General features: G+C 43.1%; 2 protein-coding genes across 2 annotated transcripts in view; one reads left to right on the top strand and one right to left on the bottom strand.

Annotated features, from left to right (window-relative positions):
• LOC139216037 (collagen alpha-3(IX) chain) overlaps positions 1 to 16962 on the top strand; it is a 25551-nt gene extending 8589 nt beyond the window's left edge. The window contains exons 5-38 of the mRNA XM_070847088.1: positions 294 to 690; positions 1058 to 1138; positions 3599 to 3616; positions 4139 to 4228; positions 4350 to 4385; positions 5415 to 5486; positions 5576 to 5620; positions 5723 to 5758; positions 5855 to 5878; positions 6027 to 6080; positions 6536 to 6607; positions 7209 to 7247; positions 7423 to 7479; positions 8074 to 8127; positions 8314 to 8367; positions 8465 to 8518; positions 8620 to 8673; positions 8774 to 8827; positions 8916 to 8969; positions 9055 to 9108; positions 9196 to 9249; positions 10711 to 10755; positions 10907 to 10960; positions 11080 to 11133; positions 11302 to 11355; positions 11903 to 11974; positions 12077 to 12112; positions 12196 to 12240; positions 12319 to 12351; positions 12528 to 12674; positions 13502 to 13556; positions 13668 to 13862; positions 14327 to 14413; positions 16760 to 16962. Of these exons, the coding sequence (XP_070703189.1) occupies positions 294 to 690; positions 1058 to 1138; positions 3599 to 3616; positions 4139 to 4228; positions 4350 to 4385; positions 5415 to 5486; positions 5576 to 5620; positions 5723 to 5758; positions 5855 to 5878; positions 6027 to 6080; positions 6536 to 6607; positions 7209 to 7247; positions 7423 to 7479; positions 8074 to 8127; positions 8314 to 8367; positions 8465 to 8518; positions 8620 to 8673; positions 8774 to 8827; positions 8916 to 8969; positions 9055 to 9108; positions 9196 to 9249; positions 10711 to 10755; positions 10907 to 10960; positions 11080 to 11133; positions 11302 to 11355; positions 11903 to 11974; positions 12077 to 12112; positions 12196 to 12240; positions 12319 to 12351; positions 12528 to 12674; positions 13502 to 13556; positions 13668 to 13862; positions 14327 to 14413; positions 16760 to 16962 (2533 nt within the window). The remainder of the gene's footprint in view (positions 1 to 293; positions 691 to 1057; positions 1139 to 3598; positions 3617 to 4138; positions 4229 to 4349; positions 4386 to 5414; positions 5487 to 5575; positions 5621 to 5722; positions 5759 to 5854; positions 5879 to 6026; positions 6081 to 6535; positions 6608 to 7208; positions 7248 to 7422; positions 7480 to 8073; positions 8128 to 8313; positions 8368 to 8464; positions 8519 to 8619; positions 8674 to 8773; positions 8828 to 8915; positions 8970 to 9054; positions 9109 to 9195; positions 9250 to 10710; positions 10756 to 10906; positions 10961 to 11079; positions 11134 to 11301; positions 11356 to 11902; positions 11975 to 12076; positions 12113 to 12195; positions 12241 to 12318; positions 12352 to 12527; positions 12675 to 13501; positions 13557 to 13667; positions 13863 to 14326; positions 14414 to 16759) is intronic.
• Positions 16963 to 21479: 4517 nt separating this feature from the next.
• col22a1 (collagen, type XXII, alpha 1) lies at positions 21480 to 68033 on the bottom strand. Its single transcript, XM_070847087.1, has 64 exons — positions 67943 to 68033; positions 67280 to 67846; positions 62827 to 62907; positions 56964 to 57075; positions 56329 to 56452; positions 55702 to 55977; positions 55496 to 55576; positions 54107 to 54223; positions 53950 to 53994; positions 53775 to 53837; positions 53500 to 53538; positions 51864 to 51917; positions 51707 to 51760; positions 51552 to 51605; positions 49482 to 49535; positions 49347 to 49391; positions 47068 to 47121; positions 46900 to 46953; positions 46341 to 46376; positions 45965 to 45994; positions 45545 to 45598; positions 45358 to 45411; positions 41660 to 41713; positions 40999 to 41052; positions 40849 to 40902; positions 40679 to 40732; positions 39147 to 39200; positions 38963 to 39007; positions 38812 to 38874; positions 38551 to 38604; positions 38293 to 38334; positions 38169 to 38201; positions 37922 to 37975; positions 37301 to 37354; positions 37157 to 37210; positions 37027 to 37080; positions 36858 to 36911; positions 35914 to 36018; positions 35064 to 35108; positions 34457 to 34534; positions 34324 to 34359; positions 34187 to 34240; positions 33897 to 33941; positions 32973 to 33008; positions 32770 to 32883; positions 32418 to 32471; positions 32056 to 32109; positions 31890 to 31943; positions 31692 to 31745; positions 31461 to 31514; positions 31288 to 31341; positions 31093 to 31146; positions 30959 to 31003; positions 28816 to 28869; positions 27972 to 28025; positions 27763 to 27816; positions 25025 to 25096; positions 24892 to 24927; positions 24751 to 24795; positions 23736 to 23915; positions 23544 to 23610; positions 23233 to 23415; positions 21772 to 21849; positions 21480 to 21673 (listed from the first exon to the last, which is right to left on the bottom strand). Exons 1-64 carry the CDS (start codon positions 68031 to 68033, stop codon positions 21480 to 21482), a joined length of 4869 nt encoding a protein of 1622 aa, XP_070703188.1.
• Between the last annotated feature and the right edge of the window lie 3246 nt (positions 68034 to 71279).

Below are 71279 nucleotides of genomic sequence, written 5' to 3'. Positions count from 1 at the left end.
TGTATTTGAATTTGACTCTCAAAGACAGTGATGCTGGAGCTGATAAGTTATTTTTATCCATGTCTTACCCTTGATTGGATGATAGCGTTGCTGAGTGGTGTTTATTTTGTCATCATGAATTCAATTTGACATAAAAGATATTTTGAGACTTACAACCTGGCAGTGAGAGAAGTCTTTGAGCTTTTTCCAGTGTCATGCAATAAGAACATGTTTCTCTTTGACTTTGACGACCTGGAACACTCTCTCCCGATACATCAGCTAATTTGAACCTCTGTGCTTCATTTCCCCCTCAGGCTGAACTTTCCTCGCGGCTTCCCTGACTCGTACTCCTTCATGGTGACCTTCCGCATGATCAAGAACACAGTGAACAAGGTGTGGAACGTGTGGCAAGTAGTGGACGAAGACGGCAACAAACAAGCCGGGCTGAGGCTGAATGGCGACCAGCAGGCTCTGGAGTACTTCCTGATGGGCGCTGATGGCAACCTGCAGACCGTCACTTTCCCCGGCCTTTCTGTGCTCTTCAACACCAAGTGGCACAAGGTGATGATTGGCGTGGAGCGCGACCAGGTCACTCTGTACGTGGACTGCCAGCCCGTGGATCAGAAACCCATCAAGGGCAAAGGCCCCATCAACACAGAGGGAGACACTCTTATTGGCAGGCTGGATGCTGATCCCAATGCCTCCGTAGTGGTAAGCGAGAATGGAGCGTTGCCTGCTGCATTTAATCATGCTCACTGACTCTCCTTACAAGCTCTCAGTGAAATGGTGCTTTTTGCGGACAAACACGTTCAGGTTTATATGTGTGCTGAGCTCTGCTATAATTCTAAAGTGCTGCTGTCACAGCAAAGCTGCTCAGCTGGGTTCCAGTGGGAAAAAAGACTTAATCCCTGCAGAAAATAGCGTCGGTGGAAAATCAAGCTCGAACAACCCATTGATTCATTGAAGTACAAAGAAATAACGGCTCCATGACGAAGCATTTCCTGATTCTCTCTCGGTGTCACGTCTCAGAATGAATGATTAGAATTATATTTGTAGTAACATAAGCATCTCTTTTCAGTTTGAACTCCAGTGGATGTTGATTCACTGCGACCCAAAGAGAGCCCAGAGAGAGAGCTGCAATGAGCTGCCTGCCACAGAGGTACAGTAACAAGGGCGGGGGATCTGCTCAGCATCTGCTGCGGTTTGTGGTTTTATTCAGGCTGATGGGGCTCCCAGCATGCTGAGAGCCAACAAGGCAGAAATGCTGAGATGGAGTTGTAGAAGTGTAACAAATACTCTGCCTAGCAGTTTCCCGTAGTACATCCAGAGGTTGCAGCCCATCCAAAACAACTGCAAGTTGGACAATTTAGAGAAGTTTTTTTTTTAGGGTCAAACTGCAGATTGGAGTTGTAGTTCTACAAACATTTGTGGGAGGCAGAGCTGTTAAGGACCAGGCACGCAAGTCAAACCCCAACGCAGGAAGTTCGATCAAATTAAACATGTGACATCATAAACAGTGTGTGCAGTGGCAGATTCTTGTGGTTAAAGTTTTATTTAAATTCTGTACTGAATACAACATGTGCCACACGTGCTTCTACAACACGAAGAACAGCAAGTACCACAAGTAGTCTACCAACAACATCATGGTTTATCTTAGAAGTTAACGCACTGACTTTGATCACCCAAAAATTATAGGATGAATCAAAAGTCTCAGTGATGGGTGCATATAATGTAGTATAATAGTATTTAATAGACATAGAAGAGACAGTTTCCATATGTTGCCCTGCCTGAAGTAACCTTCCTAGTTCAGGTGCACCACCTGCTGCTACATGAATACAGTATGACACCTGCTGATTAACACCATTTAAATGGCTTTCTTCACACTTGCTGAGGAACACTAGCAACACCAAACAGGATGTACTCTGAGAAAAAAACTAAACACAGACATGTTTTTTTCCTGAATTGATCCCTTCTTTATTCTATATTTTCTTCCATATTTGTGATGACGAAGGGTCAGCAGGCTTTCTCACTACCACCTCACATTTAGGTGGAATCTAACAAATGTCCCATTGGACCTTTCTCCCGTGGTTCCTCTCTGGCTGACCACTAGTGAGGTAGTGAGGTAGGTAGTGAGGCCAAGACATCCCATCTGCCCCTGTTTTCCTGCAGTGGAGTCTGTTATGGTATTGCAGTTTCCAGAAACACTCGGGCGAACCCCCCCACTCATTCAGCGGGACTCCAGCACGTGACGTGTCCCTCACACATGTTGCCTCGCTTTGCTCCACGCACCGTCTTCAAACTATTAGGGTTTCAGAATGCATGAACTTTTCACGCTAGTCAGGAATGACATTCTTAAGATGTGTTCAAACAGAGAGAACTACAACTGTGCAGGTGTTAACTGTAAGCTAACCAGCAATGGACTATCACTACATCATTTTTTGCTCAAGTAGAAATATTTTTCATTCACAAAAATGTGTATTTGCGTCAGTTTCACATGACCTCGGTCAAATGTGCATCTTGTAGCCCATACTTTTTTTTATTTATTTTTTTTATTTAACCTTTATTTAACCAGATAAAAAACCCATTGAGATCAGGATCTCTTTCACAAGGGTGACCTGGCCAAGAGGTCAGCAGCACATGTCGTAAGAACAGTTGCACAGAAATGACAGTACAGATTAAAACATACAATTTTAAAGGTGCAATAATGTTTTCAATAAGAAAGTGCAGGAGCTCTAACACAACAGCAAAACAATACAGTTGCGCTGCTGTTGTGTTGAAATCGAGCCTCTGTAAAGTGATTATACTGTGTTCGTGTCATTTGTTTTTGCGATTACCAGTTTGTGACTTGTTCATGTCTTTCACACAGTCACAGTCTGCCTAATGTCAGCCAAAGTCCATCATTCGAAATAATGAATGCATATGAAGTCATAAACATGACAATGGTTCGACATTAGGGTATTCATTCAAAAGTAAAGACAACTCGAAATGATGAGAAAGTAGTTGACGGTGGCAAGACTGATTAATATTTTTATATACGACTACAAATGCAGCATTAGACAACCTGTGGATGTTCTGTCATCCTGAAATAAGAACACACACACACACACACACACACACACACACAGAGACACAGACACATTGGGTAAGGCTGTCAGGTTCATGGCATTCATGACAAAATATTCTCTTTCATTTCAGTGTAGTGTAGTGTGTGTCATTTCAGAACAATTAATGAGATCTCTGCCTCAGAGAAGTACTTGTAGCTTCTAATGAAAATGCCACTCTGCTGTCTCCCATCTCGTTCCGTATGAAGCCTTCAAGAAGTGTTTTTATGCAATCACTTGTATCGATATGCAAATATCCCTACCCACTACAGACAGAGACATTTCCTGGCCTGGTGCGCTCTTTTAGATTTCAGGCTAACATCCCTGCATCCAGCTGTGAAGTGGTTCTGTACACGGGGCGGGGGTGTTGGTACTATTGGCTGTATATTCAAACGACAGCATGATATACTCACTACTATGATCATGAACAGGTGCGCTTGTGCTGACACTTTTGGTGAGGGTGGTGTGACTACTTTCACTAACTCTCCCTTTTTTTCTGATTTCTCTTGCTTCTTCAGATGTATGCCAATGCTGAGGTATTTATTTATCTTCTCTACTTTCTTTTTGCTTTGTTGATTTTAAGCCAATAATCTACTGCAGTGCTTCGGTTGCCTAATTGCCTCATTGCTTTGTTCTGAACCTGATTTATAGTGGTGGATTAGTTTGTTTGCTGGGCAGACCATTCATACATTTCTACACAAGCTCATGTGTGACCAGCAATTAAATTCAACTGTACATCAAGTTGGCACGTAGACAGGACAATTTAGAAACATGTCTGCAGGCTAAAAGAAAATACCTGTGCTTTAAGAAAGTCAAATTGACATATTAGTTTCACTTAAATTAAGATTATTTAGATTTGATCCAGTTCAATTTTCTGATTTATTTCATTAAGAATATGTCAAATAACATGTTGTATTAAGTATTTCACCATTCTGGAAAAATGATTTGATGATTCCAATCCTTGAGGTGTAAGTTTTTTTCTTTCATTAAAGGCCGTATACACAGTTTTTATTCAGTCATGTCACTGTCATTCTCTGACTGGTCGTCTGTACTCTCAGCCTGACAGATCAGTCCAAGGCCCCCCAGGAACCCCTGGCCCAGAGGGCCCCAGAGGGCCCGCAGGAGAAAACGGCAGAGACGGAAGAGACGTAAGTATTTCCTGCTCGACAGCAGCTGCTCTTTCTGCAAATCACTACAGTCCTGAATCGCTAGTACTCTTCTCTTTTGTCACTGCTTTCATCAACCGTGTTGTTTCATTTGTCTCTCCAGGGTCTTCCAGGCTCTACCGGCAGTCCGGGCTCTCCTGTGAGTATGAAGTGCTAAATGATGTACTGATGATATCCTTTGCAGGCTGTTCTAATCTATTTGTGCATTTGTTTGTTTTGCTATGTGATACCTGAAGGAAATGATTGACTTCACCTCCGTGTTTTTGATTTCTCGATAGGACATTTTTTTGTAAGCCGACCCACAAATATTCACTCTCATATATCAAGGACTTTTTTGTACTCAAAGATTTGGTGGCCAAGATAATCTTAACAAATCAACACGTATTCTGAAACCCCAGTTAAATACTACAGGGGAGTCTGATCCAGATGGGAGGTCATATTTTTGCTTTACGTCCTCTATTAGTGAATGTGACTAATGCAGCCCATTAGCTAACTCCTATCTGTTTCCCCCTTCCCATTGGGCATTATACATCTATTGGCACACATGGACACAGAGAATCTGCAGTCACCGCGAGTAGAGAAATGTATTTGTATAGATGGTGGGCCACTAAGTTAAGACTTACTGTGGGCACATATCTTTGGAGAAGTTTGTAGTCTCTGGTTTTTCTGGTCTTGGACTACAAAAAAGCTTGACACATAGTAGGCTTCTTATTCACCCTTACCATGGTAGCCCAGACCCTCTCTCCATCTTTGTCCTGGCAGCCATCCTGTCTGGCCACATTTGCCTGCGGTATTAATGTTCTCTACCGTGTGATGAGTTTTACAGCATTTTAGCTTCCTTGAAAGTCGATGCCACAGAATGCATTTGCGCTGGTACATAACAGCCTATCAACCCGTACAACAATTGTCATGACTGAGCCTTAGGGTCAAGTGGAGGCAGCATGTTTACTGGTGCCATTTATCGTTGGCGTTTTCCCGTCCAGCCCATTCATTATCTGCTTGGCCTTACACGAGCTCGGCTTGTCGTCAATCTGAGAAACAACAAGAGCAACCCACCTTTCATTGATTAAATGTTGACTGTCACTGCCGCTGTGTATCTTAGCAACGACGCAGAGAGATGCAGGAAGGAGATAAAGCTGTTTTATATCCTGTTGTGTCTGTTTCCCAGGGAAGCAAAGGGGAGAAGGGGGAGATCGGTCTTCCTGGACAGAGAGGCCTGCCCGGCCTTCCAGGCTCTGCTGTAGGAAACACCTCCTCGTCCACTGACACACACTCTTTAGAATATCTGCCAGTACTGCCTGTGTGTGATTGTGTCTTTGTTGTCTGCAGGGTCCTTCTGGTCCAATGGGTCCCAGAGGGCCTGTGGGGGAGAGAGTGAGTGACCATTCAGACCACCTTGAAATCATTCAGTTGTCAGAATCATGATTTTGCACAAATGTAGACAAGGTTAGTGATTTCGTTCCCTTCTGGCTGCAGGGACTCCCTGGCTTTCCTGGACCTCCGGGTGCTGCTGTAAGTGGACGAGTGTCTTATTCAAGTAGCATCCATGGAAATGACACCACACCAATGATTTCACTTAATCCAATTCAAATCTATCTCTTTTCATAGGGCCCAGCAACTGAAGGACCCCCTGTATGTGTCCGCTACACCTCGTTTCTGAAACACTGTTGAACTGTTCATACACGGCAACATGGCTTGCCAGTGAATGTGCTGCTGTATTAATTGCTCTGTGTGTGTGTGTGTGTGTGTGTGTGTGTGTGTGTGTGTGTGTGTCTATCAGGGACCACCAGGGAAAGCAGGAACCCCTGGAGATGAAGGAAACATCGGCCCTGAGGTCAGACTTCACAAATCTGAGATTGAAAAAGCAAACAAACATCATTAATTTCAACATACTGAATATGTTGTTATGCAGCAACGTGAAAATGAAGCACTTGTAGAAAGTAATTAAGTGCATTACTGAAGTATTGTCCTTCTGTGCAAAGTTCTTGCACTTGAGTATTTTCATTTTATGCTACATGTTGTTATGCAACACTTTTTACTTATAGTCAGTACTTTAATGTTTTACATTAAAAAACATGATTCATGTACTAATTGCATCATTGAAAATAGCAGTAAATATTGTGACAAGTTAAGATGGAAGAATCTTTTTCCACACAATCAGTGCCATTATTACATTATTAATCGTAAGCTGTGTGGTATTTTGAAGATTTTGTATTTGGATGTATATCACACACTTTCCTATGTGTGTTGATATCAAATGCTCTGCTAATATATGTCCTGAACTTGCAGGGCCCACCTGGACCCAGAGGGACATCCGGCACCGCAGGGCTTCCTGGCCCCCCTGGTCCACCAGGGCCTGTGGTAACAACCCAAGCTGACCTCTTACGCCCACTAATTTATCATTAGTGATAAATTAGAGACATTTCACACAATGCACATATTTCAATGTGTATTGTATCTAATTTTCTTTATTTATTGTTTGATTTAAAATCTTCCACACTTGAGCTCATATGCAGATACTGATATTTGGGATTACAGCCGCTTCTGATTACATGATGTCACGGTGTTTGAATGACACACTTTTCATGTCAGTAACCAGACACGTATTCTATGTGCACCCTCATGCCATCAGTGTACCATGTCAGTCTGTTCTGATCTAAAATACTACACTATATCACTGACTGTATCATGACAGAACTGAATGGTCAGTGTCTGCATGTTGAGCGCGTGCTGAACAGGTGTAACCCCAAAAAGCTCTCATACTAATTTGTCATCTATATTCGGACACTTCTTCGGCTCAGATGTCCACGTGGACTGTATGTGGAGGTCATGGGGATGTTTGCATGCCACCGTCTGTTTTCACATTATCTCTCTGGGAATTTTCTGCTTGGGTGGATTTATGTGGACATCCCAAGCCACATAAATCGCTTCTGTTTTATACGTCACTCTGCTGCGTTTGTAGGGACCGCCTGGTGCCAGCAATGAGGGAAGTGGGGAAGCTGTGAGTGTTTTACTGTCTTACACACTACCAAATGTTTCCTGGATGCATGGCAAACTGGAGTGGTGACAGTGAATTTCTGATCAAATAGAGTCACTGAAGTTAAGCGGCTCTGCGGCCGCCATGAGGATCCTGTCATTCATTTCAATCAAATCTGTGTGTCTGTGCATGCTTGTAGTGTCCTGCTGCCTGCCCTGCTGGACCGCAAGGATTGGCTGGGCTGCCAGGGATGAAGGTGAGGAATGACAATGCCAATGGAAAAGGATTATTTTTGGGCTTCACAACACTTTAGATTCAGTTTAATTTAGTTTTGAGTTAGTTAGTTGTGAGGGGAGGCCTTGTTGGTTCTGCTGTAGCTCAGATTCATTGAGTAGTGTTTGACACAATAAAGTCATTTCGAAATAATTATAGCAATAATACTAATAATTATAGCAATTAAAGCCAAATAAAACATTCATGTGAAGGAAACTACATATTCTCTGCAAATGGTTTTTCCCACCACTTTGGTTCTGGCTGAAATATCTAAGCATAATAACTATTGGATGGAATTGTCATTAAATCTTGGCCAGACATTCATGCTCCCCAGAGGATGAATTATTATAATTTCAACAGTCTGTCGATTCTAAGTCGAGCATAACATAAAGTCAAAATCCTTATTTGTCACTAGTTTTGAACAGCAGTTTGCTCTCGTGATCAAGTGAATCACAAAACTAAGGACATTCCCATAAAGCCTTTGTGTTTAGAGTGAATTAGCTTATATTAGCATGCTAACGCCATAGACTGCATAAAACATCTTGTTCATACATCTGATCGGTATCGTTGCCTTCAGGGACACAAAGGTGTGGATGGTGAGCCTGGAAAAGATGGACAAGATGGAGAGAAGGTGTGTGAGTTCTTCTGACGCTCAGCAACAAACAAACGTCCCAAATTTCCCATTTCCAATGATTGATTCACATGCATGCAAAGAGATTGATTCGTTGCCCATGAATGATTTGATTGCAGCCCACAAACAGATTAATATGATTACGTGTGTTCTTTAAATTGAATTAATTTATTTTTGTTTCCACAGGGAGACGCTGGAGAACAGGGTCCTCAGGGGCCGCCAGGTCGCATGGGAGATGATGTAAGGAATCAGATTCCTCAGGGTGTTTTTACAGAGCTGTGTGTGTCTATTGGAGGAGGTGATATATGTTACTGATGGTGCTCCTTTGTCATTTCAGGGCCAAAGAGGGCCAATTGGATTCCCTGGAACTACTGGAGAAAAGGGAGACAAAGTGGGTTCAAGTTTTTTAAAATAATAAAATGAAATGTGCAGGCAGGTGATGAGGATGGAAGTATTTGTAGCAGGTAAAAACTGTGTCCTCTCTGTTCGTAGGGTCCTCCTGGCTTCAATGGCATCCCAGGACCTACCGGCCCACCTGGAGCTCCCGTAAGCGCTCTTGTTTTGATCAGTTCTGTGTCCTGTGATGTTTACTCAGTGTGTCACTGAAAACTAACTGTCCACACTGTCATTGGCTGTCCTCTGCCAGGGTGTGGAGGGAATCCGTGGACGTCAGGGTCTGGAGGGGGCTAAGGGCGAGGATGTGAGTTCTGCACTTCAGTTCAGCTCCTGGGTTATACTGCAAGATATTAACTTAAAGACTGTTTCAATCAAATTTTGATTTTGATCAGGGAGCTGTGGGACCTCAGGGAGAGCAGGGCCCCGCGGGGGAAAAAGGAGACGTTGTAAGTACGCTGAATGAACGTTCCCGCGGCTCGTTCTGTTGCTCAGAGAGCGACTGGGTTCTAACTGCGTGGTGTGACCCTACAGGGAGAACCTGGTAAAGACGGCCTGGATGGACTTCCCGGAGCAGATGGAGCCAAGGTGACTTTAGATCTTCAACAGCAAATATACTTTTGTTTCAGCATTCAATATTTTTACTTATCTTTACTGCAAACTTCTACCCGACAGGGAGAGCCTGGTACTCCTGGAGCTGTCGGTGTCAGGGGGATTGTGGGTATTCCAGTAAGTGCAACTTTCCTTTCATTCATTGTGCTTCTGCATCAAAAACAGTTTGTTACACTTTACAACTACTGACAATTATATCTTATACTGGTGACCAGGACTTTGAGCAGTTCTACTTTTATGGCAAAGTAGAAAGTCAAAGTGAGGAAAACTAGCAGAGGATGAGCTCCTCTGTGCAGCCAAAGAGAAGCTCAGATAAATAAAACATTAAAGTCAGACAACCAGCGGGCAGGAAAATCTAAAGCCAAGAGAACCTCTACCTTTGCCTGCATGTGTGTCAGGTGAGAGGCTACAGACACAGCTTGAATGGACAAACTGACTGTACAAACAGCACAGTAGAAAAAGCACAGCGTATTTTATACCCTTATCTCAGGGTTTTGAGATAGAAGCAGTCTCCTCTTGTATTTCCTGGAGAGGTTCTTAAGGCTTAAATAAAATGCTTACTTGAAACTATTTCTTCGTAAGTAATTTGCAGTCCACTGCAGAAAAATGCATTGTAATAGAGGCTCTGCTCATTACTTTTAAAAGGAGATTATGTGAATGTGAGAATGTTTGTGTTGCCATTATATCCTCAAAAGTAATGGCCATTAATTATTATACATGAGTTGGAACTGGTTGGTGTTGACATCGCTCTCCTCAGCTCATTTTCAATTTCCAATGGCCATTATCAATGGCTGTGGATCAAAATGCCTCCGAACCCAACTGGATAGACCTACAACCAGATGTAGTCATTCAATTTTTACCAAATCTTGTTGGAAGTGAAGCAAACACATCTTTCTTATCAACAAGAAGTTGTCATGTGCCGTGGTTTGTTCTTCTTTTAAAGAATATGATCTAATTTGTTTAATACTGACACAATAGTGAATACAACAGAGCGTTCCACATCAGCGACAGCCATCTTTAGATAAATGCTTGTGATTGGTCCGACGGACTGGAAATGAGCAGGTCTGGTCAGGCTACCATTTTGCTCCAACTATCAAAGAAACTGCGATTGAATTTTATACAAATATTCATGGTATATTCATGGTATCCATGGTAACACAGCGTTTACACCATGCAGGAGGGATGGTGATGGTAATATAACACATCATTAAATTTGGTTTCACTGACATTGAACAACAGTGTGCGGCTGACGTCAGGCATCCATTCTTGTTTTGTTTTCAAGCACTTCTTTATTATTATGTGCGTTTATTATGAGTTTTTCAATTGTAATTACGTTTTGACGGTTGACATGAACAATATCTCAGAGTTGGAAACTCGTGATATTGATAACTCTTGTGTGAAATGGATGTGACATAGTACAGCCTTGCAGAGCCACTAGAAAAACCTTTTTAATGCTTCTTCGTTTACCTTTTCCGTACGGATAAACTCTTTCACCCCACATCGACAGGATTGACAGGAGTTGCAGCAGTGACACTTTAATTTTCTGTTTCTGTTCGTGTAATGTGTTTTTGTTCCTAGGGGCTGCCGGGAAAGCAGGGAGTCGCTGGACCCCCCGGTGAAAAGGTAATTGGAATCATCTCCTATTTAATGGGACGTGTCCACATAGCACATCCAAAATTTTATTGGAGCACTATTAAACTTCAACAGAACTCACTCATCTCGAGCAGACTGAGCTGATAGGAGTAACAACTTCAATTCCTGTTGTCGGTTGTAGGGCGACACGGGTGCTGAGGGAGCCATCGGGCCAGTTGGGCTTCCTGGAAAGACTGTGAGATTCCCCAATCGAAGCTCCTATCTGTCACACTCTTATTGTATTCAGCTGGTTATCTGTTAGTTTGACGTTTGCGCTGCAGGTCATATTTTCCTCACTGATCCGTTCTCATACAGGGTGAGGCTGGACAAGCCGGAGAAGATGGGAAACCAGGAGACAAAGGAGCAACCGTGAGTTGACCTTTACTTTTGCACTGTGTGGAGGTCATTTAAGGTGTCAGTTCCTGCTTTTCTATTGGTTTTTAGTGTTTAATGGATGTTAGTTGCACTTCGAATAGAGGATTCATGTGCATCAGTGTTACTAAATTGATGAAAAACTGTGTCTGTAATTAATTTCAGGGTGAAACAGGAAAACAAGGGCCAGTGGGGCCTGCAGGTCCTCCAGGAATCCAGGTGAGACATTAATAATGCAAGGCTCCATATACCAGCAGTGGACTGTAGCTAAGTATTTTACTCAGTGCTATACTTAAGCACAAACAAGCTGAGTATTTCCTTTTCATGCAACTATACACCTCTACTCCACTCCATCTCAGCTTGTACTTTTTACTTCACTACATTTGTCTGACAGCTTTAGTTACTTTTCAGATTACAATTTGTATACCCTTCCTCTCCAGTGAAAACATCTTGTTTTCTTAATAAACCCCAGGATTACACGTTCCTTTACAGGTTGATAAAATTGTGTGATCAGCTGGAAAAAACATGGTCACAGAGCCGAAAACAGGGTTTTTTTTCTGAGCTCATAAAAGGCTGACCTTTTCTGGATATGTGGCTCTCACAGGACAGTGATATGATGATCTTACAGACCATGATGCATTACTGCAGGTTGAACTACACAGCTGGATAAAAAAAAATAATTCAAATTAGCACAAACTTCTACGCCAACATTGAAATAATATATATAATGTAAAAATATCCAGAATGTAAAATGTTGTATTTCCAGGGTGACAAAGGAGACAAAGGGGACACTGGTGCCAAAGGACTGAAGGGCCATACTGGACTCAAAGGCGATCAGGTCAGACAAACCTCGGTTTACCAGCGTGGCTTTCAAACATCCACAGTGATGAGAATCTGTCGGAGGAGAGAAATACATAATGTTTTATAATGTGTTGTCCAGGGGCCTATGGGACCAATGGGACCTAAAGGAAGTCAGGTAAGAACTATTGTGAGATCTGTATTTGTATCTGTGACCAGGCCAATGGTTACACACACTCACCATGTGACTCTTGTGAACAGGGGGACACAGGTGTAACAGGAGATGCCGGCATCAAGGGAGATCAGGTATGTTGAGTCACATTTGTTCAGTTGAAAATGCAACAACCTTTCCTTGAGAGTCAGCTGACCTCTGTGTGTTTTCAGGGTCCTCCTGGTGTTACTGGAATCAAAGGACAGGTAAGAAACTGTCACCTGCCATTACAAGTGGTTTGCATTGTGTTGGAACAACATAATGTAAACCAGTTCAACTCAGTAGAACCCACATGATATGAACAAGGAATATCCGGTACAAAAGAAAAGAAATAGCCATAGCTGTAGACTCTGTGGTGATGATTTATTTTTTCCACCTTAAGCCTGGAGAGAAGGGCCACAGAGGAGCTACAGGAGATGCTGGCAGACCAGGACAGCCGGGCCACGAGGGTTTATCTGGTCCAATTGGACCTCGGGGGCTGGAGGGGGAACCAGGCCTTCCTGGATCACCTGGCCCCAGAGGTCTACCTGTAAGTGTTACTGTTGCCAATAACCAGTATGAACTAGTTTTTAACCACGATAGGGATGTACGTCCACTACAGACTGAAATATCTCGACAACTGCCATAAAATTTTGCACAGACATTTGTGGTCCCCAGAGGATGAATCCTACTGCCCTTAGTGATCCCATGGCTTCTCGTCGTCAGGTAAAAATTAGGGGCCATGGATCAGGTCATTTTTCTGACTGTGACTATTACGGCGCCGATCCAAATCCACCGATTGTGCTCCAGAGTAAAACACAGCATGTATCATCACCTTGAACAGTAACAGTAGCAGCAAAAGTTTCACACTATGATGGTTAAACTTATCGGGGTCTATATGAGTCACACAGCTCAACTACAGCCCATTGGTCAAAGTTGTAATTTGTCCAAACACTACAATAATTTGGCCAAGTACTTGCAAAACGAATGACTCAGTTGTACCTACTAATATGATAATTAGCAAATGTTGTATGCAAATGCGCTAAGCTCAGATGGTGAACACGGTAAACCTTGTACCTGCTTAAAGTCACGGTGAAATGAGAAATACATTTGTTCATTTATCTCTTGGTGTTTGCTAAATATTTGTAATAACATAATTGTGATTTCATTCATTCATTATTCAGGCGACTGGTATTTGGGGTGACAAGCTAACCCCATCCATCATAGCTACACATCACCGTTAGCTTGTGTGGGCAACTAGCAGAGCAGTCACTCTGTGTATTTTGCAGGGTGGATGCCCGATCGGTGATATCTAGCGTGACTGAATTGCACAGATCTATGGTCTCGCAGTGTAAATGTTTATTTATCCTTTCACAGGGCCCAAAAGTGAGTGATGAGAAGCTCCGTGAAATGTGCTCGGCCGTTGTCGAAGGTGCAGCTTGTTCACTTTAATTGGACCTCATCAGATCCACATGTCCACTTATATTTACCAAGTGATCACACGTATCATGGGTAAAATATGTGTGTGTTTGGCTCCGTCTAGAACAATTTGCAGAGCTCATGAAAGAGTTTCTGAAGAGGCCAGCGCCCATCGGTGCCCCTGGTGCTGCTGGGCCCGCAGGACTTCCCGGGCCCCCTGGACCAGCTGGAGTGGCAGGAGCAGTAGGAGCCCCAGGGCCGATGGGTCCCAAAGGCCACCTAGGCTTCTTTGGACTTCCAGGCACACCAGGCAAGAAAGGTCAGTCGACACTTTTCGAATTCCACTACTCAATACTGAACCCCAACAATGCCGACCGTAAGACAACCAAAGCTGCTGATATCAGCGATCCACAGAAAATACACTGCCTGTTTGACCAGAGCTGTGCTGCTATTCTTCATTTTCCTGGAGAGCATCCAGAACTCCAACAGTGGAGGTAGTGACAAGAAATTAAATGAAGGCTTAAGTGAAAACAAGGCAGTGGGTCCTGGCTGTAGGCCTTTGTCTCCACTCCGCCGCAGCACAGCGAAAGAAGTTATGTTGAGCACTTTGCTGATGGGAGAGACTCACCCATGCATAACAATATACAATCAATGATTCACCGAGCAACGCTGAATCAGAGTGGAGTCATTCAGATTCCTAATTACCTCCCCACAACTGTGAAACCAGTATGCCTCTCCGTTTCAAGTCAGCATTCAGCATCTGTGTGCTCCTTTGTTCTGCAGGTGAACCCGGGGAAAAGGGAGATAAGGGAGACAAGGGCGAGGACGGAGTGGGAATCAAAGGAAGCGCAGGCCCACCAGGTGCTCAAGGTAAGGCTACAGTCTTGTCATTAGAGCACATCACTGCTGAGAGGGTCTCCAAAGTGTCTACATTCATCTTTGTTAACGGCAGAACTGAGATTTATATTCTCCTCACCTTTTGTGTTGGGAGGTAACTGTAATGATAGTGCTGCTGTGCAGTGTTTGTGCAGACATTCCTTGTTTAAAAAGAAGCTCCGAGAAGCTTCCAGCCTCATGGCAGCGGCCGACTCACTTTTCAGGGACGACTTTGCGGCTGTTAAAGGTGCCCTCCGGAGTTTTCTTAAGAACAGACAAAGTCTCTGCTTACATGGAGTGTTACTCACCAAAACACACTGTGTGTATCAATGAGGTCTAACAATCGCACCGAATGGATTTCCTCTCTCATAAATCATTTGGAAAGCTCCTTGTCTTTGAAACGTGTTAAATCGTGCTGTTGATGCCTGCCAGCTAGCTGCCATCCTCTCTCCTGCCTTTGCTGTGACATTCCTGCGTTTGTTGGCGTATTGCAGCCACCTGTAGATCAGTGGAACAGTGTGAAACCGTTGGCAGGATTGTCTGGTCTCACAAGTAAAAGGCCCATTCATTTTTCCCCATTGACAGTGTTACATAAGTCACAGTTTGGGGTCATCTACAGCCTGGATTGACGTGAAATTCTCCCCACTGAATAATCAGTACAAAAGATTAAGAGCTCAGTGGGAAAATCTGGTTGTTTGATAAAAAGTTGGAGCCAAAGCTTCTGTACATAAAAACTTTGGGAACCACGAATCCCTGGCTGCATGCTGGCAAGAATCATCCGATCACAGAGCTGACGATGTTATCACATGTTAATGGTGGACGGTAGCTAACGATTGTATTATTGAGTAAACTGATTTCACAGACAGTTTAAACGTTCCTTTTTAATGCGACTGTAAAAAAAAAAAAAAAAAACTGCAGTTCTGAAGCATTTTGAATTCTCCATCATTTTGGTTGGTGCGTCTGACTGGCTTCCTCTCCACGGGTACGAGCGACTGAGGCCCATGGGGGTTGTAGTACTGAGGCCAGTGGAGGACCAATCTTCAATTTGCGGAAAGTGATTGATCGGATTAAAACCGAACTGCTTCACTGACACTGTCTCGAAGACGACAGAGCTTCAAGTCTCTGATAAAGTCACCAGACAGCCACAGGAGCCGTCGGTTGCGTAGCTTTTCTCTTTTCTTCTGTCACACTCTGCTGCTAACAGATGCTTGCTGGTTAAGATTCAACTGGCAGATGAGCGGCTGTGCTTTGGGACCTAACGTCCATGCTAATTGTGCACAGATATGGTCATGGGCGTGGTAGTGGGGGGAAAAGTGGACCTGACTACCCAGGGCCCGAGTAGGGAGAGGGGCCCATGAAAATCCTGATATATATATATTTTTTTGTGATGTTTTCATTTCGAATGAATTGGGCCCTCCAATTAATTGGTGTCATAATTTATTTCAAATGTATTGATAACATCAACTGAGAGAATGAACTTTATGTCAAAGTCCTCCCAACATATTGGACATTCTGGGGGCCCCTCTTGGAGGCGCAAAATGGTTTAGTCCGCCCGACAGCGACCGGCGACAAGTGTAACGTCAGTGAGCCCAGACTGAATGACCTGGGGGCTAGACATCATGCTGCCCAAGGAGCACAAGTCGGGGTATCAGAAGAGGAAAGAAAAAGAAAGAAGGCAGAATGAGGGGAGGCAGTGGCAGCTGTTGACTGCTTTCTTTCCCAAAGGTGAACCGAGTTTGCTTGTTATGCAAAGTCCAATTAACTTACGTTGGTATGTTGGTTCGCGAGGGAGAGACAGACAGAGAGAGAGAGAGAGAGAGTAGCGAGAGAGAGAGAGAGAGAAACCATCACAACACTTGACACATTATAAATCAATATCTGATTTTTTTATTTTTAGATTATTTTTTCTCTTTATCTTTAGTTGTCATAGTAACAGGCTCCACTGGGTTGGGGCCCACTGACATTCAGAGTGTACAGGGCCCAGAATTTGGTGCTACGCCCCTGGATATGGTTAATATCCACGGGTTATGCTGGTGCTCTCTGCCAGTAGTTAAAAACACTATTTGCACCTGAGTGTAAAAAGCCAATACGGCTATATGTTGTGTTTATTGTACACTTTATATTTGTATTTGACTTATTTTTAACCTGAACTGAACTGCAAAGGAAAACTGATGATATAAGTTAAAGAATAAATTAATTTAACTCACCATTGGTGTCACACAGGATTTGAACCCCACTGCTCTGGGTGAAAGTCCTGTTACTACAACATTCAGCCACCACATCCACAGTAATCTATGCGGTAATTTATTGTTCTTTATGCTTTGTGTATCTCCACCTCAGGTGCACCAGGCGCTCCTGGAGTTGGCAAGGACGGCAAAAATGGAGAACGTGGCGAGACGGGAAGCCCTGGCGCCCCAGGAGCATCCGGTCCGAGAGGATCCTCAGGACCGCCCGGGCTTTGTGATCCATCAACCTGTATAGGCAGACTTCCACCTCTCTATATGGTCAGCGGAAAGAAGTCTGCCGGCTATAAAAACCCGTGAGACATCACAGCTCATTGACACACTCCGGATCCCAGCCTGCAGTGACCACGTTTATGGGCCGCTCAGGAGTCCAGGCGTGGTGATCTTTGGGAGTCTTCAAATGTCTTCATCTGAACCACGGATCTAAGAGACGCAAAGGGAAACAGAGACAAGGCACAATTGTAGAATACTGTATAGACGTTTTAACTCGTACGTGATTTTAGCGAGAGCTTATCTGATGTCCAAAGATAGCTGCTACTGATGCCAAAGCAACTTCTTCCAGCTGACGACAGGCGCGCAGGGCCCATGAGTTGTCTCCTACAGATCTATGCAGTTACAGCCGCTGACCTCTGACCTTCAGGAAAACAAAAATGAGCGGGTTGAAAACCATTATAAATCTCTCTGATTTCCTCGTATGCATGTACTTTTTCCATTCCTTGAATAAGCTCCCTGAAAAAAAATTGCTTCTACTTTTTTTTTTTTTTTTTAGCTACATGTCAAGCCCTCAGTATGTCCGGTGCCGTTGTCACCCACTGATTCTCCACTGCAGTCATGAGCCATGTAGGAACAGAATTTGGTGAAGTGGAACTATGTGTTGAGTCTTTGCTTCCAAAACAAAACTACAAAACATGTTCAATCTTCAAATTTCAGTACAAGTGTAGACCTGAGCTGACTTCTCCACCAGTGTGCTTTTACATTTAGGACCATACATTTGTTTTGCATTCGATTTTGTCATATTAATGTTCTTTTTCAAACGATGTAATAAAGTGATATGTTTTGGAAGTGTTTTTCGTTTCATATTGTTTTCCTATTGTATAATGGAGCATCTTAAAGCTGCACCACCTGTATTCTATTAGTACTAAAATCAAGTTATGGAAGTGACAATAAGTCACAGTATTACACAGCATGACTAAGAGAGACATAAATAGATTGGTATGCACATGGCAAGGTGGTCGATCAATGAAATTCCCCCGCCGCTCAACAGTAAAATACATTGAAAGCAAGGTCCCTGGGTTGTTATGGATATAATCTGGATTCAGGAGGGCATTTCACTGTTGCCTGGTTACAAAGAGAGTCAACATCATCGCTGCCTCTGTCTGCACAGCACAAATACATTCACAGATCAAATATGACCTTTACCAAGCTGCTGGAGAGTTAGCATAGCAGCCTTCTAAAGCACATCCCTTTGATGTAATAGATCTTATCATGGCTGAGAGCCAGTCCATTTTAAGGTGTATGCATTAAGTGAAAGGATGCAGGTTCCTAAAATCTGATTCAGCAGAAAACTGCCAATTTCTTTGCATATTTAGCATTCAGGTGTTAAACAAGAAGGATGGCAGAGGAAGAGTACGTCTTATTTTAAATGCGAAGTGACAGAGACACGGGCCATTCATGAAACAAAGCAAAGCCTGTATTATAAAATGAATCCGTTCCAGTCTTTATTATACAGTACAGTACGTGTTTTTCCAATAATTACAATATGCTACTAATTTAAAATATCTTAGCACCAATTCATCACAAAAAAAAATGGGAAAAATGGGTAAATACATTTTAGTTAATGCATTAAAACACATTTTTATTGGTTCTAATCATGAATAATTTAGCAGTATAACTTAAAAAAAAAAAAAACTCTTTCAATTAGCAAAAACAGCTAATTTGAATAATAAAAGATGTTGGGCTTATAGGCATTACAACATTTTAAGCTGAGTGCAGCAATTTACGATCCCACGATCTAACACATGGTCTGCTAGTAACTGTAACAAGCATTTACAAAACCAAGAGAGGGCAATACTGATGCGGTTTAATGGTTCAATAATAAACCAGCGATGAAGAAGCAGCAAACGGAAAGATACATTAAATGGTACAACAGAGCAGGTCATTTATTCTAGTCACACATTTAGGACCATTTTTGATTCTGAACCTTCTGTACATTTGAACTTTGATGTACTTAAAGCTGCTCTCTGCCACCTGGATGGAAGGAGCCATAATGTACTGTAACTGCAAACATTTGCTGATGTAGTTTAGTGATTTCCCAAAAGGCAGAGCTGCTCTGAAGGCAAAAACCTCGACTTAAAGCTTTTGTTGGCTGAGTAATGCTACGTCAAAAAGCCGCCAATTAGCCTAGCATACCCGGCTAATCTTAAACTAGCTATTTTGAGCTGTTAACGCAAGCTAGTGGGTCCAGCCTGCTGAATGTCTAATGTCTCGTGCCGGGGCAAATAATTGATGAGTTACCCATTTTGAATGCTTTCTATTTTGAGACCACAAAAAAAAAAAAAAGACCTTTGGCTTTTACACCAGTTTACAACTTTCTTTAAAAAATAACATCCAACCACTGTAATTTAAATTGAGCCTGTGTAACTCTAATTCAGTGACCTTTGCCCACATACAGCAACAAAGTGAAAGATGCAGGACGATGAAGGTTAAACCCGACCTTTTTGCTAACATTAAGCTAAAACTCACCACCATAAGCAACTTGGTCATACCAGACCAAGTGAGCAACAAAACCCCTGAGTGCACCGAATTTTTTTTTTTTTTACATTTTGTTGCTTCTGAACTCAACTTTTGGCTTGTAAGATGAAGAAATGACATAGCCTTGCTTTACCTGGACAAATTAAACTACTCCTGCCTCCAGAGCAGCAGAGAAAAATACTGGTCATGCCTTACTAACATCTTCAAAGATAAAGTTATGTCACATTCTTCATGCATGACCTTCCATTAGGTAACCTGAGCAAGAGATGAGAAGCACGAGTGGCCCGTATAGTGATCATCTATAACCTGTAGGTCAGAGTGTATGTCTAAGTTCAGATAAGTATTCTGTTCCTGAAAATTGCTCCCCCCCACTTCCCTGTTGTGTTTCTTCGTGTTTGCTATTTCATAGCTTCTAGATGACCAGCACATCATCTGGGGAGAGGTGTAATTGGTCCATGAGGGACGTAAGGCGAACCATCTTCCCAATGGTTACCACAATGGTCTGGTCATCAAGATGCAGGGAAGCAACTCCCTAATTTCGGGTTCCAGGGGACAAAATAAGAAAAGCAATGTCTTTTCAGAGCGGGGCCGAGCTGCCCGGGCACCGCCACCGCTTAGGCGCTTAATAAGCCTCAGCGAACAGAAAGGAAGTGACACATTTAGAGAAAGCGCTGTGAGACAAGCAGCTTTTCAAGAAAGGTGAACAAAGGCGGCAATTATACCACCTCCTTAAAGCTGTTTACTGCTCACGTATTTGCATAACTCAAAGAGAGAAGGTCCAGAGCCACTTCATTAAACATAAAAGTACAAATCTAACAGTGACATTTCTCCCCGTCTAGGCTTCTCTCTTTTTAGACTTAATAGACGTCCTGTGGGTGACTTTGGAACAAATGATTGCATGGCATGTATGAATTATGCATACGTGTCATATTGCTACTTTTTTTTCTCCAGATTTTCAAATGACTTTCATTTCAAAACGAGATATTCACCTTTAAATGGAACAAATTCATACAAAATGATTGACGGCGTCGGTACTGTGTTGCATTTTTTTTCAGGCAAATAACAGAATTTTGGAATGAAATCCTTCACCTCTCTCCCAAAGCTTGAAACAACACTGCCAAGGCTGGTATTTATGTGTAATTTTTGCTGCCTCCTTGTTTATTCCCAGAATAAAATCTTGTTTCGTTTCAGTCCAAATAAATCAGACATGTTTTTGCACATTTCAATTTGTTTAAAGGGGGACTATTTCTAAAAGTTATTTTCATTTCTGCTTTGAGCTGTCGATACTGTCCAAAAGAAGAACGCTGCTACCAGCTTGGAGGCAAAGAAGTGCACAAATGTGGTCATTCATCACTTTCCACACTGACTCATTAACACTCCTCCTACACAAAATCACTATTGGTGTTTGAGACTGTGCCTCACACTGTCTGTCCTCCCCCCCTTCCCATCAACGACAATAAAACAGATAATTCCCTTGACAGAGTAATCACCAATGGACTAGAAGAAGATCCCTAGTGAGGGATCAGTTTAGCGAGCAATAACTGGCATCTATTGCTTGATGTGGGACAGTGTGGGCTGTGTAACTGATGCATAACAGTGTGAGGCAGGGGAAAAAAAAAAAAAAGAGAGACTGTGGGTGCAGACAGACTCCTGCAAGAAAACGCAGAGCTTAACTTTTGAGATAATTACTGATGAAACGATACAATATCAGACTCCCAAATCTTTACTCCCGACAGGGGGGGTTTAAGGGGAGGGAATTGCTTCATCCTTCTAATCTCCCTATATATTTTACAGGAAGCATGCAACTGAGGAAAAAAAAAAAAAAAAAAAAACTGTAGCTGCCCTCTTTAGCCCATATTAAATCTGAAAAAAGTCCCTCAATGCTTAATCCCCGTCCAAACCAAGCTTCATACCAAAAAACAAACAAAACAAAGAATCTGACCGGCAGCACGTTGCTTCAGCCTCCATACTGAGGTTATCTTGAAAAAGAAAAGTTCTTGATTCAGACCGACACGACCAAGTTCATAAATACAGCTGGACTTCAAGCTCCTTGTGTCTCTTCTTTCTTAAGTCCCCTTGACGTTTTTGGTGTGGGGTCTGTGTGCCAGGCTGGCGTAGTAGGCACACTGGGTGGGATCACATTGGCCAGTAGGACCTGGAGGTCCAGGCTGACCGTGGGGGCCGGGGTTTCCTGGCTCTCCCTGGGCTCCGGCTTGTCCCGGGCTTCCATCTTTGCCATAGCCAGGCAGACCGGCTGGACCTGTCGTAGGAAGAGGACCAATGAGTGGCGCCAAATTGGGTGAAACCAACCTCATCCGAGTGATTGTAATAAGTAAGAAGTAAGAGACTGGTCATTACCTATCGGGCCAGTGGGGCCTTGTTCTCCTCGTTCACCGATGCCGGCTTCTCCCTTTTCTCCTTTTGCTCCTCTCTCACCTGGAAGAGGCAGGAAACCCGAACAGTTTAGTTTAGATGTAGTGGAGCAATCTGTAGGAAAACTCAACTGTAAAACCGACACGTTGTGGTTTTACAGAGGCTCATGTCCCAGACTGCTTCTTGGCAGCTGCAGTCACTTCCTGGAGTTTCCATTGGTTCCATGGCAACTGTGATGCCATGACAGGATTCCAGGAAATCTCTGTGTTCGCCCAAGAAATGGGGATGTTTTTACACATTTTGTACATATTAAACACACGAGGATATAATGTGCTTGTTAGTGAGCTTTGAAGGTGCTGGCAAGTGCATTAAGCTACCTTTAGGATGAACTATGCCAGCAGCATCCCTCTGTTTTGTGCTACACTAAGCTAACTGTGTCCTAGCGGTAGCTTCATAATTAGCCCGCAGACCCTTTTACAAAAGCAATTTTTCAGAATATTTCCCAAAATAAATGGTCTCAGTTGCTCCTCAGATGTCTATAGAGAGAGTAAATGCCTGAAGAGTGGCTGAGAAGTGCTAATGCAGTCATCAAAAAACAGGCACTCGTTGGATCCAAGGACATATCATGTGACCAAGAAGAGCTGGCAGAGAGGCTAAACTCACGCTTTCACTTTTCAGTAAGTCGTAACAATGCCAAGGCACACTGCAAAAAATCAGAAGTCTCTAATTATTGAGCTAAGTGCGTTTCTCTGCCATTCTTTTGTTCCATATCTATGAATACATTTGTTGTCACTCCCCAGTCACTTCTCTGCTCTTTGCAAGTGATCAGCTTCAGTGAAGTCCTGGAGCCTGAACTGAGGATCGACACTGGACCATTTTTTAAACATTGTTCTATGGAATTATTTTTCTTAACCTTAAAAACACTGATTCCCTGTTAGAACTTAGCAAACTACATACACACCCACTTGACACAGCATCTGTGCCAATTATCCAATCAAGCTGACACTAACCCTTGTACGTCTGTGGGCTGCTACTTGTTTTTACATGCCCTGGAGAAGACTGGGCACTGAGCCCACTGATTAAAAGCTTTTTAATTTTTTGCAAAGCTGTGTGCCTTGGTGTTCTGTGGTTTTGACAAGCTGATCCCAAAGCAAAGTCTAAGGTTTCATGGTTTTATGCCTTTAGATGCCTTTTTTAATGATGCGTGAGTGTACGTTCCCTTCTATCACTGCCACAGATGTCCTTCCCTGTCAGCCAGCTGCTAATACAGAAAGGGATTTGATTACGAATATATTCTCTTGAACACATCAAGCTTGACTTATTCGTGTTTGATTGAGGGAAGCTGTGAATTCAGCACAGTCTCATGTTTGTGTTTCAACAATCAGAACGGATATAGTGAAGGAACGAGAACACACAACCACACACTGCGCTGTGCCTTTGTCCCACCTTTAGGGCCCATGGGTCCCCTGGGTCCTTCTCCTCCATTCTGTCCAGGCATGCCGGGCTCTCCGGGAGGGCCAGTTCGTCCAGTGCTGCCGTCCTTACCGGGCAGGCCTGGAGGTCCTGGGCGGCCCACTGTGCTCTTCACGTGGGCTGGCTGGATCTGAGCCATGAGGTAAGCCAGTTTGGCTAGACACAGAGGAAACGTTACTGACAGGTCAAATGACTGTACGAAGGTGATCCCAGATCAGATCAGATCAGCCCAGACAGAGGAGCTGTCTCTCTGAGATCTACAGGCATCACGACGGCTTCCTCACCATCTAGCTGTTTTGCCAGCTCCTCCTGGATGAGCCGTCGCATCTGCTCCAGTGATACCGACTCCCCCTGAAACAACGGAGGTGTGAAGGTTGAACTCAATTATTCATATCTCATCTGCCGTCTACATTACTGCGGCCTGGACGCGGTTTACCAAACTAAACAAGTTCGCAGCTCTCAGAAATATGACTCACCCTCTGGCCTGGGAGACCAGGGTTTCCTGAAGGTCCCTGTGGCCCAGGAGCTCCCATTTCTCCTGGTGGTCCGGACATGCCCATCATCCCTGTGTGGCCCTTTCTGCCTGGCGGTCCAGGGTTTCCGGGCATACCCGGTTGAGCTGATTGTCCTTTATCCCCCTTCATACCCGGGTCTCCCTGGATTAGATTAGCAGCAGTTGTAAGATTTTAAGAAGTAGCTTCACAGTGGTACTGACAGATTAGTGAGGAAAGCCTTTAAGGGATTATTTCATTAGGGAGCATTTTCCTCATGTACTCACTCGTGCATTTGTGTCCGTTTTTTGTCGTGAGGGCATCTGTATTCCTATCCCTTTTTGGATTAATACTGTAAATTGTTAGATATCAGCGTTCCTGTAGTCCTCGTATGTTTTTCTATATGATTAACTACCAATAAAATGTACAAAACACAATATTTGAATCATCCTCCTAAATCCATCAATACTATTGTAGCCTATTTGAACCCAACTATAAAATGTCAGTAGAACAAAGGTGTAAAATACATGTCAGTGCTGTGCTCGGCCACACTGCAGGACCCACGTGGGCCAAGCTTCATGCTGCACTGCCCAAACAGATGTGGTGAAAACTGAGAAAAACCTCGCTTAATGTCTTAAACGATCTGCATCCTGTAAAGTCCTGCTGTGGTGGTTACTAGCAGCTCACTGCTGTTCTCTGCACAGATGGCTCTGACACTGGGGAGAAAGCTGCTTCTGAGGGCCCCGCAGCGCTTCGGGGGACCACCAACCGCAGCAGTTCAGCTCCAGCCAGGGACCGTTGCTGCTTCTCTTCCTCATTTTCTCTCCATCGTCACTTTATCCCTTGTTTTCTGCTCTTGAGGTGAGTTTCTGTATTTGCTTGTGTTTCCTCTCCTCTCTTTGAATCCTATTCATTGCAGCAGTGTGTGTGTGTGTGTGTATTGCATCATCTGAGAGACGGCTCCTCTGAGCACATTATCTGTTGACATCCGAACGCTCACCTTATCTCCTTTGACGCCACGATCACCAACTCTGCCTGGCATCCCCTACAGAACACCAGGAGTGTGAGCCAGGAATCTGTAATTATAACATCAGACTAGTCATCGCTGGTTTTTAGGAGGGGTGGGGGTGGGGGGGCTTACCTGTTTTCCTTCTGGGCCAATCGGACCAGGTGGACCCTGGAAGTGGAGATGAAAGTCAACATCACCCATAGCCGGTCATATTTGTGAGCCGCAATTAATCTTTTCATCAGAATACGTAGAATGTCCCACTCACCGCGGGGCCTTTGGGCCCACTAAAGCCTGGTAATCCTGGGTTGCCGGCCTCTCCCTTGTCTCCCCTAAGACCCTGGTGACAGCAGAGACATGGCCGCTGGTCACATGGCACGCTGCGCTTGTATTCTCGCTCATTACCGAGGATTCAGCAAGATTAACATTTAGCCGCAGTTCTTATCAACATGCAGCAGTGCTGTGGATAAAAATCTCATGGGCCAATCCTGCGGTGGGACACGGCAGCTTGAAGAGATTAAAATTCATATTTACAAGGGGACATATGTGGGTCTGAAGACAAGCTGGTCGTGAAAACCACAGAGCGTAGGAATTTAGTCATGTTTGCAGAAATGAGAGACTCTTTTGCCTCCTGTTTTTCTAAACTGATCTCCTTTATAGTCTTGAATGGATACACTATCTGCTCTGCTCCTCCACTCATTACACCCTCCTTTAACTGTGGCGAATCTGACCATCTTGATAACATTTTTGGCAATATCTGATTCTGCCTCTAAATACCCTCGCCCTCCACTGGAGTCACTCTCTATCTCCTCTCCCAGCGTTTCCTGCATGTGGCTCCTGCCCTCCTCCTCCCTCCTCCTCCCTCCTCCAGGCTGATCTGCTCCCTCTGCTGACTGATATCATCGACTCCTCTCCGATAGCCGGCTGCATATCGTCCGCCCTCCAGTTAGCAACAGTTCCCCCACCTCCCGGGAAACCATCCCGCAAGCCGGTGCGTTCAGCCCCATCCGATTCTTCCAAGAACAGATTTTCCTCGCAAATGATGCCGACGTGTTCAATTAAAAATTCTCCTCACACTAAAGTCTCAAAAGATCGCCCTGTCTTTATCTACCACCGTTCCCTTCCACATCATATCTATCATGACCTCCCCCTTCCCCTTCATCTGCAGCCCCCAGTGTCACCCTATAAACTCCGTATTCGCTACACTCACAGACTCTAATTAACCTCATCTGTGCGCTCTGTGATATTGTGAGAGTACATAGAGTACAAAGGCTGCGAAAGCTTTATGAGGACTGGGGACGTGTTCCCCCGGGGAGTCATATTATGAACGAGAAAAATCAGCATTGTAGACAGGAAGTGCTACAGAGGCCTAACTCCTCAGCCCCAGATCTGTTTCACTGTCAGACTTGCCGTGTTCAGCCCCAACCGTCGGTAGAAACCACTCGAGGGCATTTATCAGACTTCACACAGCTCCCTTTTTCTCCCCAACACCTGTAAACACACTTTGATGTGTGAAATTGGTGGATTTCCCCTTTAATACCTGATGTCACACATACAGAGTGAGGATGATTTGTGATCATTTGGCTTACATTTACATCTATCATTAAAATGCTACTCTGGTATGATGGCAGACTTCCTTTTGACTTAAAGGTGCAGTATGTAGGATTTAGGGGGCATCTTCAGACAGAAATGATATAATATCTTCAAAATTATGTTTTTAGTAGTCCACCTTGTTGCACTGCCATGTTGCTACAGTAGCCCACAGGGGACAAACAGGGTGTTTCCCATAAGTAGCAGCCTGAATTCAGTGATACCGATGCAGTGGTTGGAAGACAGAGAAAAGGAAAGCTGAGGGACACCATTTTGTGTTTTGACAAATGGAGGATTGGTCCTTTTATTTGACACAAGAAAAAGCAAAGGAGGGTGAGTTCCAGTCAGTCACAGTGGTTTCTCCTACACGCGTGGGGATGTGTGAGCAGGGGATGTTGTAATCTGCAACATCACCACAAGAGGTCACTAAATCCCACGCACTGCACCATTAATTAACTACCAAATCTGAATATCTCTCGGATTTCACTCCTCTGTATTGTTTCGGGGGAGTGGGCCGTGATGGGGGGCGACACAGCTCTGCAGAGCGGCACACAAGACAAACGGCACACTGTTCCATTCCCACACTTTTTTGTTCCAAATGAGAGGCACTGCTGGCCACTCTCAGAGGCATGTGGGTGATCAGATCTTCATCGTTGTTTGGAAATATTTACCCTTGGATGCGGTGCATTTTTCCATCAATTGAATTAAAATGCCGTCATTTAACTGCCTGTTAGGGCTTCGTGAATATATTTACTGCTTTTCTACCACATCTTGGCTGACACCTCTAACTCAAGGACAACCTTGACAAGGCTGAGCTTTGTTCCCACCGATGCACGCTGCCTTCCCAAGCCCCATGTGACCTTGCTTACATTCTGCATTGTCAGATGAGTCAGACCCTTTTGTCACAGGGGACTGTGTGTGGGTATTTGTCTGTGGATGCACTGGTGAAACTCAGAAGCTTCACCCCCGCTGAGGGAATCACAGGCCTGGAGCCGGTGTGAGACGTTCCACTCCAACCTGTTCCCCCGTGCGCTCATATTCCTTGGCAATCACTTCTCTCCTGCTGGCAAGCAACCTGGCCGACTCCTTCCAATCCCATCTCCCCCTGGGGAATGTGATGTTCCCGCCCCACTCTGCAACATTTACTCCAGTCTTCCATCACAACCCGACAGCTCATCTCATCACATCCTCCTCTTGCCTACAGTGATATCCCACACACACTAACTGCTCTATCAGCCCTGAAAATGCCACTTTCCCCAAATATTCTTCCCTGCCTTATTTATTCCATTGATCCTTTTTTTGTCTTTTTTTTTTTATTAAATACGCTCTTTCTGTGAAGGTCATCACGCTTTTTACTGAGGTGTACAGGTGTTTCTGTTGTTTTAAGACTATGTACGTCAGAAACAGGTTACTCACTGGAGTTCCAGGGAGTCCAGCTTTCCCCGATGGTCCCGGCTCACCCAGGCTGCCCTGGGATGCAAAAGAAAGAAGACAGAATGAGAAAAGAAGGGACAGAAAGAGGAATGACTTGAGTGCAGCTTTATGTCCACGCCTATATGTCTGCTTGACACTGTGCTGCGTCTGCCTACTGCAGACGGCCCCGCAAGTGATTGAGCATGACTCACCGGCTCTCCTCTGAGTCCAGTGGGTCCTTCCCGACCTGGAGGTCCCATAGAGCCCTGCGGAAACGAAAAAAAAAAAAAAAAGGCAGTCTTATCATATCACAAGCTGAAAACACAGGAACTTGATCCTATTGCATCATGATGAAAAAAACTGCAGGCTTGGCCATTTTCATCAACACAGCCTCCCTACTGTACTGTAGCACTGGGTTAAATTTGAACTCGTCTTTTTGTGGAAGGAGTAGGTGGAAAAAAAAACAAAAAAAAACTATTCTTCCTTTTGGAGACTTGTGTTGTGAGAACATTCTGTCTCCAAGCCCCACAGCCACAGCATGAGTTGGGTAAAAAAAAAAGGGCTTTTGGTGAAGAGTTATATCCTGCTACTACACGAGTGGAGGGGATAAAAGTGCCGCAGCCTTTAAAATGTGTATGTGAGAGGGATTTCAGTTTGTCCTTTGTGTGAGTTTCATCCCATTCTTCCTTCATTCAACAATGTCGAATGATGTAAAGCTCCTAAGGTTTAAAATCTTACACTAGTGCTGGATCTCTTGTGTTTTGCAGACATGATTGAAGATTGTTTGGTCTGCTCTCCAAACTTTCTTTCTTATCTTAGGAGCATTATCTGCATTCCCACAATCAATGGAGGGCCAGGTCCAGACAGAAATAATGATTACTCTCAGGGACTGGAAGGAGCCTCAGCAGCGGCTCCTTTTCAGAACTGTATGGCTGAGCCGAGAAGGGGATGCTGCACATCAAAGAATGGAGGGAATATTACGGAGGCCAGATATTGTGGTAACACGCTGTGTATTGCTTTTGTTTTTAAAAGTATCCCTTTGTGTTGGGTCCTCACCTCCTTCCCAGGTTTGCCATCACGTCCAGGTGATCCAGGCTTTCCATCTTCTCCCTGTTTGGCACAAGAGAGGAGAAAAATATGAAATTGGAGAAACCTAATTTAAGAAAAGGAAAACTTATGTTGGATCAATGAAACCAAAACATTTCCATCCAGTCTGATCTGTTTTTTATACCAACTTTGATGTTTAAATTGTAGCGTTGTGTTCCTACAAAGCTTAGCTCAGCCACAAAGTGAGACACTGCTAAGTTAATGACTATGAAATTAAATCATTATACGATATCACGACATATTTCAAGCTCGTCCACTGACTTTAGTGTGCCAGTCTAAATAAAACCTGATGAGCTGCATTGCTGTGTGCCACTTTTCTGATTGACCAGTTTTGATTCAGCCACTTTATGTTCAGTGTATATTACGAGCACTAACATCTCAAAGTTATGTTCTTGCTCCACTTAGCATTCTCATATTTTAGCTGTGACGTTTGTGAGGCTGCTCAAATGCTGAAGAGATTCAAAAACGTATCATATACGGGGCATTTAGAGTAAAACTAAGAAATCTGGTTCATATAAAGAGCTTTGAAAACATTATACAGTAGCAGCATGTAATAGCACAGAGCACTAAAGCTGGCAGCAGCAAAAACAACAAAGAAACCAAAAAACATGTTCACTTTATTATTTATTATCGCTAAAGCTAATGGAAGCTAGTTGTTTGCTGCTCTATGGATAATTAGCCAACTTTTTGAGCATTAGCTTATCAGCTAAAATGTTGTAGCTGCTGTTAAAAGTCTGCAGAGTCACGTGAGCAGCAGGTGGAGGATTAAGTTCACCTTAGCAGGAGCTTTATTAAAGTTAGCTGGACATACCTGAACACACCCATCTCATTATCATGGAAAATATGAAGCTTGTATCTATTTCTAAGCTCCAATTTAACTGCTTATATGTGTAAAATGTGTACAGTTACATTTTTGCCTCATTTATTAACCATTTACAGCCTTTTGGTGTATATTGTATCAGAACAGATGAAAGCAGACTTGAGATCCAGAGACTTAATTATAAGGATTTATATGACACTTCTACATTAAGCTGGGCACAGTGCTAAATGTGTACTTGTTATTGGATGTCATTGTATTTGATATTGCATATCACCTTTCAATTTCCTGAATAACAGTGAGTCTCATTTCTGTATGACTGACATTTACAGAAAGCAATTATAAGCAGTGGAGGGTATTGTTAGTGCGTCTATGGAAACATTTCCAAGTCTCTAATAAGTAGTCGGCTGTCTGTCGGTGTGGCAGTGCGGGCTGTGGGGGCTATGGGGGCTGTGGGGCTGCCTCGCTGAGGCTCAGTCTGAGCTGTCTGTAATGAGCCATGCTATTGGTCACGCCGTCGTGCCAGAAACCTCTCCTGCGGGTGTGTGCTGCGAGAGAGACAAAGCATCAGATGCAGTGATTCTCGGACAGGGAAGATGTGTGTAAAAAGTGCCAAACATATCTTGACGGCACCCCAAAAACTGAATGTGGCTGTTTGCTATTACTTAAATAGTTGCACTTACGGCTGATGATCATACGGTGGAGATGATTGGGATAGTTCCACTTGTGTGATGAATGATTTGATGACATTTATGTGCTATATCTAACTTTCATGGGGCTGCGTTGGGCCTGTGGAGACACTAATGCCTCCTTCGCTATCTGCTGACTTGCTGTCAGGAAAACTGCACATCTCATCAAAATACAGTAAAAACACTGTCACCTAACATATACAAAACTGCATGGGCATAGAAATTTCTTCTTTTTCCACATAGTGTCACTTCCCCCAACCAATATTTAAAGTCAAACTGAGCACCACTGGCACAAAATGTGGAAGCCTTCACTGTGTGGCTAGGTTAAACAAGACATGTTGCTGTTTCTTGCCATTTGAAATCCTCTTATATAATCTACAGTATGTTGTTATTTTATTGTAGAAATTGGGGAAACTTAATTGCAGTTGCACTGTACCAGTGTGTAGTAATTGAGCCTTTACATTTAAAGCTAAAAACTGAGCTCAGTTGGCTTGACAAGTTTAATGTATATTAGGTCAACAGGGTTGTGTCTCTTTCCCCCCCATCAGGCAGGAAAACAGAGCTAAAGACATAGCAGCAGACTGACCTTAGGTCCTGCAACTCCCGGTTCTCCTCTGTGGCCCTTAAAGCCCTGTGCAGGAGGAGAAACAGCAGTGAATCAGTAACGCTTTGTGCACCGCCAGCTCCCTTCATCATATCTGTTTACTGGTGGTTACTTACTGGGAGTCCCCGGAGCCCAGGGTTTCCTGGCGGTCCAAGTTCACCTTGCTTGCCCTAAAATCAAACCAGATACATCGTCTGTCCACATTATACTATCACATGTTCCTAAAAGCAGACACTTTCTTGTAGTTGGTGTTCAACTTAATACCCTGTTTGGATCACTGAGCAGGTGAACATCTCTTCACATCTACTTACAGGTTCTCCTGTTTCACCCTGTCTGCCATCTTTTCCCATTTTTCCAGGCTGACCCTGCAGATCAATGGAATAAATTATTCATTAAAGACCTACGATTGCATTTACAACAGGCTGTTTACACTGCAGCAACTGGATGCATATTCATGACACTGTTCATCAAATCATCTTCTTACAATCAGGCCAGGAAGGCCTGGTGGTCCCTGGATTCCTTTGAGACCCTCTTTGCCCTGATGAAAACAAACAAACACAAACAGGTCACCGTCACCAAAGAAAAAGAAATGATTAATGGCCACTATTACCACACGGGCTGGCTGACCTACATGCTGGAGGGGGAAGGTTTGTACAGTAATGACACATGGGTAATAAGTTTTCTAAAGGGGAAAGTACATGGAGTGCAGCCTGACCTTTTCTCCAGGGGGTCCCGGGGGACCAGGAGGGCCAGGCTGTCCATCGTTACCCTGAAGAGGAGAGAGACATTTACAGTGGAGGTCAACAAAAATAGAATAGAACAGTGTGAGACAAACTCCAAACAAATGAGCCCTGTTTACTAACAGCTTAAGTGGTGATAAAACAGAGAAAATGAGGCCAAAATAGTAACTTACAGGTGAACCCATCAGGCCAGGAGTACCTGGATGTCCAGGGGGTCCTGGATGACCCTGTCGATACACAAGAAAGTGATTCAAATACAATAATGTGACTCACACCAGACAATAATGAGCTTTAAACACAGACAGCTAGGAGGGGACACGTCAGAAAGGACAAACATACTTTGTCTCCTTTGTCTCCGGGGCTTCCAGGAGGTCCTCGATCACCTTTAATACCCTGTGGTGGAAAAAGAAGAAAGCTCATATGAAATGTCACATTTCAGGACGGAAGCATCCATCTAAGAAACTAGAAAACAGAACCTGAAAATGCTGAAAGCATTACTAAAGAGGAGGGTGTAGCAATAGCTATGTTGGTTGGTGCTGTGTTGGTTTGAAATATGAGTCAGTTCCTTTCTTGGGTGCCGTTTTGATACTTAACTCCTCACCCAATTACTTGAACCTTGTGAGGTAAAACAAAAAAAAAAGGTTGACAAAAGCAATTCATTAGCGCTTGGCCCTGAGGGTGCGATTAGAGTGCAAACTTGCCTTTCCTCCGTCGGCTCCAGGGGGCCCCTGAGGTCCGGCGATTCCTGGCGGGCCCTGTAATGACACAGGCAGAGCATCAGTCTGTGTCCGGGCAGACGGTGCTCTGGTCCTAATCGTTCACCGCTGCCCCCAAAGGAGACCGAGCTAATGATGCAGACAGAGCCTCTCCATCCGTCACACCGACTGTAACTGATGATGACAAATGAGCGGCCGCACCCTCGTGCTTCACTTAATGCTCACACACACTTTGTAATACTTCTTTAAGGATGAGCAGAGTCATCAGAATAGTCTCAACATTACAGGAGAACCCAAGTTACAAGTTATGGGTGAATGTTGAATGACTGTGTCCTACTTGGTAACCGTCTTGACCGTTTTTCCCCGGGGCTCCCACGTGTCCTTTGTCCCCTGGGACTCCTGGGAGACCTGGTGATCCGGGTGGGCCTGCGGGGCAGTCTGAACAAACATCCTAAAAAGGTGGCAGAGACGTGTTTGAGATCTCAGGGTCTCAGGGTTCAAACATGTTCTCAGTGAGGAGGGGTGGAAAACGCTCCTTACCTTCAGATTTAGGTCCGAGAGGTCTGCTGCCTTGCCCTGAGAGACAGGGAGTGAGGAGTTAATCAGTCAGGGGGATTCAACGGCAAGCAACCTCCAAAAAGTCCTGATGCATTTAGTGTGGGCTACAGGGCCACACGTATGTTCAATTATGGGCTTCACACACAAGAGCACTGTGACTGTTACACAAACATTGAAGCACTCTATTGTCTACTGTTTGCTGTGAAATTAAGATTCCCAAAGAGGAAGTGTGTGTGAGTGTGTCCCATATTATGCAAAAATGCCCCTTTTAATGCCTTTTCAACTAAACCATGTGTCCCTGGTTTGCAGAGTGTCCCTCCAACTATGAGAACAGACCGTTCTCTCTCTGTTTCTCCTGCTCCACCTGTCAGTAAACGTGTGTGAAAACACGCTGGTTAGATTTGGTTCCCTTTATGATGTCATATGGGGAATCTGTTGATCATGTGACCTCCTCCAGCCCTTCGACAGGCTGACTGTACGAGAAAAATAATTTTTTTCTTTTTAACATGAAACCATGTACACCTCTTCTAGTCAGACCTCCAACTACAAGTACGAAATTGAAAATGAACAGAATAAGGGACCTTTAAGTTCTTGGACCTTATTTACTTTTATCGTGTGTAGTGGTTACTTTAAAACACTTTGTCAGTTTTTGAAAGGTGCTACATATATTACATACAATACAAGTTATTACTATCATGATTATTATTAACAATAAGCCTAAAAAATACTGCCTAATTTGTGAACATGGATAAAGTTTGTTAATTTGTGTGATTATTCTCTCCTTATATCCCACTGTATGCAGTATTCAGGCGTCATGTTGATTATATAGTGAAATGCAGTATGAAAACCTGGAGAGAGAGAAGACTTTCTACGTTAGAATTCCTTACAACCATTTTCTGTACTTACAGGCTCTCCTGGTGATCCCTTCTCCCCCGGTCTCCCTGGTAAACCCTGCATTTGGAATAAAGGCAGCAACACATTTTTCCTCATAAATCCATAAATCAAATAAACAAGTAAATAATTACAGGAATAAATATAAGATACAACCATGAAATCATGAAATAAAACTTAATAATAATAGTTTAGCACAGAGCCAGTTGTGTGATTGGCTGTTGCCTCAGTGTGAATGATCAGACAAGACCCCCATAGCATGTACAAATGATCTATTCATTCATTTATTCTTCTTTTGGGCTCACATTATGTCCTGCGGGGCCCTGAGGACCGGCGACCCCTGATGGACCCCTCAAGCCCTGGAACCCAGACACACAGATATTAGAGAGACATATTTCATAAACATGAGTGTAGTCGATATTCATCTTTCGGAGGTTTTTACCGCAGGTCCAGGCTCCCCGTTGTTTCCCGGAGGCCCCTACAAAAAGAGAAACATTGCATATTTCAAAATGTGTCAGAGGACGCAGCAGAGGAAGATGATGTGACGCAGGCTGTCGCTGATGCTTCCACTGTACCTGTGGTCCCACTTTGCCCTCCCCTGCAGAACCCCTGTCCCCTGGTGACCCGGGTTCTCCTTGTGACCCTGGTTGGCCCTGGGAGGAAAAAAGCGCAAAGTTTACTTCCCCTTTCTGCCCCTCAGGTAACGTCAGTTCAGCCATAATGTGGGCACGCGCTGCCATGCCCACTGATCCCAGAAATACCACTCTGGTTTTAATGTGTGATGGGGAAGCAAACAAACGAAAAAAAAAAAAAACCCAATCTGCAGTTGACATTTTTGGCGCTCTGAAGAGAAAACGTGTCGGTGATGGGGGTGAGTGATTTGACACCATAAATCCGGCTAACGCCCCAGTCTGCGCCCTCCACATGGAGCTCTTCACAGCGAAGAGACGGTCATAATCAGAGCAGTGGTCACACTGCACTGGACATAGAAATTGCTTTTGCTGCTTTCAACAAAAATGAATTGTTTTTCTTATCCATGCTAGAAAAAAAAAAAAAAAGTTTTCACATCAACAAAAGAGCACCTGTGCATGATAAAAAAAAAAAAACACCTCAGGCAAACTATAAAGCTTACACACACACACACACACACACACTTCCTCCAAACTTCTAGTATGACATTACCTTTGGCCCTGGGCGTCCCTCAATTCCCTGTGGTCCTGGATCTCCCTGTTACATCACAAATGACATCAATCAAGTTGTTTGCCACTCAAACCGTTCTGACTTAATGATTTCGAGCTGAAAGTGTGTACGAGCTGTGGCGAGGCCTCAGGGCCGCACCTGGCAGCCGTAAAAAGCCGAGCTGCTGTGCTGCTTTAATGTGATAAGTCTTAACAATGTCTTTCCTGTTTGCTGCTGCCTCGTCAGCAGACCGGCCACATGTCTGAGGTGAAAAATGATGAAGAGACATGTTGAGCTGCAGCGCAAAATTGTGCCTACTCAGACTCGTTTTCTCCCCCGTACAGCCGGTCATATTGTGCTGCGGTTCAAGGGTGATGTTTACATGCATGGACACATGTGGAATACATGAAAACACGGCGCATGAATGGTTTTTATTACTATTACAGTCCTCACTAACTTTATTTATATATATCACACAATGTGATACTGTCTGAAAGGGAGTTAGATGATTTTAATCATCAGCTGTTAGCTCATCAGAATTAAAGCTATCAGTGAGGTTGTTTCTCACTTTTAATAATAGGAAACTACATTTGTACATCCAGGTCCTCCTTGACAACAGTGCACCTCCCACAGCAGTAAACATCACACGGTAACTTATAATCAATACGACCAAAAACGTGGCACTTTTTGAACAAATCAATGTCACTTTAACGTGTCCCCTGATACCATAACACTTCTATATACATTCAAAACCTTCAGATGTGGATGGATGTTGTTCTGCTTGCTCTCAGCATCTCAGAGGAATACTCAAGCTATAAATATAATGTGACAGAAAAAAAAGCGTGCGCCTTACCCTTTGCCCGTCTTTCCCCTTCCCTGGTGGTCCGGGGGGTCCAATCACACCAGGCTCTCCAGATGGGCCTGTGGGACCTGATTGTCCTGGTTTACCTGATTCACCCTAAAATAAATGTAGTAGGAGCAGAGGAAAGAAGACTTTGTTATTTGTCACGGCGACAGCAGCTACATCAGCAGGTGCCTCTGATGCTAATATGTGAAGCCGTTACAATTCATACTGGGGTAGTGATTTTCGAAAGTACAGGAACTTTCGGGGTGGGGCTCGCAGCGTTGAACACTTCTGACCGTCCAAGTACTCACAGCATTTTATTTCAGCCACCATTTTTAAAAATCTGCAGGCGGAAACCGACTGTATGTACAGTTTGATTTATTGTTCACTGTGCTGCGACACATCAGTGAGGAGTCACAGGAGAAAGTCTGCTGGACTGGAATCAAGCAGTTATTGTGGTACAGTCACTTTCAAAAAGTTTTTCATACGTCAGCGGACTAATTGGCCTAACGCAGACAACAAGAAGCCGAAGGAACCTTTCAGTTCCTTGAAAAAAATCCTTGAGACTAAAGGTTCTGGGTACTTTGGGTGGAAGCGTGACTACAACCAAGTTTGGTGAGTGGCATGGTGGAAACAAAACAGTAAATGCAGTAAAAAGTGAAAAAAGCCAAAGAAAAAACAAAGACAATAAAAAATCCATGAGAGAAAGAAGAAAGCGTTCTGAATGTCTATTGTGGAGCTCCTTGGCTACACACACCTGCTGCTGCAGGACGGATTCGGAATTCAAAGGCTTCTCTGCTGAAACAATAATGGAGGACACACAAGGTCGCTCTCTCTCCTCTGCAATCTTACTGTCACTCTGCATTTCCAAAACCACTCCAAACATCGACAGTTACTTTTGAACATGCATCCAATCAAATAGAGCGATAGCTTTTTAAACGTAGGTGACTGACCTTGTCTCCCTTCTGTCCGGCTGGACCAGGAGGCCCAATGATGCCTGGTATGCCCTAAAAGAAAAACAGACAACTGGTGGTTCCACACTGAAGAGAACTGGCTGCGTATCGTAGATCACACAGACGTCGCTCTGGTACAGACAGTCACATGTATGCAAGCAAGACATACCACATTCCCCGGTAATCCACGAGGACCCTGAGGACCGGCTACACCAGGTGGACCCTGGGAGAAACACATCAGCCATTACGGTTGGTGCAGCGCAGTACAAAGGTGCACTACATTAAAGCAGACAACTTACGGGGTCTCCAACACGTCCCGTCTCTCCTGTTGGTCCGGTGTCACCTTTTGGACCCTGGAGTAACAAAACACGGAGAGTTCAGCGTATTCCACCTTAAATCAGCGCATAACGCACCGACTGGGAAGGGGATCACTAGTGTCTTACCAGTGGTCCAGGTGGTCCCTTAAAGCCTTGTTCACCAGGTAACCCTCGTTGACCCTTCAGAAAAGGCACATGCATCAGCAGAGTTTTAGTACTGTAGGTCTACTTGCCAACACAGATGCGTTTTCATGTGTTCTTGAATCGTTTCTCATGAAACTCCAAAGCTGTAAAGACTATTGTGATGTTCCAGATGACAAAGATACAAAAGTAACACAGGATGTAAATAACAACTTTCTGGCATGAAGGATTCACACCGTGTTCTGTGACAAATCATCTTCAGAGGGTGTCTGAGAAACATGCAGATGATGGGAATGAGTAACAGCATTTTGAAGTGTGTGTGTAGTAACTATGCTCCTTCAACCTAAATATACCAATATATTCTCCTCTGGTCTGCCTGATATACTGCACCTCTATAAAGTGAAATGGATAGAGGATCAGGCCGGTGCATTACTGTCTCTCACTGCTTAATGCACTTAGCCTATAAAGATAGTCCCCTGAGCCCCAGTAGCAGGACTGCCTAACTATTGCTACACCAAATCTCTACTGACACCTTGTGGTCATCTCTGCGTATTGCCAGCTGTAGTTTGAGCGAAGTCAAGGAGGGGAGAAGACTTAACAGCTCACCATCTCTCCTGGTTTCCCTTGATCCCCCTTCTCTCCCTTCTCTCCAGGTATTCCCTACAGGCAAGAACAAAACGAAGCATTTAGAGGTTTTGATGAAGAAAAGGAAGTAGAGGAAGAACAGATGGACGATATTTTATAAATCTAGAGCAGGATCATATTAATAAAAACCAACTACTTTTAAGGTATCAACTAAAAACAAAAACAGTAGCCATGTCTAATAATCTTGTAATAAAAGAAGTCCACTCACAGGTTCTCCGGGCTCGGGGATGACATTTGCCACCTGTGAAGAGAACACCAAACAGGGAATGATAATCTACCCTCGGTTGTGTCATGTACTGCAGACCACCACAAACAGCACAAGTTGTACTTACATTTCCCGGAGTGCCGGGCGGTCCCCGAGCTCCCACGTCGCCCTGAGGCAAGAGACAATATGTTCACACTGTCTGCATACTAATGGCCTTATTCCAGCTAATACTGAGGAATGAATGAGGACAACAACTCTGTAGCCACTGGAACGTGGGGAGATACACAGCCACAACGCCGCATTCGTTTTGGAACATGCTTGACATTTCGTTTGACCTCTTATGCTTGTGCAGCGCACAGAACGGCGTCTTTATTTCGGATTTTACCTTGTCGCCTTTGTCGCCTTTTGGCCCCATTTGTCCGTCCGGTCCTCTTTCTCCCTATCAGAGAGGAAAATCCAAAATCTAAAACATTTTTAAAGACCATATTTGGATATTTTCAATCGATACAGGCAAATTGTTTGAAATTGAAATTGAGACTTTTTTTAATTGGAAATAGGAGATGAGTGCGTGTGTTTGACTTGAGTTTATATAATCAGAAAGGAGTGACTTCAAGCAAATGGCTAATCAGCAACATGGTGCGCCTACCGAAACACCCCTGTCTCCTCTTGCTCCATCAGCACCTCGTTGTCCCGGGGAACCAGATTCTCCCTTAAAAAAACAAAACATACCTGTCAAATGATAAACTGTGCTTCATTATCTCACATAGAATCCCAAACCAACACAGCTGTGAACTCACTCTCTCCCCTGGAGGTCCTCTTGGTCCGGGAGGCCCATCATCACTCTGTGAGGGTGGGGGGGGGACACACGTGGCCATTAAAAAGTCAGATTTGCATATGGAAAATACACATGCTATCTCATGAGCTGCATATGTTCTCAGTCATGTCCGGTGTGTGTTTCTGGGTGCCATTAGGCCACAGTACCTTAGGCCCAGGCTTGCCGGGGAAACCATCTGCTCCACGCTCTCCCCTGGGGCCCTTCAGGTACACAACATTTTGATTTAGATGTCAGACTTAAAAAAAAAAGAAAACCCTGTATTTGCCAGAAACATTAGATACTGTGTGTAGTGGAGGTAAAAGCACCTCAGCTCAGTTTAGCCACCACATTCCTTTTATTGTGTCAATTAAATGTCTTTGTTTTAAACAAGCTGTTCTTTCAGAAGACTGTTGTTTGCTAGATGACAGTTGTTTGGCCTAATAATCATCAATAATCATGGTGAGTTAGAGCTCTGAAACCTGTTAGCTCCCCAGAAAGCTTGTTGTCTTGTTAACACACTTTTTTGTCAGCATTCTCCACTCTATGTCTAAAAGTACATGTGTTACTCAAATAGTACTGCCGAGCTAATTTTAGGTCACTGCGACTAAACTCCACAACAAGTTGAACATCATATAAAGATAAGTCGCTTCAGAATGATTCAAGACCCCCCTCCCTTCACAACTGGGTCCTGCATCACCCTGTCTGGTTTGTTTTGCAATGAGGACCGACTTGCTGTATATGATCCTGTTTATTACACGGCTTCATACTAAAGAAATCAACAGTTTGGGACTTAAAAATGATTTTAATGATTTTCTATCAGAACGGCGCTCATAGCAACGGTCTGCTATACAGAAGTAACAGACCGGAGAATGCTGCGATTGACCAATCAGAATTGAGTATTCAACAAAGCCATGTAATAAGTGATGGATAATGTGCAGAGAGCTGTTCGTTCTTGAGAAACTCCTCCTTTACATTATCCCACTTATTACACTGTTACTTGCTAAAGAAACCAGTAATTTGAGAGAAAATATTGACTTAAAAATGACTTCAGTGCTCCTGCTTAAATAGAAAAAAAAAGTCAGTGAGATTATCTGTAAAAACTCTCAAGATTAGCCTAATTAGGATTATAATTAAACAGGTTAAACTGGTTAAGATCACCTGGTAGAGTGCGTACCATTAAGACGTAATCCCTTCACTTTACTTCCTCTACTCGGTCCCATTAAATAAAGCATATAAATGACTGATGTGATGTGCATGTGCTCTTCCATAGTCTATGAGCAGAACGGCGTCCACAGCAATGCTCTGTTATTCACAGAAGTGGTCTGCTATTCAGGCTGTAGAGGCATAATTGACTAACTGATGATACAACAAAGCCGTGTAATAAACACGCTTGACATGTTCTTGCCTTGTAAAGCTGCCATGTCTAACACAAGAGCAAACATGTGCTTATTTACACGTCTACAAGACAGACAGCAACATTGGCATCCAGGTGAAGTCATTCAGCATCCCTCTAGCTTTGTCTTGGTGTTCAGACCTGAAATGTCTCTGGATCTTAAGCTGCTAGTTGCCAAACTTTGGTCACCTGCTAGTTGCTAACTCTGTCTGCTGTTTGCTCACATTAGAGCTATTGTTCACATAAACATCTTATGAGGTGCAGCTTTACCGTGAGCATGTAAAGTTATTCTAAAGGTTTACTGACCATAGCGCCGTCATTTCCAGGAAGACCATCCAGACCGTCTTTACCAGGGAGACCCTTTGAGGATCGGTGACAAAAGGTTGATATTTAGCGACATGAACAGCGAGACGACAGCAGAGCTCGAACAGCAATCATGACAAATGATTTTGTCAGAGAATCAAAAGTCGACTCACAGGCTTTCCAGGCTCTCCAGGTTTGCCTGAAAATCCAATTTCACCGGGTAGACCCTTGATGTAGAAAGAACATTACGTGAACATCGTCTTCATTCTGTTACAGACATATTTAAGAATCACTGATGATGATGTGTGTGTCTGACCACTTACAGGAGGTCCAGTGTGTCCTTGGTTTCCTGGTGGCCCAGCTGGACCCTGAGGCCCCTGCAAAGTAACAAAAATAACATCAGTGACAATGTAAATGACTTTATCATCATTTTACATACTATTATACTCATAATGAAGGTATCTATATTTAAATATAGTCACAAAAGCAATATATTGCTCAAAACAAATATTCAGATTTTCCCTCAGGATTTAATTCACTTGGACTTCTAAAAGTCAGTGCACATCAGTACCAGCGAGGCGCCACCAGAGGGAGGTATCGCCCTGCTCACAGCTCATCCAACCTTTAAAAAACTACCTGAAGACAGGTGTATTTCTATTTCGCTCCAGGGAGCAATCTGGAAAATTCATTGACTTAACCTGTTGGTTTTAATCTGGCTTGTTTATTTTCCCCTTCATTCAAACACACAGTGAAGACGCCTTAGAGAAAGCGGTAATGTTTGTGCTTTGTGGGTCACATCAAATATCGAGCAACCCACGCAATTAAAATGCCAAATTAATTCTCCTCAGCTCTCCTTGAGAGGTCATTGAGGTCCAAGCACAAGCGCCGGCAGGAGCTGTGCATAAACAAGAGGTCAATTAAAACTAGTGTATTGACCGATGTGTATGTACATTTCGCTTGTTAAGAAATTGAAATTGTCCTTACAGGCGGTCCAGGGAGGCCATCGACTCCAGGCAATCCACTCTCACCTTTCTTTCCCTGGAAGACAGCAGTTAAAAAGAGAAGTTAAAAAAAACACACTGACTGTAGAGGATGAGCTGCTTCCAGCGCTGAAGCTACAAAGGATGCTGAGGTCATAGTTTTTCTGTGATCAATTATTTATCTAATATTCAATACATGCATTGATTACTAATACATTCTGTTGATAGCTGCCATAACAATTAACAAAACAATAGATCTCCATATGAGCCACTGGGGTGTGACCAGATGACAAAAAGGTCACAAGGTCATAGGTGTAGGAGCAGTTCTGATAGTCACATTCATTCTTGGATTTGTTTTTCCACTAAGATTCAGCATTTCTCCACCATTCTGTGTTGGAAACCAACACTAACAAATCTTTACTAAAATCTCACTGAAAAACAAAAAATGGCTCCATTTCTAAATACATTTCTTTGTGCTCTTGAAGAGAAGAAATCCAACTGAAGTTAGACAGCTAATGCTATATCAAGCGAAAGCTAGCCGGTGAGTTAGCCTTAGCTTGAGCTTACAAGTTTTTTCTTTGTCTGAAAATTCAAACAGTGACACGCTGATGAACTGACATCTGTGTACTCCACTTAGTCTTTCCACGTTAATAGCTGCAGCAGCAGCAGCGACATCCAGTCAAAGTGGAGGAGAAACGTAGCAAAACACCTGCTACAGCTAACGCGGCTAGCACGCTAACTAGCTTAGATTAGCAGTAACTTCCATCCGCCAAGTTCGGACTCCGGAAGACGGAAGGACGTCACTCTGCATTTGGAACGACAGCAGACTCGATGACGTCCTCAACTCAGCCCTCAATACGTATCTACTCTGGTTATCGCCATTAAAATATACATTTACGATAAAAACGAAATATGATATCCATTTGTTTCCGCTTTAAAAACCACACTAACATTGAAAACGTTTTTTTAAATGTTCAAGTAGGGTGTATGTTATCAAATCGACCATAGATTTTGAATTTAAAAACTGTAAATCGGATAAAAGTCTTAAAACTACATCCTGTAACATGAAAATTGTAGTGTTTTCAAAATTAAAACTGTTCTATGCTTTGTCCGCCATTTGTACTATTTCCGCTGGCTGGTACGAAAAGCATTCTGGGATACGTCGCTGTCAGAAGTCCACAAGTCACCACCCGGTGCCTCCTCGATAAAATGGGCGGAGCAAGTACACATCCGGGCATTTGGACCGCACTTGGCTCGAATGGATGCGGACTTTGAACTAGAACAGGACTTCGTCTCTGTCGGAGTTCATGTGCTAATTTATAAACTAATTTCTGGACTGATTTGGTTGAGCTACACTTTAACCACGTATTTAAAAGTATCACACTGTAAATCCATTTTATTGTGTTGATTTCAATATAAATATTAACAGCATTAAATCCCTCTGAGCTACAGACATAAAATGTATTAAATAAAAAAAACTGCACTAGCTATACTAAGATCTGACTAAAATAGTCAAAACAAAGTTCATTCTCTTAAGCAAACAAGTTAAAATGGACAAGAAAGCTAAAAGAATACATTTCCTCTGCAGACACTTGTTTTTCTCTCCCCAGAATACAGTCAAATACAACTATCCACCACACTCTGGCCTGGCACTTAAATCCATTATTTGTCTTATTTGTCTTAGTATATGTTGTCCTCTGCAGCCCACATCCCAGCTCAGGCTGCCCACAGCTGTCATATCAGCATCGAGGTGAATGGACAGGCCTCGGCTCCGGTGACACAGGCCACTGATGAAAGCGTTGCTGCCGTGGAGGTGAGAGTGGCTCAATCTATACCAACTCAACCATACAGCCAACTCGATCAGCACTGGCAGCGGTGGAGACCACCCCATTATCACAGCTCTCAGGCTACCATCACCCCCTCCACCCCCAACTCTCTCCCTGCGCATCTTCAGCTGAGGTATATCAACCTTGAAGCTGGAGAAAATAGGTCAACCTCATCACCATCTGTCTTTATTTTTTTTTTGTAGGATTCACTTGGAAAGCAGCGCATGGGGCTGTAAAACGCTCCAGTGGGGCCTCCATCAACTAGAAAATAAAAGCAAGGCAGCACAAAGGGAGATTTTCTAGGTATTGTAGAATCTGAGCCCAATGTGATCCCTTTATTCATGTTAATAAATTATGAATCCCTCCATCTCAGAGAAGCTTGTCTGACTGAGGACAAAGTGCATTCTGGAGGTAGAGGAGGAGCTTTTCATCCGTGGCCAGAGGAGGTTCGCTTTGCCTCTGCTGCCCAGCTGAGCAGCTGCAAATGCAGGTTCCCACATTTTGCTGATGGGAAGTTAATTGGTCCCGGTAGAGAAGGTGGATGGAGGTCACTATCTTTGTTAATGTTTTGGAAGAACAAATTATGTAGTACCAACGTGTCAGTTTTAATTACACAGTGCTGCATGATGGGACCAGTGTGGCCGGAGACAGAGGGAAACCACTATGGGAGACAACAAGGGACAAGTTTTTGTTGGTAATTCTACAGGCACTGATAACAGCTACAGTATCAACTCTCATTAGCATTATTAGCGAGGGATAAATATCAGCTTGCATAATTCTAAATAATCCCACTAGAAAATGATAACTACAGTTATGGGACTACAGAATAAACTTCCAATTACTGCATATTAGAGTTTTGTTCTACAAGAGCTTCTCTGGAGGTAGAATAATCTTATTTTAGTTAAAACTCAAAGTCAAGCAAACGCAGTAAAGTGCACTTTCCTCCCAAGATGCCATGTGTGAAAATACTTCTTTTGTGTTTTGTTTTGTTTTTTCTCATTAAGCATTATGAGCTCTGGTTTCTTGTGATCACAATAACAGTCTGTTATGTTAAGTTTTAGGTTACACGGAGCTGCTTTCTACTTACTTACAAAGAAATTTGCTTGTGTTTGCCAACCTGCCCTTTAAATTCCATGTGTACCTCTTACTCATTCTACCAATTGTGCTTGAATGGGAAACATCATTGCTCCTGCAGAAAGGACAGCAGTCCTGCTGGGGGTTAGGTTACCAAAAAAAAAAAAGCACTTTGGATTCATTGGATACGTAATACTGAAATGTTTCAATAATATTTTCTTAAAATGTTAGAATGTCTCCATTAAAACAATTAAGTAGTATATAAATGTAATATCTGGCAGCTAAGACTGCCTTAACAATCAAACTGTTTGCCACTTGTCAGTGGACGGTAGGAAAGTATCTTCCACCCATTCTAGCCTCCCAGGCAGACTGTCCTGTCAGGATCAATTCAATAAAATGCTTAACTCCAGTGCAACCACATCCTAACCTAATCAATATAGTGCCATGCATAGACTAGGTTATGGTATGTTTAAGTTTATCCCTCCAACCTATCCTTTATGAAGAAGGGAATAAGCCTGCCATCCATGAAAACTGGGACTCAGGCGTACTGCTAAATGCTGAGTGTAAAATTAAAAGAAAGAACGATGGACTGCTTTACCACCAGAACAGCTTTACCTCTGAGAAATTACTCCAGTCTGCTGTATTAATATGTGCTGTGAAGCCAGAAACAGAAACAGATATCTACTGTACACACGGGCAGGTATTTAACATCTGTGCTTAGCTGAGCATCTCCTGGCACAGTAGGGTCTAAGAACTGTAGCAGGAATGTTCGCATAGTCTTCCACCACAATGAGAGTCTTACCCTCTGTCCGAACTCTCCAGGTTCCCCAGGTAGACCCTGTGCCCCCGGAGGACCCTGCGGAATAAAATGGTCAGAGAACCGTCACCACCGCTTTCATGTCAAGAACAGGTGGCTTTTCCGCAACAGCAAAGTATTAAAAGAAGAACCGTGTACATATAGAAGGGAAATGATAAATCATGGTTCTTACAGGCTGGCCTGGGAGGCCATCAGCCCCTGGAGGCCCAGGAGGTCCAGCAACTCCCTAAAACGGGTCAAACGCAAGAGTAAGTCATATTTCAGTATATAGGTAATGTTACATCTGACCTAATCTACTGGGGATTAGAGTTACTGTAACACTGGTGTGTTGAAATTGTTCCAATAACAAATCCTTTAAAACATACTGTATGCACGCTTAGAAATGATATTGTTGTGTTTTACCAAACATGAGGCCAATTTCCTTTCAGTGAATATACCACAATAGGATTAACACTGCTGTGATAATTTGCAACCCAGTTCTTTTTCCAAAATACCGTGATTGATCATACTTACTAACTAATACTATGAGGTAGTCTTTAAATCTTTATTTACCTGTCAAAGAGGAAGACATCATTGTTGAACAATTACTCACCTGTTCACCCCGTAAACCGTCTAGTTGAACCTGGAATAAAAAGGAAAGATGGATAAATAATCACAGCCATTGCAGCCAATTAGCGAACTGACTAATTGAGCTTTTCTGTCTTGAGAACAGCGCCCCCTCTGGGTATCCACTTAAAGAACAAGGCTCGGTCTTGTCCAAGATCACTGGATTTGTTCTAGGCCGGAATAAAAATGCATAACTAACAACAAACAATATAAACTTTCATGACATATTTGTTTATCATTTTCTTTAAAAAAAAAAAAATGCTGTTTATCTTTTTAACTCCGCCACTCCATTGTGTTCTTCATCAATAAACAAGCCTGTAATTCTCAAGAAAATAAATCTTGGGTTTATTTTTGGCACTTACCGCATCCCCAGGTAATCCTGGAAGGCCTCTGTCCCCCTGTGACACACAACAAGCACGAAAACCCGTCATTAGAATCAGGAGACTTTCAGGGTAAAGCACATTAGGCAGTATGGTAATGACACAGCAACAACCACAATTTATGAGATGGCTCGTGTAACTAAGTGTGTACTTATTGTGGGCCTTAAGGAAAGTGAAACTTGAAGTACCATCAGACTTTGTATGTATGCGTGCATCCTTGTGCATGCTTATGGGTGTGGTGTGAGCATGTGTGCACCAGTGGAAGAATCATCAAAGCCAGTAATTACAGGCAGACAAATGAACTCTGCATTTTATTTTCTCAGACAAATGAGTGGGCTGACTTTGATGGTACGCGGAGGAGACTGAGGAATGTCTGGAGAGTCCAGACACTAGCTTGGGAAACTGATGATACCTCTTTGAAATGATTTATATCAGCGTGGCATAATAACATTATGCTCACAGCAATATCCTCATTGAATTGTTTCTAATCAAGTGAGCAGTGTTCTGCATACAGCACAGGAGAAGGGAGGAGAGGGCATACCTTGGTGCCTTTAACTCCGCCGGCCCCGGGTGCACCACCTAGTCCTCTCAAACCCTAAACAATTTTAGACAAGAGCTTCGTTAATACAAAGGTGAATCACCAAATCTGTGACAGTTTGATATCTATGGTCTGTTTGTAACTGCAGGATCTTTGAGCATCGTGACTTACATCTTTCCCAGGAACACCAGGTTTTCCAGGTATTCCGTCCAAACCTGCCTCGCCCTAAAGTGGAAACAAGTGTACAAGAGGCATGTATAAAGTAGTGTTAACTGTTGAAGACAATATAATGTTTGAGTAATAATTCTAGCTACACCACTGATATGAAAACCAAGTGATCTTTGAGGTCATGAAAACTTTTAAATGTACTAATCTAGTTTTTGTCTTGCAAAAAATGTGTCTGCTTCCAGGAAGTGATGTTATATTACATTTGTTTTTGTAGAGATGGCATGTGCAGCACTAATTACCATGGCCTCACAGATAATGGCAAGAAACAATGAAAGGAGAAGAAAAATGTCACAAACAGGAAGCACAAGGAAATTGGCCTCTTAGTAGTTTAAAAAAATGGAAAAATATATTTAAAAAAACCAAACAAAACGGAAGGGTCTGCAGCCGAGCTAGTGGCTCTGTGAGTCTGTGATGAGACACAGCGCTCTCCTTGATACATCCACACCAGCTAAAAGCTAACGTCAGAGTGCCAATGTGACAATGACAACGCTGGTTAGTAGTCACTGTCTTAGTTTAGCATGTAAGCATGCTAACATTTGGTAATTAGCACACAACACAAAGTGCAAAGTATTGATGTATTGTGTTGCCACAGTTAACTGTAGTACATACAATGGTTTACCATAAGAGTATCATGATACCTCACATATCATGGTGACATGGTAGCATAGTAGTTCACATATAACCATGGGACACACAGTGGTACCTCAGATATTAACATAGTACATACAATATTGTTTACTATGATATGTACAGAATGTGGTACTTAAGTAATGTACCATGGTCCATACCATAGTAAACAATACCACAGTACTCCTACCATGGCATTACTAGGGTACTTGTACCATGGTAACATTTCTTACGGAGATTTTGGCCTATTGCTGGCACTAGATGAAGGTGTTATGGTTCATCCCCTGGGAGAAATAATTAATTCAATGGTAAACCTTTGTAGACGCTGAGATGTTTCACACAGACATGTGAGCCCCTGAAAAAGTCAGGGGATCACTACAGTTTGTATGGCACATCATTTGGGAACCATGAATGCCTGTATCCAATTGACTGCCCATCTTCCGGTTATTCTCATGGAGATGTGAGAACCTTGACCTCCTGGTGGTGCTAGATCATAAAGTCAGCAGATCGCCAAAGTCATTAGGATTCATTCTCTGGGCACCATTCATATCTGTACCAAATTTCATGGCAATCCATCCAGTAGAGATATTTCTGTCTGGACCTCGGTGGTGGACCCTACAGCCACGCTGCCAGCATGGCTAACAGAGAGCAGATTTTTAGGCAGTTGACAGTTCCCCTGACTTCAACCCTAGATGCCTCCCCTGAACCCACCCATTCTCTTTATCATTCTACAAGTGCTTTTCCAGGTTTTACACACAGGAAATTGCTTACTGACTGACTGACTGGCTGACAGACAGCTCTAAACCTGGCATCAGCACATCTGAATGGAGCCCCAGTGTGCCTTGAACCTGCTGCACATCCTCATGCCATATGGTAAAGTAATCAATGTACTGATTCTGTGTTTACTGCCTGTGCGGACCACTTGTTAAAGTCATTTAAACCTAAACTCAAGTTGACATCTCAGCACGATACAATTGTTACAACTTTTTCTTATATCTTCCTGCTGATCTAATACTTGTAATATTGCAGAAGTTATGAACACAAAAACGTCTTGACCTCAGCTGGAAACTGTTGTGATGCTGGGAGATAAGCCGTCGCTGATTTATTAGCAGTGTGAATTACATTCTCACATCATTGTGATGGCAGAAGGAGGAAGGTGTGAGCGGCTCAGAGGGGACTTTAGACACGAAGAAAGCTTTAGTAGGCCTGAATGAGCTGCGTTATAGCCAAACGCCCCCACAGAATTCCAGACAGGAAGTGTGGAGAGTGAATCAAGGAAGCCACATCTGTTTGCACAATTACGCCCCCTTGCTCTCAGTCCCTCTGAGAAGAACGCTCGTTCTCAGAAGTTAACCCTGTCGTCAGGATTAGCATGTATGAACTCCGTTCTGTACAGGTTCAAGTCAACATCACAGTTAAAATCCCAGGACATGCTGGGGAAACATGGAAAGAAAACGAGAGACAAACAGTTGCAGCGGGCAGCCGCAAACATGCCGAGAACACGGGGGCTGTGCCAGTGGGATGCATGGTGATGTGTTTGTGTTCAATTCAAACTGGATTTCTCATATTAAAGAACGGCAGCAGTTATTACTTACTCTTGTTCCTGGACTTCCTTTTTCACCTTTTACGCCCGATTCACCCTGAAACAAATCACAGCAACACCATGATATCATTTCAAAAATGAATTGTATCATTTATCAATAACATTTGTGCGTTCAGATTATACTCACAGTGACACCTTTTGGTCCTGGCATGCCAGGGATTCCTGCGTCTCCTTGAATTCCCTGTGTAATACAAATTGAGCATTATATTAGTGGAGGCTGTGGATGTGGGACTCTCCAAAAGTTACTGACTCAGCAACGTGCTGTAGGCCAACTGGGGGACTGCTGAGTCAGAGCTGAATCAATGAAAGACATTTAACTGCCCAACTAAGAAACTTGAACCCCCCAAAAAAGAAACAGCAGTTGTCAGTGAGAAGACCCCCCCATGGGAGAACCTTGAACATTGACCTCTTGACCTCACTTTCCTTTTTTTCTCATGCAAAGAAAGACAGAAGTTTGCCTCTTGATATTCGCTTGAGTGGACATTCTTTTCATCCCTGCTTTTTGAAATATATATAGAAGGTGAAATGGGACCAATTAATACAGTAATATGAAGTAGCTGTCATCCAGGGCCAGGCTAACAGTGTGCTAGCAAAAATGTTTTGTCTGCTTAACTTATATAAGCTTTAGTATTGTTCTTTTCAACTATGTGGGAGCAGAAAAACTCCACAACAAACTGACAGCCTGGCATATTGTTACCAAAGTTTTTATAAGAGAAGTGGACGTGGCTTCTACGTCTGAAAACTGAAGCCACTGCTGACGCGTCTTAAACCTGCATTTTTTCTCATGGCCAGCAGGGGGCGACTCCACCTGCTCCAAAAGAAGTTTGATTGTGTGGAAGTCTATGAGAAAATGAGCCTAATTCTCATGTGATTTATTACCTCAGTAAACACATTTCTAATGAATTTATGGTCTCGGTCACTAGTTTCAAGTCGACTTCAACACAGCATGATGATCATGTAGTAAATTATGGTCTAATTTAGAGGGAAACAGACCATAAAGCATGGTTTGCTGTAGGGCGGGACCAATTTCTGACTAACCAATCAATGATGGTCCATTTGAAACTTCTAGCTCCAAAAAACCAAGATGGTGACGCCTGTAAAGCCAAATGCGAGGCTTCAAAACTGTAGTCCACAAATCAGTGGGTGACGTCATGTCCACTTTCTATATACAGTCTATGATTGTCGTGTAACAATGTAGCTCGCTGTACTTAGACACACAAAGAGCAACATTTGCTTGCATTTGGAGATGTTTTCCTCGCCCACTGTTTAATGCAAGTCCAAGACTCACACTTCTTTTTGCTCTAGTTTGGGTCTCTACCACCTCTTGAGAGAACTACCTGTCATTTTGGGTGCTAACAAGCTACATGCTAGACTGTGTTATCTAGCTAGCATTAGTTGCTAACTTTGTCTGCTGTTTGTGCTAAAGTTAGTTTTTTGAGACTAAAAACATTTAACCATACGGTGAATGTGCCATAAAAACAAAACAATGAGTTACAAGATGCTAAAAAGTTTGGTGAGAATTCCGTGTGAATTTATCAGTGTGAGTGACCTTTTTTAATTGATTCATTATAATAAAAAATTGTTTTAATAACACAACATACGACAAAAAAAAATACTCTGTATATTAGGCAAGCCTGGCTAACAATGAGGTAATAGTCTTCAGATATTTGAGTGTTCATCTTTTATAAATATTTCAGTTACGGTATCTATTTTATGGCAATTTCCCATCAGATCTCAGTGGTAATACTAAAGTATACAGCATACAGGCCAAAGCTGAGGTTGTTTCCTTATTTTCTTACAGTCTTTCACAAGCATCTCCAGTCTCTGCCATGACAGCAGCATTTCACTGGTTCCCTGCCTTGTATGAAAAGGGGGTGATCCTTCCCTCCAGCCTGTCTCAGTCAGTTGGCCAAACCTGAGCCAGCGGCCCCTCCCTCCTCCACCCTCCTGGCTCTGTCACCAGCTGCTGCTTCATCCAAGTGAGAGTCAACCAAACTGCCCCTTCTTTCACAGGAAATCGATAACAGGCTGAGAGGTAATTGTCCAGAAAACTGTATGTACGCCCACTTAACAGAACAAGTGCGTCTGTGAGATCAGCACCCAAACCAGAATGACTAAAGATATCCTTTTTTTTCTCCTTCATTTTTACTGGCATCAACACAATTCTAAAATACTTGAGAGGACTACATTTACAGACCTTTGTTCCAGCTGGACCCGGCATCCCTGCACCACCAGCCAGTCCTGCTGGACCCTATTCACACAAAAAAAAAAACACACATACAGTTTAAAACATACATAATTGCATTGTGGCTGAACACAATGAACACTGACTGAAAAAAACTAATTTCTTACTTGGTCTCCTTTATCTCCAGGTAAGCCATCGATACCTGGCACGCCACCGAGTCCCTGTGAGATGATCAAGAACACATAATTAATACCAGTATGTGAACTTTCAACATCCAGCATATTAAGGAAATCCTCCACATGTCCGGGTTGACGAGTGTCACACCTTCTCTCCTTTTTGTCCAGGAGCACCTGCCAACCCTATTGAGCCTGAATCACCCTGTAAACAGAAGGCAGGTATTTATTTGGGCCGCTCTGTAACACAGGAGCATGCAGGATGGCCGGTAATGCAGGCGACGACGGCGTGCTGTCAACCTGGTAGCGTCACAGAACGCGGTTTAGTACACGGTGGAAGGAGGATTAATGTTGAACAAATGTTAGGATGAACCGATTAATCACACAGTGGAACAAACAGTGACATCTGGACAAAAGGCAGAAGTTAACGTCACACACAGAACGCAAAGAGTCACACGAGTCAAGACACACAAAAACACAAACTTTTGAGTAAAGAATCGGGAGCCAGAATACGCTAACAGCCGTCAACAGCTTCACCAAGACCCACTATGGTCTGGTCGCACATCCAACCATAGACTCAAGGAACAATGGCTTCCTATTGTCTCCAGAGTGTTGTACTTTTGGTTTGTACGCTGATATCACATGCAATGCCAAGGAGTCCCTTGGAATTCGAAAAGCTGGACTGAATGCAAAGTAATGGCTGTTAAATTACACAGTACCACGAGGTCTAGCCCACCGCAAGACTTCCCCCTGCTTCATAAACCACTTTACAAGTCACAGAAGGCTGCCCTTTAATTATTTTAGGAGCTTATATCATTTTAGCGCACGTCATTTCTTTCATCATAGAGATTAGGAGAAAGGCCCCTGCTCCGCTGTGCCCTATAACGAAAAAGACATTAACAACACTGCTACACGGGGAATTGCCTGTTCATGTTGGTTAAAGGTGCAATTAGAAGCAATCAAAGCCGGATGAATTCACTTTCACCCCGTGACCGACGCAGCCATTTTTAACCCAGCTTGAAGTCGGCTTACGTCATGTCTTTGCATCAGCTTCAGAGAAGTTTACAACAACAAATTGCAGCCTTCTCTGTAATAAAGTGGAGACAGATGCTCATGTAGAAAGTAAGAAATAGAAAAGCAACAGGGATGCTCCGCGTAAAGTTTGATTTAATGCAGTTTTATCAAACCAGTGAGGTTTCCAGCAGCGAGAGACCACAAAATGAAAACACATGAATGGTGAGATGAGTTCTGCTGTCTGTCCGACATTATAATAAGGAAGCTCTGTACTGTTTTTCTAAACAGTGATTAATATCCTATAGGTACACCTGCACTATCCAGAAGACTTCACAGATGCATTCTGAAAAAGTGGACCACATCTTGTTTTTCAGACCCCTTGTGACCACTTTAAATGTCCATTTCTGGACAGCTTCAAGGATGCATGCTGTGGATTTTGTCTCAAGGAATAAATTATACTGTGAGACTCCCAGCTGGCACTGCCAGGCAGCTCGGAGGCTGTGATTTGAACTGGGTGGGCGTCTGCGTTGGCCTGCCCTCTCTGCTATACATCCTCTGTGGTAACCTGTCCTGTAATTCTGACAATAACAGCTATGAGCATTTTCCTAACCACTCCCTAACAGAAAAGAGGTCCAAAGAGAAACATCATACAAAAGATAGGAAAAAAAGAAAGAAAGAAATTCTAAACGTATGCCAAAGATTCACATGCATATGAATTATGCACGGACTTAAGATGATGCTCATGCAGCATCAGCGAGAGCAGGTTTACTTACCTTCTCACCTCTGTCACCTTTAACAGAGATGACTTTGCCCTGCAAATAATTCATCGATAAGGATCAATTATTATCGAGGCAGGAAGAAAAAAGCAGCAGAGATAACAGGTGGAAGGCATGCGATCTGAATGATGAGTATGATATTATATCTACAGCACCAACATAGCTTTGAAACTAACAGCTCTAGACACGATGTGCTGAAACATATTAGCTCTTATCTCGCCATTAAAAGGAAAACTACACTTAGAAATGTGCACAACATTAAGTTTTCATACAGTTTCTCCTTTTTCTCCTTTAAGTCCACGTGGTCCGATGGCGCCCTTAGGCCCAGTGCCACCCTGCAAACGTATATTCACACAATAAAATGGTAGAGCAAGCAGCTCTGGAACATGATGAAACTGCAATATTTTGTCACGTACAAACTAGTACTTAAAAGCAATGATAGACGACCTTTTCACCCGCAGGACCGGCAGGACCGGCTGCACCGATCTCTCCCTGTGAGAAATGAAAATGGAGACATCTTTCGAAAGCCATTAAAGGCAGGATTCCCATTCAACCGTGGAAATAATAGACAGGGATAAAGTACGGTTCAGTCATGTGGCTTTACCTTCTCCCCTGCAGGGCAGGAGCAGTTCACTTGAGGGCCTCTTTGTTGCTCCACAACAGTGGGTGTAGGGGTGGGGATCGCCACAGGGGGGGCTTCTGTTACCACTTTCCTAGGGCACTGAAAGGACAATATTTAAGCCAACAGAAATCATCGAACCAAAATCTGACAATGTGGTGGTGTGAATGAGTTGGCAGGAGGATCTAATGAGCATTAAGCAAATCTGACTTGACAAATAAACGTCTGTCAGGTGACATGAAGTCCTCAGTGCCTCTGTGTTATATGCGTTATATAAATACCATCTTGGGAAATACGCTTATTTGCTTTCTTGCTGAAGTTAGATGAGAGCATCAATACCAATCTAGTGCCTGTCCATTATATATGGTGCTGGGGGAAAAGAAGTATGGCACTAAACCTGGAAGGTGATTAACTTAGCACAAAAAAGACTTAGGTTGTTTCCAAAATCATGGACTCATTCTCTTCTCCCTACTCACTGTCCAGGTAGCTCTACGAAGAGGACTTTATAGTGGGCACCACTCGGGTCATTCTCTCCGCACCATTAATAATGCATGGCGGTGTACGGTTCTTGGTTCATGACCATCGACTGCGCACAATGTGTCACGATGCACTGTGGTATACTTTGAGTCCACTGTATGGAGCTGTGCATTCAGACAGCACTACAAACAACATGAGAGACTAGAAGACTGGAAAAACACACCTCCCAACAATTAAAAGCTATCTAATTAACACGTCGTATCTATTTCTGTTAAATCCGTAGCAAAACAAAATGCAAAAAAATAAATGGCTTTACAGGAAATCGTATGCAGTTAGTACACGTTGGTTAACAATAGTGGGTGTTGGAAGGTTGGAAGCTCATTTAGGAACCTTCAAATGTAAGACTGGTGATTTATCTGATTTATCTGCTATTGTGACTGGGAACTCCTATTTTTTTTTTTTCACTCATACATCTACTTTTGTTTGTCAGCTAACCACCACTGCTTTGTTGGTGGCCATGTGATTAGCTCTGTAGTAGAAGCCTGTAATAAGATTCAGCTGCTTTACTAAATTATCTTGGTGGTATTTTAGCCACAGTAGGTAACAAAGCCAAAAACTGATAGTTCATGTTAACCTAGAGTGTGTTTTCAGCTAAAAATGTGCGTGTTTTAAATTAGAAAGTGGCTGACGTTAAAGACAGAACAGAGCAGCATGTTAAAGTAACCTGCAATTAGACACAAATCTACAAATCTGACTGTAACTCTTGTTTTAAAGAGGTCCAGTCATGATTCTCTCTTTTGTCATTTACATGATTATAATTATTTGTATATCTGTTGACAGGCAAACTTTAATGAATCTCTATGGTGGAGCCAGACGTGGCGGGAGGTTTATACTCACAGGTCCGTTGGGTAGATCACAGCAGGTTTCCATCTCCGCATGCTTGGAATCACAGTAAATCATCATCCTCTGGAGGTCAAACTGCGTGGACACAGGCAGACAATTGATGAACAGATCAACCTCCAGAAAAAAGAAAACCTGGCTCGCACACATTACAATGTCTAATATTCTATTTAACATTACTACACATGCAGGTAAAGACCCACATCGATTGGCACACTGTCATACAGCCTCTTCCCAATCACAGTCTTCCCCTGGATATCGATGTCCTCCCTGTCTTCAATGGGCAGAGTCTGGATGTGTCTGCAGTCCAGGTACAGAGACACAGACTTGGCCTCCACACTGAGGCCGATCTTGTGCCAGCTGCGGTCAAACAGGTTGTCAACTTCCGGGTTCTTGAACACAGCTCTGACAGCGTCCTTTGTCAGTCCGACAGCGTTGTACTCCACCGCCTTGTTCTCACCGTCGAGGCGGATGGACACCTGACGAGTCAGAGGCGGGATAACGTTAACGACAGGAGCTCAAGATCAGTTCGATGTGTGCAAAGTCAAGATAGAGAGAAATACAGAGGAAGTCCAGTTTTCTGTGGCGGCAAATCATGAAAGTATATAATCAAGCCAATTTGAGGCACAAAGTTTAGAAATTTTTCTTTTTTTATTTCAGATGTGTTAGGAAAAAGAGAGACCTGCTTTAAGATGAAAAATATTACAGTCAGTCATGACCAGTTGTCTGAACTTTTTATCTGGTTTGAAACTATTTCCATGACCTTATAAATGACCAAATCCAGACACACAGAAGTCACATTTATTACCGTTTACATTTGGCTGACCCACCTGTGGGATCCCATATTTGTCAAAAACCTGCCAGAGGTACCAATCTTCACGCCTTGAGGTTTTCCTGAATTTGAATGTCGTCACAAAGGCGTACTCATCGGGCAACCCTTGAGGAAACACATCCCTGCAGAATAAACACACATTGTTAATGCTGAGATAAACGCACAGCTGCAGTGACCACAGTACAGTTTACACACTGAACACAGTGTTTAGGTTTCTCCTAGTGTGAACCTGAGTGTTGCATACATATTATATATTCTAACATGCACTGATGCAATGACAAATTCTCTTGGAGTCTGAGGTGAATTAAACTATCGTGTTAATAAAAGAACTGATGAAAAATGTAATGTTGTGCTATTTGTTTTCACATTTACAATAATCAGATCGTGTTAGATTTCTGTTTGACCTTTTATTTCATTTTAATGCAAATTTTATGTCATCCACATCTAAATGTTTTGCTTTGTGACCAATCTCATGTCTGCACCGTCAATATCAAGCTACAGCCAGAAGCCGGTTAGCTTAGCTTAGCATAAAGACTGGAAATAAGGGGAAACAGCCTACCTGGCTACCTGTATCAGCATCAAATCTCCTGACGCGCAGTGTTTTGTTTGCAGTATAGTAGGATGGTCACTTACTCTGTTTGCTGTACAATGGGCATGGTGCCAAGGCGAACATAAGAACTTGGGCCATCATCATCTCTGGTTCCCAGGATATCCCTCACGTTGAAGTAGTCCATCAGGTCGAACCCTGCAGCAACATAGTAAAATAGCCCAGCTGGACTCATGACAGTCTTTGGCACGCACATAAAAACGTACACAGGGCTCTTGAGTTATGGTTTTGTCACATTTCTCAGGGTATAATGGGGTTTAACTGGGTCAGTCCCACCACACCCTGCAGCCACTGTTTTGTGGCTTTTTGGAGAAACATTTAAAATCCCAGTATTACCGAAGAGCTGGAAAATTTGTTAGAGTTGCTGCCAGAGGAAAAAACGAGTTGCCATCTCTGGTAAGGTCGTGTGAGTCTGAGAGTGTGTGCACGTGTGTGTACGTTGCCCTGCAGCGTGTGACTTGAAGTGGTGTAGCCGCAGACCACATTTAGGTGGTTAGGAAAGGACACTCCCTTGTCCAACAAACAAGTGCTGTAGCTATGGCAATGCCAGCGGGACAGGAGCTTGAACAGCCCTCATGCTGCCACTTTGTCCAGCAGATCTGACTGAAAGCCGGCGGTCATGTTGTGCGGGCCGAGAGCAGACTGTGCCATTAGTGAGCCGACAGGACGAGGACAGCCTCAGCATATTCCTGCATGGCCTTAGTAATGCAGCAAAATCTATTAGACGTGAGGCTTCCGGTGGGAATATTAACAGCAGGGCACTAATCTCACCGAGAGGAGAGCTGAGCATTAAGGTGGTAATGTGAGAGTCTGGCAAAAGCTTAGGATGATATTAGAAATAGCCTGGAAACAGGTGGTAAGACACAGAAGGCTGCCCCTGTGCCATTAGTGACAGAGTAAAAAATAACAGTAAAAACAAGAACCATCATAACACACTGAGGACCTGAGGGGATCAGCCATCCGCCATTTTACTTTGTCTATTAGTAAAAGGCCACCAAGTGTGTCAAGGCCACAGATCACTGCGCAGTCACTCACCTCAGAGTGGTTTTCTAAATGAATAAGACCTTTTTTGATGGGAGGGGGTGGGTGGCATTCCTTTACACTTCCATTCATTTTTGTTATTCATTCCCTTGCAGTTTTTACATTTTACATTTACATTTACCTCTACTGGTCAGTAGGTGGGGCTGTCTCTGCTTTGGCTTAAATACACGACAACTGGTTTGACTTGAGTGCTTTTGTTCATCAGTTCAGACTCATTGTGGAAAATAAGTAGAGTTTTACAGCTTCTGTGCTTATTGGTCAGACAGCTTCACACACAAAGAGCTGCCAAGCTTAAATCCTGGACTAAACTAACTGTGTTTGTCGAACTTGGATGAAAATTAGAGATTAATGCTGAACTTTGACTTTCAATGTTTGTGTCTTTTTAAACAAAGGTGACGTAACTTTTACTTATATGTCATGTTGTATTTACGTGCGTCAGCAGCATAGCTTTAACACCACATGTCAACTTTGTGGCACGACACTACACTAAGCATAGAAACTATATTGTCGGTCAGGATAAGGAGCAGTCAGACCCATGATTGTATCTGCAGTCTTTAGGCCTCCCCATGTTTAAAACCAAGGCCTCACTCATACTCACATGCAGCTGACATTGAAATATAAAGTCTGATGTTCATTCATACAGTGACCAGTGATAGTAATTTAGTAAGTAAAAAGATGAAGCAGCTGATCTTTTCTACTGCTCGGCTCTGATCTTTTGAGCAGTGGCGATGCTCTCCAAAGGGGATGTTTTGCTGCTTATCAGTCTTGCTGAAAAGCTGCTCGAGGAAGCCATGCAGCTGTGAGTTTCACTGGCCACGACTCTCTCTGTCACCACGCTTTGCATCCTGCACACTCGCTCACCGCGGCCGTTTCTGTGGCTGTTTGCGGGCCATCTCAGCGCAGAGCTGTAATTTGGACTGGCAGAGGATAGCGTATAATCAGCCCCCCCAAAAAAAAGTTATTTTGGAACAGCCAGAAACGACCAATGGGGTGATCTGCGGGAAAAGCCAGATGAGTTCACTGACTGGGAAAGGCAAAGGCATACACACAGCGTTCTTTTGATCAGAGCAGATGGCAGCGTCTGTGCAGCAGATAGTGAGCGCAGAGCCGCAAAGACACTCCGCAGCCTCCTGTGTGTGCGCTCAGTACCCCGAGGGGTCAGACTAGACAGCCCATGATAAATACAAGTCTGACTCAAACCACAAGTCTCTTGGCTGTCAAATCACAATCAGGGGCAAATAGTCCTGACATTTCTCACATAGAATCACACTCTCTCTGCGCCACCGTAGACAGCACTTGTTGTGTACCTCCAAGTGAGAGCCTACAGGAGCTGCTGGTGCAGTGACGATAAATACTGTTTGTCACGTACTCGTCTCTGTATGTAGAGAAAATGTGCTTAGCCACAATCTGAAAAAAACTCCTTCATGTCTTAAAGCTAGGCCACAGTTACAGACTGACTGCATTTTGGAAAACCCCGGACATCTTTGTCATGTCAGGGAGCTCCAGACCTCAAACCGCTGTGATAACATTTTGCCCCAAGTGGGGCCCAATGCAGGTTTGGGCACTTGGATCTGATTATGACACAACTGTCTGTGCCACAGGTAGGGACTAAAAATGATACTCTCTCACTCACTATGCCAACTTCTAAAGTAAAATGAAAACTACAGTTTCTGGGACTCTGGGAAATGTTACTTTATAGAAATCCATCTCTAAACTAGTCTTATGCCATGACAAGGATCTCAAATTATTCTAGTGACTTATAGCTATTACAGAGCACCTTTTTCTCTCTGGTGCTGGTAGCTAAATTGAAAAAAAGCATATAAATGAATGCACGGCACAGTATATTTACGGTGTGTTCCACAATAAGTTTGCCACTGGTTAGCAAAAAAAGGATTTTCTCATATAATCTTCCATCAGAAGAGTGGATTTTGGATATGAATTAGAAAGACAAACGAAGCACAGCCCAAAAGGGTTTATTCCAATTAGAGTGCTTCCAGTGCATCTGACAAAGTGGGACATCTGCTTAAGAAAACATCAGCGGTTTCAGTGATTTATCCAAAGTTTGCTCTAATTCCTCTGCGGTTTAGAGGAAAAGCATAACCACATAATTAGCACTTGCCCAATGGAGAGGATCTGATAATATGTCTCGCCAGTGGGAAGTGATGCTGTCAGCTATGATCAGGAGCCCACACTCCTCTGCTGTGCACCGCTAAATCACTCACGACTGGATGCTCTTTAACTCTGCCCAAAAAGTCACTTAAACATGTGAATGTATCAGTGTTTGATATCAAACGTGAAGCTTTCTCTTCATAACAGAGAAATAAGTTAGTGCAAAATGTTACAATGACATTAAACATCTTGATAAACATCTGTACTTCAGTATGATTTAGAACTTGAATTTGTATTTTACTGGAGAATTTCCAGGATGTTTTACAATCAATATTGTAGGTGTGGGCATCCTCTAGTGGCCGTTGTGATATGATGAGACCAAATTGTCAGGTGACTTAGTATAAAGTGGCTGTAAAGTCCCTGTGGGGTGAACGGACGGCTCAGACACACCAGGAGATTTCTGTTCAAGTCCTGTGTGAATTATCCAAACGTATGGAATTTACATCACATGTGCTATCGTAACATTTTACACAACTTATTTCACATAAGTAACGTAGCTTGAGTTCCTAAATGTTACCGAGTAAGTTCTGGTGCCTACAACCGTATCAAACTGTGAGTATTTCACAACATTAACTTGCGTCACATACTGTATCTATCTTAAGTTATGTGCTTGCATGTGGCTGAAGATGCTCATATATGTTGTTTTGGTACGAGGATGTGTTGCTGCTATAAATCAATACCCTGCAACATTCCAGAAGGAAATATTGTAACTTAAACTGCACCAGTTTAAACACACAACAACAACAACAACAACAACTTAGCTGTGACATAATGGATGCAGATTAGCTGTACAGTAACTTGTGGGGACCCCTGGAATAATGTATCACCACTGTAGTTGAACTGAGGGTCACTGTCATCCAGCTCTGATTGGTTGGAAACTTGGAATGACATTTATTTATTTTTGCATTCTATTATTTTTGGGCTCGGTGGTTCGCACAGCAGCCTTTTGGCACAAAGTTCTCCACAGACAGACTGAATCTGCAGCCTGTCTGGGGTTTGCACATTATGTCTGCATGGATTTCCTCCAGGTGCTCTGGTTTCCTCTCTTAGGCCCAAAAACATGCACATTAGATGAACTGGAAACGCTCAATTGGCCGTATGAGTGAACATGCTTGTTTTAGTTGTCAGCCCTGGGATGGACTGTAGCCACCTGTCTAGAGTGTGCCCTGCCTGTCACTCAGTGCATGCTGGGATAGAATCCCCCCCACGAACCATAATGCATGGATCGTTTGATTTGTGGATGAATGTTAAGTATATTTCAAAAGTTTCTCATTTAAATGCACACTTCCATGAAATACTGATGCTCAAAGAAATGAATTTGCCTCATTTTAAGTGAGTTTTAGTTATTCAAGGTGGCTGAATTGCTGTTTTATAGAGACCTTTAGAGCCTGACAAGAACATATTCCGTTGATTTCGTACAAAAGAACTGTATGCTGGCACAAAAGAGTCCATCAGAACTAAAATCCACATATCAGAAATTTCCTATCAAAAATCTGCATTGATGTCCCTTATTATTACTATCAGGTGTCAATCTGCCAGCCAAATGTGTTAACCTTCTAAAACGCTCTGACATCTCTTTCCATGAAGTTCACCATATAGCAGGAGTCCAAGCAGGCATGCCTGGGCATCTGTTTTTTCTCTCAGTGTGATGGATGTGGGTGGGAGACACAGACAGGAACTCAGATCCCCCAAAGACGCTCTTATAACAACATCCTACCTTTCTGGGATAACAGCTATTCAAGAGCTCTGAGAAGCCTTTAACACGGCAGCTTGGAATATGTGTAATATAAACATCAAATGATGGAGGACTAGAAATGTGCTTCACTCAGTGGGCGACTAATTCAGTGTTTTCCCTCCATGAGACGATAGTTTGACATTTTGGAAAGTCATGTCTTTGTAGTAAATATGAAGCTTCCACCAATAACCTGTAAATTTAGCTTAGCATAAAGACTGGGAGCAGGGGGAAACACCTAGCTTGTTTATATATATATGTAATAAAATTATAAGTTAATAAGCTTTTCTCGGCAACAAAGCAGAAATGCCCATTTCCAAAAATGTCAAACTCTTCCTTTAACTAGAAATCATGTTTACTTCACATTTTCACTAACCTTTAAATACACGTTGCCACGACATTGGCACAGATGAATGTGACTTGATATTCAGTGTGACTGATAATACGACAAGTTTAGTTAGTCTGCTAATTGATTTTCACACCATAAGGAAATGGCGGGGAACCAACGGCTGCCTGGAACTGCAGAGAAAATGCATTCACATTTCTACATTTCTGCAGCACAGCAACTTGGTTTTCCAAAATGCTTAGACGAGGGATTTCAAGTGGGAAAATTCAAGCCTGACAACATTTTTCAACATTTATTCTGCAGGCATGTAAATATTTTATAGCGGCAGCAAAAAATGACGGAAAGTGATTGTGACTGAGAAGCGGCGCTTTCCATTTCATGGCCGAAACCAATTCAGTTTCAGATAGAAAAAGAGGGAACCGTGAGTGAAAGCATTTGGATATAGAAAATATGTCTTTGTTTTCTCTTGATGTCCAAAAGGCTGAACGTGGGAGTGTAGGAAATGCTTTTGAAAAATAAAATAAAGTGTTGACTTTGGGGTTTGACGTGCGTCGCCAGCTTTGCTTGTTGCCGTTTTCGAAAAGCAGCACTTTGCACATACCTGGAACCTCTTCAAGACCATAACTGGTGCTGTTGGACTTGAACCGATCAGGTTGAATCTTCATGTTTGGACACAGGACATCTGAGGGGAAAGAACAAAAGCTCAGTCAGACACACTGTAAATCAGGATACGGTGATCTTTTGGGAACACGGGGCAGGCAAAGAGAACTGGTCTAACATTTTTACTGGTCAGCTTCTACCTTCCCGCTGGAAACCTAATCATGTGTTTTTGTTTTCCTTACGAGAAGCAGGAACTTTATGGGGAGTCAGACGAAAGACGTGTGAAGTGTTGGATTGTTTTAGGAAATGGCTGATCTAATTTAAAAGCATCCTCTGATATGTGATCACCGTGATCTCCTGTCTGACGTCTGGGGAGTAGTGTGTGGGTGTGTGGGGGGGGGCAGTACCGGTCTTATATTTCAACACACACATATTTCAGTGATGGTGGTGACAGTGAGAAAGGCAACACCGTCAGGTTAAGTTTTTATTGGCAGGAGGGGTATTTTTCTATTTGTGTTAAGATCCTACTCACTACTGAAGAATACAGATATCAAACTGTTCAGTTTATCAGATGTAAACATTGGCTTAGAAATTAGGTTATTTAAAGGGTCAGTCCACCTAATAATACGAAAAACAGCAAAAAATACTTTGTTACTTTGAGGGGGAGAGTTTCATTTATGGTTCTCACAGCATTGGGAATTAAAAAAAAAAATGGAACGTCTTCTCGTGAGTTTCACAGACCTGAATGGAACTGTTTTCTAGCCAGAAGGGAGGAAGATGGGAAGTCAGGTGACGTGGTAAGAGTGAGTGTGTCTGTGTAGGAATGAGGCTGGGGCAAATACGTGGGTCAAACACAGGACTTTTGTCAGTGAGACTTTTGTCATTCACGTCACATAGATAATGACTTCTCATTTAAATTAAATCACATACAGAACTTCACCTCCATAACTAACACACTTATTGTAAATAATCCTAAAGTTTGAGGATTCAGAAACATTTAAAAAATACAAGATCTTATGGCATTTAAAATGAAGAATAATTTTTATTTAAGATTCTGCACCAATTCTAGCAATGAAATTTAGGCAAACTAATGGCAACAATCAACTGAACTCCTTTGAACAGAAGGGGAAGTAGACCAGATCCACCTGAGTGTGAATGCTGGATGCAGGAATGTGCAGAATCTTAAATATTTCTTCTTCGTTTTATGTCATAACGTCTTGTGTTTGCAGATGGTTTTTGAATCATCAAGCTTTCTGAATGTTTCCTGGTTTACATGAAAATATTACAGATTGTCTATGTTGGCAGGTTCGAAGGTTCGAATCTGCAGGCCAGCAGGAATGCGTTGTGCAGTCTGAGCTCGGGGGATCTTTCTGTGTGGAGTTCTCTCCGGGCACTCCGGCTTCCTCCCACAGTCCAAAGACATGCAGGTTAATTGGTGGCTCTAAATTGCCCGTAGATGTGAGTGTGAGTGGTTCTCTGTCTCTCTGTGACTGGCTGGTGACCAGTCCAGTGTGCACTCCGCCGCTCGCCCAATGTCAGCTGGGATTGGCTCCAGCCCCCTGAGACCCTAAAGGATAAGCAGTGTAGCTAATGGATGGATGGATTTTCAGTGTTGGCTCACGCTTTTGGAGCCCAGGTTATGTTTGGGAGTCACTGGAACCTTTTTATAAGCTAAACTGAGATGGTGAACATTATACCTGTCACATCAGCATGTTAGTGTTGTGGTAATGAGCACGCTGATGTTGTGCCTTACGGAGCTGCTAGCATGGTTATAGACTCCCAGTCCTGTTTAAATGTAATTTTTTGAATGTTGTGAGAATAACAAATGAAATTCCCCATTGCATTGAAATGTGTAAGAAATCTCAGTCTGATATCACAAAACCTGGACAAAAAACATCCATCTTTGTCATCTAGGGCACCCTTTCCAGCTGTATTTAGGCTTACATGTAAAAATACATGTAACTTATCAAACTAAATTAGATAGCAGGGCTGCAAAATAGAAGCATGCTCCATCCTCACTAACTAATGAGGATGCATTTGCACAGTTCTATCAATACAAATCTGGACTCATCAATGTTTGAGAATCACTTTGATCCGTCCCCTGCATTCATTTCACAACTTACAAGGTGAACATGATGAAAAGCTCCCCAACCATCACACGTGGCAAGATACATCGCTGTACTGCTGATTAGGTGTGACAGTAAACCAGGGTCTTGTCAACAGTCTGTACACAATCTGTTCAGAGGAACTTCTCATTAATCCTAATATAGTCCAACAAATCCATCTGTGTCCTGACTGTCAGGCCTAAATATTATCTGCGGTCACAGATGTGTCACAGTGAGACACTCCAGCTTCCCTAATAGATCAAGTATCTGCCAAACATCTACTATCAAGCTCTGCAATTTTCTTAAATCACAGCTATAAAAACCATCACGCCGGAGCGGCTTTTAACCTTTGTGGCGTTCGTTATGGGGACGGCTCTGTTGACATGGCTTGTTTTTCTGTTCCACGCTGAGCCCAGAGCTTGCCTAATTGGAAAATCCAAGCAGCTAATTTAACTGTCAGCATTTGCAAACATTTTAGTAATTTTACAAGTGGTGTTATCTCCATTTCACATGGTTGATTTCTAATTTCAGCTGTAGAGTTTGTCCTTGTTTGTGTCTGGCGGTGAAGTTAAAGGAGTCTTTTTTTTTTTTCTTCTTCATTCTACAAGCCCCTTTTAAGAGTGATAATTGAAGATCTCAGACTTATATTGTTTATAAAGTCGGAGAGTCTGCCAAAAATTACCATTCTGTGAATGAATGGAAGTGCGTCACTCCTTTTTTTTAAAGAAGTTGTTGTTGCACAGCCCTGAGACATGCTCGATAGCTGAGCTACTCCCTGCCCTTGTGGCCCTAAAGCTATAATTTAAGAATCCGGCTGTGAGTTAAAATGGAAGCAATGTCAAACCTGCCTTTGAAAATGAATGTCTCGTAGTATCAGCAGAAAGCTTGACACATTGCACACATTTTTTTTGTGCAGGCGGAGACTGATAAATTTTTAATTCTCACTATTACCCGTGTTACCTGTCATCATTATGCCTGCTGAATTTTTTAAACACACTGTAGGTGCTAGACAAGAGCTTTGATATTACAGCTCTCTGTCACTGCGGCCGTGTCAGGTCAAGTGTGTGATCTTACAGGTGGGCGAGTGAGGCCACACATGCTCTAATGAATCGGGGCGGCACATAATAAGCAGTGTCCATTTTAAACATATAGATTAAAAGGTGAAAACATTTGACATGGACACTGGAGCGGCTGCACTCGACCCACTTGAAACATTAGAGCTATAATTTTCTGGGTGAAAATAACTTGCAGTCCTCAGTGAGCCGGTTGTACTGACCACTGATATACTTAGAGACATGGTGATTTTAGAGATTACAGAAAGAAAACAGTGGAACTGTCTAAATGTAGCCTTTGGTTAGTACTACGGAGCATTATATACAGCATGTTTTAAGATATAACCTGCATTACTGGCTGACAGATTGAAAATCTATGGAGTCAAGGAGCAAGGCCAAAGGTCAGTGGCTTCAAAATGAGCCTCCATGCTGTCCTTGCAGCAGAATCACCCTGCAACATGATACGCCCTCAAAAAAGAATAAAGGGGTTTTAGAGTCTGAATCAGTACCTTCCTTAGTGCGGTCTCTACTTTTGCCTCGTCAAACTTGACAACGTAGAGCCAGGTTAAAGTGAGAGTTGAGAGTTTGTCATTGCTCATCTGTGCGTTAAACCATGTAATCATGTCATTTCCGTTTTTGTATTTACTGTTTGCGGCTAAGACTCGTGGCATCCTTTTCTTTCCTGTCTGGCTAATTTTAGGCAGGAATTTCAAGCGTTGGAGTGCAAAGCATCCATCTTCTCTATGGGAGCAGATACTCCTCCACTTCTCTGTGCTGCTGCCGGACAACGTGGAGCTGTTGCTTTATTTTTTAAGCCTATTTTACCTCATTCGTTTGGCCGTGTTAGCAAATCTCTAAGCCTGTGTGCTCTGCGTTGAAAGATTTTCTCAGCACACTAGTGGAAAAACCATTGAGGTTAGTTTAAGACAGGCTTTCCAGTGCTAAACACCTCTGCACCAAAGCAGCAGTCAAAAAGGCAGCTACGCCACAGAAATGTCTTGGTTAGAAAACTGTCATTTACAAGCCAATTTCTGCAACAGCCCCCTCACACGCTTCATCTCCAGTCAAAGACAGGCCACGATAGTGCTGTATGCATGTGTAGCAGCTCCCTGTGGTAGGGGTGGGGTTTTGTGGTTAGGGCCTTTCCTCCCTATAGCGGTTTAAGGTTAAAATAAGAGTCTAATTTGATTAAGTGCACGTTCGGGGTGAGGCAGGATCTTCAAAGCGAGGCTTCAAACGGAAGCCATGTGGCATGCAGTGTGTGATGTGTTGGCAGTGAGCCTAGTGGCAGACTTACTTTCACACAGCCTCCTCCTCAGCCTGCCCCTGATCTTGTCAATGGCATTAAAGTCCGTCACATGGAAGACGTGGGCATTCTTTGGCTCGGCTGCAATCTCCTCCAGCTCCACCTTCAGCGCCTCCCCGATGCCCACAGCAAACATCCTGATGCCGGCTTTGGCAGCCGCCTTAGAGGGCTCCAGAACATAATCCTGGCTTCGGCCATCAGTGAGAAGGATGGCCACCTTCTGAATGCCTCTGGCTGCGGGCCTGGCTCCGTTCCGCTCCGTGAAAATGTTGGTGGTGGTGTAGCTGATAGCATCCCCGGTCATTGTATTTCCCCCCAGGTAGCGTATGTTACGGGCAGCTCGCTTCACATCCTCCAAGGTCCTGTGTTTTCCCAGGTTGAACTCAGTGGTGGGTCTGTCACTGTAGCGAACCACGGCGACTCTTGTCTTGTCAGGTGCCACATCGAAAGACTCTACAAGGTTGGCCACCCATTGCCTGATCTTCTCGAAGTTCTCTTTTCCCACACTGGATGAGGTGTCCAGGATGAAAGTCAGGTCATAGTGGACATTTTTACATCCTGCCATAGGTAAATACAGGAGGACAGAGTCACATGCAGTCAATATAGGCTCTACAATTGGTGTTACATCGGAATATTCTATCTAAATGGTCTTACCAGCCCTCTGTGCTTCCACTCTCTCACTGGAAAGAGTCAAGGCCAGGATGACCAAGACCAGGGTGATCCTAAATCCCAGTCGTAATTCCATCTCAGCCTTGCTTTGGGTCTGTTTTGTTTAGCTTATTACCACCATCAAGCTGTCCAGTCTGTGGAAAGGTCAGTGGAAATATCAGCAATTCACCACCACACGTATTCTAGCAAACACTGCAGTCAGTAGGTCCACTGTGTAAATGTACAACTGAACTATAAGACGTTTTAGAATCTGAATTCTGTTTGCAGAGTTGTCCCTTGGCAAATGTGATTTGCATTAATTTCTCTCCAGCAGTGAAACCAAAGTGAGTGAAGCACTTCCTGTAGTGCAGGGAGATTGCTGTAAAAAAGCAGGCCCCCTGCCGTGGCTGCTGCCATATCTCTGTATCGACAAGGGGCCGGTGGAAAGCTAATTTAAGATTGCATTAGACACTTTATATGTAAAAAGACACTTGGGCTTCAACAGGAAAAAATCTCTATCTCCCATTGTGCAGTATTTCTATTGTCCCCTGTTTGAATTTCTGTCTGATATGGAAGCTGGAGAGAAATATTCTCCATTCTCAGGGTATGATAATTGAAGTCTGAAATACACATCTCGCCACAGCAGCAAGTGAATACTCCATCCAGAGAACACTGGACTCGCCAGAGATTGTTGAAACTTGCTGCCAAGATATTTTTTTAACCATCTCCACCCACTGGACAGTAGTAGAAGAACAACGTTGGGAGCGTGCACTGCAACGTTGAACGGCATGATTTCTCCATAGTGATGTTTCAAAGACATCAATAGTTGTTTTTTGGAGCTGCTATAGTGAAATTTGTGCTCCTTTGATCCACCGCCATGTTGCAAAGGGCCGATCAGTCCGTCCCCGTGGGATTCATTTATGAGTCTGTTGTGCCTGGGTGGCACTAACAGGAGCCCCACCACATAAACACAAAACTATTCTTGCTCTTATTGTACACCAGTGGTTGTGATGCCTGCCATTAGGGCTGATGTGTGACTGACCGTAGCCATAACACGGGCTGCTCGTGACTGGGAGAGTGTCTCATGGCGGGGGGTCACTGGGGGAGGTGGAGGAAAGTCTGAGTTATGCACAACTTGGAAAGCAATAATAGGAGCCCCCTGTGTTCTGAAAGTTCTTTACCATCCTTCACCGCCTTCCTGTGGTCTTTCCATTGAATTAGTGTGTAAAAGTATTTGTTTTCTAGAAGAGAATGAGATCCAAACCAACAGGCTGAATGTTTCTAAGGAATACAGTGACATTATGGGACTTTTTTTGGGGGGGGGCTAGGTGAGAGGATTGATACTTCTCTCATATTTGTTCATTAAATATGAAATATGTCCAGGAGACAGTCACCATAGAGACTGGAAACAGTAGGCAACAGTTAGTCTGGCTCTGTCCAAAAGTAAAAAGATATGTTTCAAACATTTTATTTAGCTTTTCTAATTATGTACAAAAACTGTATAAAAAGTGTATAAATATGTATGTATATATATATATATATGTATAAATAGGTGGAGGTTTTATGGGGGGGGGCTCCAGTGAAGAGATGTTAGCCCAGCGGCTACAGCTGGTACTGTGACCTCTGTGTTCATCATGTGACGCCCACTGGCCCACAAAACATTTGTTTCCATACACAATCGCTGGAAAAGAAGCGGCTTTCAGCATCACAAACACACTGACACGACTTTTTTTTTTTATTACCAGACGTTTAGAATAGTCCAGTAAAGCTTTGTAATTAAATCATTTTATTCCATTCGTGCATTTAGGAAGCTGGCAGGAAGTCAAGCTTGTGCAGCTGGCAGAAGTCTTGGGTGTACATGCTCTCAACCAGCTTGACTAGAGAACGATGTGCACGCTGTATATTCTGTCAAAAACACAAGGTCTTTCTCCTTGCTGAAGCTCTAACAGACAGATATGAGAGTAGTGTCGATCTTCTTGTCCAACTAAAGAAAGTAACCAATCCTTTAACACAGGATAAGGGATATAATGTGAATAAGATTTGTGAAGTTAATATGGTTTAATTGCAGTGCTATATTGTTCTAAACTGATACAGACTGTGATGACTTATGTTCCCTTGATGCTCACAGTATTTCTCCTGTTTTAAAGGTGAATATGTTTCTGTCTGTCTTGCATATTTTAGACTTTTTATCGCTGCAGCAGTCGGTGGAATTTTGGGGCCTGAAATGAGGTAGAAGTGGCATGAAATGTAATTATAGTGAATATATGCTGTTAGATTTTGAAATAGAAAGTGATTTAAGCAGAAAATTATTCCTAGAAATGTTGTGGGGAGACCCACATTTTAAAAATAGCGACCCGCTGACTGTGGCTTTGCCTGTATATGCTGTGAAATAAAGAGTGCATTATTTACTGTGGATAAAGCAAAGTGCTCTGGCCTCCGGAAACAAATTTCCTTATCTGATTTTCCATTAGGCTATTTCTACTACTTGGCTGCAGCGGTGCTATTAATGAGCCACATTAGCTGAAACACTGTAATTGCCCCAATTAGTGTGCATTTAGAATTTGAGAAATTCTTCCCAGCAAGACTTCAATGAAAAAAAAAATATATATCAGCCAAGCAACTGAAAGCAACTGAACACGATTTTGGATTCATCCTAATCCTCTCTACCCAACTTTTTTACAAGTCTAACATATTCTAATTTGTCTCCCTTTCATCTCTGATTACATTTAAATACACTGTTTGGGTCTCCCGGCGCTGCACTGCATTAATCCAGTTTCACAAGCAGATACAGTATCCGAGGTAAAGCTAAAAACAAGCTGGTTTGCCTCCATCAGCGTCTGAACCTGAGGCCAGATTCCTTTACAAACTGCGGGTCTGTATCATCAGGCCTGTTTCCACTTCCTCTCTCAATGGTAGACCTGGGACTGCGACGTAGATGTCTATAACAGAAGCACCGCGTTTATCACTCCCAAAATGTGAAAAACAGAAACTGTTTTTTTCCATGTGCAGCCCAAGAGGAAGAGAAGAACAAGTCTGTTCTCTGATAGAGCATCTGAACAGCATGTGGATGCAAAAAAAACCCAAAAAAACCCACCTCTTGCCAACAATTCAAAACTGCTAAAGAATAAATAAGTTCTTTAGATTCCATTTTTGGAGGAACACAGCAGTGACAGATGGATGATTTTATGATGCTATTTTTTTTCTTACCTGGCCTGTCACTCAGTCAGCCTTACTGAGGTGTCTGTCTCTCTCTGTCTCTCTTTCTGCCTCCCGTTCTCTCACACCCTCAATCAGCACCAGGGCAGCATCATTATCAGGTGATAATAATCCCAAATAACTCCCC

Source organism: Pempheris klunzingeri, chromosome 16 (assembly GCF_042242105.1).
Source record: "Pempheris klunzingeri isolate RE-2024b chromosome 16, fPemKlu1.hap1, whole genome shotgun sequence".
NCBI lineage: Eukaryota > Metazoa > Chordata > Actinopteri > Acropomatiformes > Pempheridae > Pempheris > Pempheris klunzingeri.
This window is presented reverse-complemented; position numbering and strand designations above follow the sequence as displayed.

Excerpts from the sequence above, each read along its gene's own strand:
- col22a1 (XM_070847087.1), bottom strand. The coding sequence starts at position 68,033 with ATGGAATTACGACTGGGATTTAGGATCACCCTGGTCTTGGTCATCCTG. Across the intron at positions 53,995-54,106 it reads CCTGCCCTGCAGGGGAGAAG|GGAGAGATCGGTGCAGCCGG; the intron begins GTAAAGCCACAT and ends CATTTCTCACAG. Across the intron at positions 34,360-34,456 it reads AGGGCAAAGTGGGACCACAG|GGGCCTCCGGGAAACAACGG; the intron begins GTACAGTGGAAG and ends CTCTTTTTGTAG.